Source organism: Athene noctua, chromosome 11, assembly GCF_965140245.1.
Source record: "Athene noctua chromosome 11, bAthNoc1.hap1.1, whole genome shotgun sequence".
NCBI classification, from domain to species: Eukaryota; Metazoa; Chordata; class Aves; order Strigiformes; family Strigidae; genus Athene; species Athene noctua.
This window is the reverse complement of record NC_134047.1, coordinates 16838437-16909923: the sequence shown is the minus strand read 5'-3', so window position 1 is coordinate 16909923 and position 71487 is coordinate 16838437. Positions and strand designations below refer to the sequence as shown.

The 71487-nt window shown below is 43.9% G+C and overlaps 3 protein-coding genes across 13 annotated transcripts in view; 1 reads left to right on the top strand and 2 right to left on the bottom strand.

Moving 5' to 3' along the window:
• Window positions 1-14012, bottom strand: part of SLC9A6 (solute carrier family 9 member A6) — a 26467-nt gene extending 12455 nt beyond the window's left edge. Inside the window, 8 exon segments of the mRNA XM_074915476.1 lie at window positions 1326-1431; window positions 3732-3844; window positions 4758-4834; window positions 5496-5573; window positions 5957-6156; window positions 12440-12733; window positions 12736-12850; window positions 13545-14012. Coding sequence (XP_074771577.1) covers window positions 1326-1431; window positions 3732-3844; window positions 4758-4834; window positions 5496-5573; window positions 5957-6156; window positions 12440-12733; window positions 12736-12850; window positions 13545-14012 — 1451 coding nt within the window.
• On the top strand, window positions 14012-18967 carry MMGT1 (membrane magnesium transporter 1). The gene is made up of 4 exons (XM_074914819.1): window positions 14012-14150; window positions 14736-14788; window positions 15721-15824; window positions 16756-18967. The coding sequence occupies exons 1-4, from the start codon at window positions 14069-14071 to the stop codon at window positions 16916-16918; spliced, it is 402 nt and encodes a 133-aa protein (XP_074770920.1). The 5' UTR covers window positions 14012-14068; the 3' UTR covers window positions 16919-18967.
• Window positions 18968-29156: 10189 nt separating this feature from the next.
• Window positions 29157-70999, bottom strand: LOC141964550 (integrator complex subunit 6-like). Of its 11 annotated transcripts, none has more exons than XR_012634347.1 (19): window positions 70722-70905; window positions 70557-70634; window positions 51652-51801; window positions 50874-50963; window positions 50374-50557; window positions 49411-49539; window positions 47237-47400; window positions 46007-46159; window positions 44290-44422; window positions 38210-38304; window positions 37343-37453; window positions 35451-35666; window positions 34857-34980; window positions 34138-34280; window positions 33539-33773; window positions 32464-32856; window positions 30564-30657; window positions 29850-30151; window positions 29274-29412 (listed from the first exon to the last, which is right to left on the bottom strand). XR_012634347.1 is itself a non-coding variant. In XM_074915096.1 (18 exons), the coding sequence occupies exons 1-18, from the start codon at window positions 70830-70832 to the stop codon at window positions 29294-29296; spliced, it is 2658 nt and encodes an 885-aa protein (XP_074771197.1). In that variant the 5' UTR covers window positions 70833-70999; the 3' UTR covers window positions 29157-29293. The 11 variants fall into 11 exon arrangements, 9 of the variants coding, with proteins under 9 accessions (XP_074771197.1, XP_074771200.1, XP_074771196.1 ...); XR_012634346.1 differs by having other exon boundaries at window positions 29294-29412; window positions 29774-30151; XM_074915096.1 differs by lacking the exon at window positions 37343-37453 and having other exon boundaries at window positions 29157-29410; window positions 30115-30151; window positions 33527-33773; window positions 70722-70999.
• Window positions 71000-71487: the final 488 nt, after the last annotated feature.

The following is a 71487-nucleotide window of genomic DNA, read 5'->3' as shown; positions in this document are numbered from 1 at the left end:
TGAAAACAACGACCATGGGCAAGCTTTAAAATGGGTACAGGCTAACTGCTGAGAAGCCCTTGAGAAGTTAGCATGCTGCTCGGCCACTCTGCACAAAAGCCTTGCGGGAAAATAGCTGCTGACTGCAGCTCAGAGCTGCTGTTTCGGTGCAAATCATCTCATTTCAGGGAGGGGGGTGGATTGAACTCAGCTTGTGGAAAGAGGAAGGCAGGAAATGAGAGCAACAGCTACAAAGCTGGTACTAAAGCAGCACAAGAGGCAAACTGCCACGCATGGTGCAGTCACCGACCTGTGCAGGGATCCACCTCAAATTTCCTTACTCTGATGCTGAACCCACCCCCTACCACCCAGAACCTCCCAGCACATGCTGGAAGACCCAGTCTCTTCCTGACTCAGGATCACTTCTTAAACATGACCTGACTGTACAGCATTCACTCTCGCACCAGCGGTGACACATCCAGCATAAAAACCAGAGCGACCAATACAAACAGTTCCAGAAACCTCAACAGAAACATTCAATTCAGTAAATACAACTCATGCGGGTGGCGATACACAGCTCACAATATGTTACTTGCTGCCTCCACCTCAGTAAAGCCCACACAACCAGCACACTGGAGTGACAAGTATTCCAGAAATATTTTCTGTGTTAGTCTTAGCTATACGTTAACCTGTCACCATTGCAGATATTATGTATTTCCAAACAAATTTCAGTGATGACAACACAGTGAAAACGCAGATAAAATATGTCTTATGTGCAGAAGACATAAAATATTAAAGAATATAAAACATTATTTAGAAAGCCAGCAAGTCTCCCATGTGTTCAGTCCAGGGTATTAACTCTGGCTGTAAGAAATACCATCTTCTTGATGCATGGAAAGCAGGGAGAGAAAGGAAACAGCTGTTTTACCAGCTATTTCCACCTAAACAAAAGCAGGTATTTGTGGATAGGAAGGAAGACAGGTAGAAGCAAACCCATCAGCAAGGGGTTTCAGTGGGATTCTGTGGCTGAAAAGCAGACACGATGCTTTTCCCATTTCAGAGGGACATAAAAACTTCCTTCTGGCTGGGTCAGCCGGCCACGAAAGCAAAACAAAACTATCCATCATGCAGGGGGAAGTTGTAGGGACAACCCGCAACCCTAAGCTGTGGTCTGCGATGAGGAGATGTATCAGAAGGTCACTACAGCTTTTGGGGACCTTTAATATGGAAATCTGCTCTTGCAAACATCAATAATTCTATTTTACAGGAGCAAGACCGAGTGGCTCCCCTCAACGCCTGACATGTAACATACATAACAATTAAAAATAAAAACAGATCACACTTACGAAGACAGCACTATGGCAACGGCATCATTGAGGACGCTTTCGCCAAAGAGAAGGGCATACAGCTCAACATCAACCTGGAGTTCATGGAATATGGCAAGAACAGTCACTGACAAATAGAAAAATAGAGAGACATTTAAAAAGGTGCCATTATTTCGGTGTAATCAAAGACAAAACGCCCCTTTTTAGAAAGCTGCCTTCCTGCACATCTGTGCCACGGCTACGATAGTGCCAGCCACCCCCCCATGCTCCCTTCGTTCTGCCCTTTCAGATCTGGATTTGCTTTAGCATTTCCCTCCTCCTTCTTTTCCTAAAACACATCCTGGGCATTAGGTCTATGGAGTCTTTAGCGGTCAGACATGAGCAAACTCTGCTCTGAGCTTCCTGAGGGTCTGAGCTCATGGGATGGACCACAGTACCATGCTGACCCAGCTTTTGGGTTGCCACTAGCTCAGAAGCCAGGAGGATGCAGACTTGTCCAGGACAACAGCTGTCTTTTCCTTCCTTCCCTAATACTCTGAGAGAATCCTCAGATTCAGCACAGTACAAGTGCCAGCACAGATGTGTTAACATTTCAGACCTAACTGGAAAGAGCCCAGCATCAGCTCAAACCCTGAGTGGGGGTTTCTTGTGATTTATGGCCACATGGCAGGGATCAGAGTACCCTCAACTATTTCCACGATCCAGTGGCTCCAAGAAGATAATGAAAATGGAGCAGGTTTTGTATATCAGCCTTGCAAAAACATCACAACATTTAAAGCAAGCGAGATGTAACACATGGTGCATCATGCACAGCTGCGTCTGCTGCACAGGGCTGAGCTAATTCCAATCAACTTCTGTGAAAGTCGTTTAAAACAGCATTCAGGGACTCAACTGAAGGGGGTTTAACCCATTTATGCACAGGAAAATGCTCCATTTTTACCTGTGAAATCTTCTTGTTCCTACTTTAAAGAAGAAAAGACACAACACCGACAGCTCACCCGCAGAATTTCTGAGCATTACTTCTCCTTATGGTCCTTGCCTGGCCTCTGCCCATCTGCCATCAGATCTACTACACTGCCATCATGTCTGTGAGGTGCTTCCCTGCTTTGCAAAAGCGCCCCCATCTCGACATCGATACCCCAGCGAAGTTACGGGGAAGATGCCCGACCTCACAGCCACATGGGAACAACTCCCCACTAAATGAACTGCTGGCCTGAACACACACACCCCCAAGACACGTTTGGAGAAGCTGGGAAATCGTTTGACCTTATTTTTTAAGTTTGGGTTGTTTTTTTTTAAAATAAAAATATCAGCAGTAATAGCCACACCAATATCTGGCAAATCTTAGGGAAACATAAAAAATTAATTATTAAAAACTGATGGGGAACGCACATCTCACATCTCCACCTGGCAGACAGATGTGGCTACCGCCACTTTATGCTGCAATCATGTTCTGCAGGGTTATTCTTGCATATATGCACATACGTACAATGCTCCTCACTTTGCCTTTGAAAACAGAAATGATTCATTTTTAAGATGAACAGGTAAAAGTCCCAATTCATCTGGAAACAACAGCCACTGGCATTTGTTTCAAAAGGGCAGAAGACCTGGCTTATCCAGGCATGCAGTCTCTCCCTTCCATGCAAAACTGACCAATATCTGCATTTAAAAATATCCCCCAAAGCTACTGTAATGTCAGGAGTGGGGGGCAATTCTGTCAACCCCCAGTCCCACCACACTGGTCTCAAATGCAGCAGACAGGCTGCAAAGGAAGAAATTCAAGCCCTGTTCAGCAAAGGACAGGAGGCAGGAGAGGCCCTTCTGTGGTCCTGTGGTTTTAGGTTAAGCTGGAGCATGCAAATGAACATTGAAAATGAATGCTACCGTGTGAAAGTAATCATGAATGAAGTGAAACTCAGTTGGACAAGGCATGTTTTTCATAGTTTTGATTTAGAAAGTGGTTCAGCAGACCAAGCTATCACTACTGTCCTCAGTACTGCTTGTTAAAATCAACTTTCACTTAGATTAGCACCTTCCAAATTCCCAATCAGATGGAAGTGGAAGGAAATCAGCTAAACTATCAGCTGAACCCTTCCCACATTACACATCTTGTTCTGCATCAGCTGTTAGCACAGGAGGGCAGAAACACTGTGGATCTTTCCCAAAAGCCAGCAAAGTCAAGAAAGAGACTGCTAGGACTTCACTGCAAACAAAGATATAGGAAGCAGAAGTCTGGAAGGTATATTACATGTAACTAAAAGGAAATAAAAAGGTATGGAGGCAAATCTGACCTCTAGAAATGTTGCAAATAAACTCCAAAATTCAGAAAGGCAATTTCCACAGGGTTCAGACTTTATTCCCCTCTTCACGACAACTCAAAACAGATCAAATAAGTAAAATGAGGGGGGAAATAACCATCTAACATACCTGGGTCAGTAGCTGATACGATGGCACCGAACAGGAGGCAGTCAGTGAAGTAGAAGTCTCCCCCGAGCTGCCCAGTGACTTTCATCAGCGCCACACAGCCATACACAACAGAGCTGGTGATTAGAAGAGGCAATTACTCATCTCTGCAGTGAATGAAAATGACATTCAAATGGGCTCGATTCCCCTGAATTTGCCAGATTAACCCCTAAAGTCATCCAAATGCAGGAACACCAAAGAACTGTACTGCATGAGCTGAGCCTGGACCACACACACACCAAAGCACCCACCACACCGGACTACTCGCATGGTGCTGGTGAGGAACCGGGACCAAAACTCCTCCACGAGCATAACATGGCTAAAGAAAAGCAGCAGCCAGGCTTGTGGGGTCTTGTGATAGCTTTGCAGTATTTCACATTAACATATTTCAGTGGGATGACCTTGGTCTGACTTTGAAACGGCTGAAACTTTCAGCAAGGAACAGATAATGCAGATGCTGAGTTTGCGTGAATCCACGGGACTCTCCAGTGGAAAACACCCTCCGCCAGCCTGCGTGCTACTATTCAGAGCAGGAATCGTCTAGTTCCCTCTGCACAGAGGGATAAATAATTTGAAACACAATCTGTACTGGCTAGGCACCTGCTTCTAGCAAGTAAGGACAGGACATGCCTTTACGATCCTGCCCTCTGCTCTTGTGTCTCATGCTTGTTAGGGCTGTGCTTTCAACAACTTGAAGTCACTGCCTGTTTTTTCAAGACAGTCTTCAGAGAAGTGTGAAACTCTCCTTGCCATGTATGTAAATACTCAGTATGGGATGCTGAGAAAGCACTATAGACAGCAATCACCCTGTCCACATAGTGAGAGTCTGGACAGTAAATAGTATTATTTGCCACTGCTGAGCAGTGGTAGCGGAGAGCCTGTGTGATCTTTCGGGGCTGGGATTCATGGCCGCAGGGCCGGGCTCAGAGCACTGCCCCTGAGCATGGCTCAGACCCCTGTGGAAGAGCCAGACTGGCTCCAGCTACTCACCCGATCACCAGGCAGGAAATTGCAGTGCCAAGAAAAGCGTATGCTAGGATGGATCCCAAGTTTCTGAAGAAGTGTCTCTAGAAGGAGGAGGAAAATAAAATGTTATATTTTGCTAACAATTTATTTCAAGCTTGCACAGGCACCCACACTGTGTCTGTAGCAACTTGGACTTAACTCAGACACCACGAGCTGGACAAGCACAGCTGAACCGTGCCCAGCACAACCACGTACACTGCCAGACCAGCAGTTGTTAATGCAGCAGTAATAAACATGAACATATCATTTTCTTGTACCCGTGTATTTAATAAGGTGCTGTTCCAAGTCCCGAGAACTGATTTCCTAACCCAGCAGCATTCCTCCTTCCTTCTCCCACAAGCTAAACAGGATCGTTTTCCTCTCCTTCAAAGTCAGCATTTCAGAGAGCTGCTGCTTTCTAAAACCCTCCTACCCTCCTATGGCATTTCGAGAGCAAGGATGGCTGAAATGGCCCAGCTGAACTCAAAAAAGCCTGCACAAACCTGTGCTGGAAATGGTTGAAGTCACTGACCCTTCCTGGGGCAGAGGGATGGATGAGACGGACCAGGGCACTCTCAGCCCTGCTTCCTACAATCCCAGATGTACTGGGGAAAGCCATACTCAGCTCCACAGCCTTGGCCTGCTGAGCAAGCATTAAAGCACTCTCAAGTATTAAAAATGCTCTGGAGGCAGAGGAACTGTAGGCACTGTAAAGGCACGTACCCTTTTCAAGCTGTAGCCTGCATAAAATATAATTGGAGGAAGCAAGATGTTGAAAAATACTTCAGGATCAAAAGTCACCTGTTAAGAAAAAAAAAACAACAAAAAACCAGTAAAATCGTTTGTTAAGACTTTGCAAGAGAAAACACAAATAACAACGTCATATAAAATACATGGAGGAAACACCGTACCCCCACCAGATGCAATGCTGTGGGGCCAACGCTGAGGATGTGTCTGGGATCTTTTGGACACAAGTCCAGAGTCTAAACAGCTTAAATTAAGATCTGCTAAAACTAGAGTTTCATTACATAGTGTTCAACTTATAATTTATAGCTTATCACAATCTAACAGAAGTTTAAAAAAAAAAAAATAAATCACTGGTCCTGTATCCAACAGATACAGGACCCGTCCCCATGGAGAGAGCGGGGAGCATCGCTCACCTCTCCAGTTACTGACTCTCTTACCTTTCTCAGCATTTCATTATCCTGGACATTATTGAGCTCCTGGGCGCTGATCTCCCCCTTCAGGGTGTACTCATAGTACTTTCCACTGACGTTCACCAGCAGCGTGGCAGGACTGGTCTGCACTTGGCAGCTCAGTGTCACATTGTTGACGTCGCTGGGGACGTGGATGCCGTAGCGCAGGACCACACCGACCAGGACCCCTGGGGAGGGATATGGTGAGATGAACCACAGCAAACCCCCAGGACGATCTCTTTAAGCATGGATGCAGCATCAGGCACGCCAGGATCCTGACCCTCTGCTCAGCTGCTGAGCATAATCACCTTCTAAGTAATTGCCCATGTGTTATTAAACCCTCCGCGTCCTCCCATGAGCCATGCAAACACTCCATGCTCACACAGACTTTCTAACACCAGCCACGGACTGGTCCTGAAGGCTTTTAATTACCCAGTAATCAGTCTGACCCTCGTTCTAGTGCAGCAAACATCCAACATCGAGGGCACACTGGTCTGCTTAGGGCGAGCACCTTGGCATTGCTGGCACACAGCTGGGGACCTGGGCAAGGCACTGCCCACGTGTGCCCCAACTCTGCACGCTGCACCCGGAAACCTGACGGCATCACGTATTGCATTAAATCTTTCATTTTTTCAGGGAATTAAAAAAGATACGAAGCAACCACCATGAATGCTTTGAGGACAGCGAGCAGCCTTCATAAGAGGCTGCAGCACCGTACAGCCTTCTCCTGCTCTGGGGATCTTTCACAGCACACAGCAGCGATCCCCATTTTATAAAAAACGTGGAAGTTTTGCTTTCCAGGTCGACCACCCAGTCGGCCCCTGCAAGCTTCAGCTCTGCACCACGAGCGGCAGCCCCAGGGCAGCCCCGCGAGCCAACGCTGCCTCCGGCTCAGCTGCTGCGCAGGAGTATGGTGGGGTTAATTTGCAAGTCAGCAATTTATATGGCACTTTTCATTTGCAGCACAGCTGATGAGCTGCGTGCTGAGGCCTCGCATCCAGATAAACGGCATTCACACAACGGAGGTTCCTCCAGCTCCTTCTCACCCGCGCGGTGCGCTGAGTGCTCTCCTGGCAGAGGTTTTTGACATCTGCAGGCTGGGGAGGAGGAATGTCCCATAAGACACCTTTCCACGTAGCCTTCAGCACAAAAGGGTTTGGAAACTCCTCGATTAAGGCAGCGCTAAGCTGCCACAGAAATCCTGGATCTTAACCCCATCTCTGAACCACACATTTATGAAAAGCTTTCAGACACGTGGGAACTAAACAGAGACCGCAACACTCAGAAGGCTTCTCCATTTGCCTTCCAGGATGCTCCCGCTTCTTTACTGTTGCCTTAATTAAGATCTTGCTCTGTGCTTTCCTACAGGCAGGGCACAACCCTGACCAAATGGAACACCAAACCCTTTCTCCGCTGCCATCTCATGGGAGCAGAGCTTGGGCAGGAGCACTGCCGTGACTGGGCAAGAGCCTGTGGGGCCCCAGCACATTCAGCATCCCCTGAAGCCAGTTTCCAATCTACTGCCTGTGTTTGGCCTTCTCTTCCCCTGACAGTAGTTTTCCAGGACAAGATTTGCTCATTCTGCCGACGGCCAAAAGAGAAGAGCCCCCACCTCCCACCCCAGGGGATGTCATGCACAGCAGGGCCACCCCAGCACACATCCAGGCCATGAGCAGAGGCAGAAGAATCACCTGCAAGCAGAGACTCGGTGCTGCTAACCTGTCACACCGGTGACACTGACAGCTCATCTCAGGGACCAGGCTGACAGAGCCGGAAGGCTGCACCCAAAATCCAGTCCCTGGTCTAATACAGCACTCCTGCAGCACAGCTGAGCTGCTCTCGCAAAGCTATTGATGCTTTTAAGCCATGCACAGTCAACCATGTGCTCACCACATGCTTTGGGCTTTATCCTGCACTTCACTATGATGCAGAATCACCCCAACTGTAACAGAAAGGGTCTCCCGGTGCACAGCCAGGCATGGTCAGCTCCGGCAAGGAGAGCTGCTTCAGGGAATGTCACACTGTGCCGAGCATCTGAGAGCTGCTTTTACACCAGCAGCATGAACAGGGAACACCACAGAGGAATCCTTTTGCTTACTTTTCCGCTAGCCTCTTTGTTCCCCGATGTTCCAGTGCTCCAGAAATAAAAATATGGAAATGAAGGCAAGGATGTCAAGAACACTGAGATGCCACAGCACATATTTACATGAGCATGGAGGGGTGGGGAGCATGGCACCACAGCATCAGGACAAAACACCCAGGTTTCTTTTCACCCAGAAGATGATGACCCCCAAGGTACCATAGGAGACAACCAAAACTCTTCACTGCAATAAAGCGAGCTTCAAAGGGTTATTTACATCTGCTTAGGACTATTAAGCAGCTTTAATCAGTTACAGTGAGAATTCAAATGAAAGGGAGAAAAGCCAGACTGGAGAGCTCATTTGCAACTGCTTCTCCACTCTCACGGAGCTGACAACACCAGGTACACTGTGCTCTGCAGCCCTCCAGAGCAACCTGGGGTGGTTTTTAAAAATTCTTTTTTTTTAAAAGAAAAAAGTTGCTTTTAGAGCTTCACACAGGAGTCCAAAACCTCCAGCAGCAGCTGCCTGCCTTTCATCAAATGGAAACCCACCCAGCGACCCCTTTAATGCCCTAATCTCAGCACTTTGAGATGAGAGGCCCTGCAGGCAGAAGGTAGGACGGACAGATGGACGGACGTTGCTGCTGGGAATTCAGAAGGGATTCTGGCTCACCCACCTCTCCGCTCTTAATCTTGGTCCCAAAGCAGCACTACATCTGATAGCTCCCTGCTCATCCTCGCCGTCTCGCTTACCCAGGCAGCTGTTCCCAGCCCCACGTGCCGGCCGCGCTCTGGCCACAGCCAAATTCCCACTCTGGCCAGGGATGGGAAAAGAGACAGATAAACTTACAATATCTGCCAAGAACCACTGCGCTTGGGGCTCCCAAAATCAGACATTTTATCTTGCCCTGTCACACACTGCCTGGGAGGCTCCCAGAGCTCTCTGGACCAGGGTGGGAAAAGACACCCACGTGCAAACACCCATCTGCACAAAGGGCTCGTGGGCACTGGGTGTGAACCAGCCAGCATCCTGCCAGCAGCTCCCAACACAGAGATACCATCAGAGTTACTTACAGGGAAAGCATGCTGCTGCTCTGCTTAAAACCACCTATTCTGCCCACACTAAGATGACCCCAGCACCGCCCCTCCTGCCCAACCCTGGATCTCCAGTCAACCCTCCCCACCTAACGATGCTCACTAGAGGCACTTGGGATAAAGCCAACTCCAATGCCAAGTCTTCTCAGACATCAAACCCAGGCCTGGGCTCAGGCTACCTGGACCAAGCCCAGGGGACCATGTAGGTCCTCCTGGTTCTGCCGGTCTCTTAGGAAATGGTTCAAATTCTCTTGGCACTCGAAGGGCCATCCTAGCAGCAACCCATGAGCTGCTCTGCCAGTATCGACATGCTTTTGCAGCCAAACATTCTACAAAACTGAGCCCTGGGAGGGAGCAGAGTGGACAGAACCTGACACCAAGGAAGCTGCCAGCCGAAAGCTGTAAGGAGTAGAGAAGCTAAAGGCAAAGCTGGTAAATTAATTGAGTTCTTTTATGCAAAGTGCAAGAGATTATTTTCATTGCATTTCACTCAACTTCATTAAAAAGAACAAAAGCCCATGGGCTTTTTTTTTTTTTTTTTTTTGGTGCTGTTGAACATTTCCGAGGTAAGGTTTTAAATGAAGACTAATATATTACCATCCAGGCACTTAACAACAATGGAAGCACACAGGATCCCCAGGCAAGCATTAACCTGGACACCAAAAGGAAAGGAAAATGTAGTGAGCAACTGAAGACATCCCGACAACAAGCAATTTAGACATACGCAATCCAGGGGCCAAGTGGGAACACGTACAAGGAAACTAAACTTCTAGAGAAGCTCCTGCCACATCCACCATTAGACCGCGAGAAGAACTGAAACAAGGTTGTTCAATTAATCATCCTAAATGTTGAGTACCTCAGATGCAGGATCCTCATTTTAAACAGTGAAATGAAGCTTAGGGCCTACTAAACTCCAATTGTCTATCACCACGGAATGACTCCAGGCTCTGTCCAGCTCTTGAACATCAACTCTGAGCTGACAGCGTGATTTGTAAGATATAAATCCACCCGCAGTAAAAGCTTATAACTTACAGCAAAAACAGACACCAAGGAAACTCTGATGTATTTTGGCAAGAAGAGCTGTATGCAAAAGTTTTATTTGACTTAGTTGTCAGGGTTTTTTAATTAGAAAAAGACAAGCTTTTACAAATTGCTTCTCTTGCCCAGATTTCAGGGTCTGTTCTGCAACCTGCCTGCTGCAGCACTTCCACATTTTCAGCAGACTTCCCCGGGGCTGAAAGCATCGCAGGGGGCTGGGGGCAGCAAAGCAGAAGCGGTACCTGCTTTGCTCCCTGCAGCTTCTAAGTCGTCACTGTAAAACAACAGCATCTCACCACTCATTGGGAAATTACACATCCCTTTTCCTACAGTGGCTGCCACAACCTGAGAAGCAAATGCCTAAAGCCTTGGTAGCAGGGAAAATATCGGGATTTTCTGCATGACCAGACAGGTGACATGACCAGTTTCACCAACAATTCTCTAAGCAACGTCTGCAAAAGAACAGACAGAAAAGATGCGTTTTATGGATCGGCAGGAGACTGAAATGACCTGGGTTGTCCTCTGAGAACAAGGGAAGCACTCAGGTGGGTCAGGGAGAACAGAGGACCAAGAAGAAGAAAACTCCAGGAGAAGAACAAGGTTAAGGGCAAGTTTGATAGCATGAAAGAAACACAAAGTCCGTGTGTCAGCGAGCTTCAGGGCAGCAGAAGGGAGACCTTCCGTGCTGGAAGCACGTGCTCCCACAGCCCAGCTCCCATCCCAGGGAGGTGACCACCCCTGCCCCGGGCAGGAGGCCAGCAACGCCTGCACCCACCTCAGCGGTGACTTGCAGGAATCTGAAAGGTTACAGACCGGTATTTTGTGCCTCTGGGCTGACACAAGCGTCTCCACCCCTTCATTTGAAAGGACACTTCCAGTTAACTGAAATTCAGGATCACGAAACACAACAGCCCAAAGGGGTCAAGTCACAACCTCCAGAGCAAAGCTTTCTGCTGGGCGAGGAACTCGGCCACGTTGCTGCTCTGGCCAAGCTTGGTGACACATCACCCACAACCAGCAAGGACAGCACAGAGAAGAGACTCTAACCACAACACTCAGCAGGAGATCCCTTTTTAATTCTAAACTCAACGAATGTCGTCTAGATGTGGATCCATGGCCACGTTAATCACTCCCCCAGCACACTCCCCAGTCCCGCTTTGGTTGAACTCAAGTCATGGTAGATGAGCCAGGCAGAGCCACGTATGGCATGTCCACACAATGGTTTGGGCCACTTCGCGAGGCCACGTCACCTCAGTAAATCACAATCCAACCAGCTACAGACCTGCTCCCCCAACCCACGGCCTCGCTCTGCTTCTTGAAGGAACACGTGGGGCATCTCAGCGAGAGGCCCTGTCCCAGCAGGAAGAGGAACCCCAAAAAGAGGAGCTCGTGCACACAGGTCCCCGAGCAGCAGGACGTAAGGCTGCCGGCCCTGCGGGTCCCTGAGCATGGCAAAGGGTGGGACCATCTCCCCAAACGGCCTCTCCACTCTTCTCAGACAGCTTCTGGAAATTCAGGTGCTCTAAACACAGGGCGGAAACACGACCTCTGGCCCCAGCCTGCGGGATGCAAGGCTCCCGGCCCGCGCAAAGCCAGATCTGTGCTGCCCTAAGTCCTCGCTCTCAACCCTGGAGCAGGTAAGTGGGACTTGCCGGTGCTCAGTGACATGGTTTCTAAGCCGCTTGGCATGTGGTAGCCCCCGACCCCAGCAGTTTCACCTGTGCTGCAGCCACCCTGCGAGGCCGCCTGGGAAAACCCGACGGGTTCCCCACTGATGGAGGTTTCGGAGAGGCCTCAGTACCCAAGGTTTGGAAAACAACCAACACTCCCTCCAGCAACACGGGGCGAGCCAGGCCGGGGCACGCAGCCCGGCTGCCCCAGCGGGACAGGAGCGTCCCGCTGCATCTGGGAGGAGATGCGGCGTGTCCCCCCCGGCTCCCCGCGCCCCTTCGCCCACGGGGACGTCCACGAAGCGAGCCCTGTCGTAGCCCCTCGGCAAGGAGCCACCAGGCACCGAAGAGGGGAATGGGGTCTAATGGTCCCCACTGGTGGTGCCATGAAAGCGGGCGGCCGGGCGCCAACCCAGGCGTTCCAGTTGGCCCAGCGCAGAGCGGGGACTGGTTTGGCTGGGGCTCCCAGTGCTCGGGGCAGGGTGGGCGGCACTTGCGCCACACGGGCGTCCCACGGAGGGGGGTATGTGGGAGCGGGGGGGGGAACGGGGGGGGGTGTCCGTGCGTGGGGGTGCCGGCGCCCCTCACCGTAGATCATGGCGAGACCGGTCTCGTGGAGGAAGCGGGCGCGGCGGTGCTTGAAGAGCCAGATGGTGAGGATGGTGAGGGTGAGCAGCAGGATGAAGACGAGCAGGTTGGCGCTGTCCTGCCGGTGACTCTCCTCCGCCGCCTTCTCCGACACGATCTCCTCCTCCAGCGCCCCGGGACGCCCCGCCACCACCTCCCCGCCCGCCGCCCCCCGCGCCCACAGCCCCGCCGCCGCCAGCCCCAGCCCCAGCCCCAGCCCCGGCCCCGGCCCCGGCCCCGCCATCGCCCCGGTACCGGCCCGGCCCCGCCGCCACCAGGAAGCGGCGCTGGGCGCAGGCGCTGCGGGGCGGGGACAGCGCTGCCGGGAGCCCGGATAGGGACGGGGCTGGGCGGGAGAGCGGTGCCGCCGGGCTGAGGGAGAGGTTTGCGACGGAGGAAAGGGGGTTTTGGGTTTCGTTTGGGTTTTTTTTAAGGCAGCAAAGGAGAAGGGAGGGGAGGGGGGTGCGAAGGCAGCGCCTGGAAGCTCGTAAAGGGGAAAGCGTATTGCAAGCGAGCAGAGAAAGGTTTGCAAGAGGAAAGGTTGCCTGGATTGGGGGGGAGATCAGGCCGCAGGGTGTAAGGGCTGCAAGGGAAGGCTTGCAGGAGCGCAGGGGAAAGGGGTTTGCGAGGGAAAAAGCAGGTTGCAAGGGTGCAAAAAGGGTTTTGCCAAGGGGAGGTTTGCAAGAGGGGAAAAAAAATTTCACCGAACAGACTTGCTGAGAGGAAGAAGTTTTGCGCGGGCCTTGGCTTTGCACAGGAGCGTGCGTGGGGTGCTCTGGAGGGGTGAGCTGCAGGACACCCCTGTCCCGGGGGACGGGCCCTGAGCGTGGGGACAGGGGACAGCAGCAGCCCAGGCTGCGCCCGGGGCCGGGGGGGGGACCCTGGAGGTGCTATCACACCGTGCCAAGGCTTGCAGATGGTGCCAGGAGCCGCGGCCAGCCCCGAAGTGGGACGAGGGGAAACTTTCCACCCTGTTTACCAAGAAACGGGGAGTTCGTGCAGCGGGTGGGGCAAGGGCTGCAATAAATGCCGCAGTGATCAGCTTAAAGGTGGCTGTAGAAAATACCTTCAGAGAATTGCTTTTGGGCCCCTTATCTTCATGCCTTGGGGGCACGGAAGACCCTGGATGCTTGGCTGTGGGGGACAGTAGGGATTCCTTGCTTTGCCCCAGGCCTTGCTCGGCCCAGGCTCGGGGCGTGTGTTCCTGCACACGCTGTGCATCCCCTGACACCGTTTTTTCTCGCACGGGTTGCTCAACTTTGAGGTTAAACACGAGGAAAGTGGGAATTAACCCCGGGCCCCCGGCGGCCCCACGCTCGGCTTTCAGCCGGGAGGGGGGGCCCGGCCCGGCCTCGGCCGCGCCCCGGGGACAAGCCGGCTCCCGCGCTGCCCCGCGGGGTTTTCTCGAGGGCCCCGGTCCCGCGTGGGAAAGCGGCGGCGCGGCCACGCCCCCCCGGCGCGAAAAGCCACGCCCCCGGCGCGTAGTCCCCGCCCCTCCCGCGCTGCACGGCACCGCACCTCCCCGTGACGCCATCAGCGGGCGCCGGGGGGCGGCGGGCGCCCCTGGCGGCGGCGCGAGCGGCGGCGACGATGGCGGCCGCCTCGGTGTGGAAGGGGCTGGTGGGGCTCGGCCTCTTCGCCCTGGCCCACGCGGCCTTCTCGGCGGCGCAGCGTGAGTGAGCGGGCGGCGGCGCCGCCTGGGGGGGACTGCGGCGCGGGGAGGCCCGTCGGGCCCCGTCACCACCCCCCCGCGACGGCCGGGAGAGCTCCGGGGTGGGGGCCGGGCCGGGCCGCGGCGGCGGCATCATCATCCTCATCATCCTCATCCCCGCGGCGCCGCCGAGCCCACCGGCCGGGGTGGCCCTTGCCCTTGCGGGTCGGGCTGCGGGGAGAGCGGAGCCAGCGCTCGCCGGGAACTTGCCGGGAGGAGCGCGGGTCTCGCCCCGTGCAGGCGCCGCGGCAGCCGGGGCAGGGTGGGGAGGGCCGGCGGATCGCGCCTTCATCCCCTGCATCCGCCGTTCCCGCGGCCGTCCGCCACCCTGGCAGCGAGGAGGGGAGGGCTCGGGGTCCGGGGCCAGCCGTACTCGGGGGGAGCAGGGTCTCCAAGCAAGATCGGGAGCAGCCCGGCTGCCTGGGGATGGTCGGGGCTGACACACGTCCATGAGCTGCAGCAAGTTTGGGTTTGGGGCAGTGGGTGTATTGCCGTTTATTCGCTTATACAGGGTGTTTGATGCGTGTGTATGTTTCTGTTTTGTAGATCGTTCTTATATGAGATTAACAGAAAAGGAAGATGAAACATTGCCCATAGATGTAAGTTTAAGTTATTACAACGTTTGAAAGGTGTAATGCCGTGTGGATAGTTTAGAGTCTCTCAGTTGCTTTTGGTTTTTAATGTGATGGGCAAGAATAAATGGTGAAGTAGTTTTCACGTTGCACTTTCATTTGAGCTCCCTCTATCAAAAAGAACCCTATCTTCTATCTCAACTTCCTGCAGTGTGTTGTATCTGTCAGAGGGAACAAACCCCAGGTCCAAACCTCCCTCTCTTTCTTTAGAACTACCCTGAAGCATCTTGTCCCGGAATTCCCTGAATGTAGCTCAGAGAGCTTTTGCATTTATCTCCTCCTTTGCAGCATAAACATCCTCCTCCCTCTGGCTTTTGTTGGCTGACATTGGTTTATCCAGTGTGGCTGCATGCCCATTTGATCCCAGCACAACCTGCTTCAGGAAGGTTATTTTTTAATTTGTTTTATTTGCTTGGTTTTTAAATTCCACTTTATTAACTGTTCCATTTTTGCTTAATCAGAAGGGGTAAGGAGATCAAATACCCACAAGAACCAGGCATGGCATTTGAACCGAGCAGCAGCTGCCACCGCTGCACAGCGTGTGTTGGCAGCCAACTCGTTTCTCAGAGAGTACTGGATCCTTAAGTGCCCAAGAACACAGTGTTTTGTTCTAAGGATCTTGCTGAGGAGCTGTGTGAATCAATTCAGTTTGTGCAACACGGACTGGATGTCAGGTAGCTGAAGCTCTTTGCAGCTCTGCCACCGTTTTGCCGTGCTAAACAGGCAGGGTATTTAATCTTCCTGTGCCTCAGTTTCCCTCCTGTTGAATTGCCCACCTCTGTAAAGCATTTACTGTCGCTCTATGAGAAGCACAAAAAACGCTATTTGAAAGAAGAGATTTTTTAGTAAATATTAAGAATATGAAGTAATGTGTGTTGCATTGTGTCCCTCTGTTACAGATAGTTCTTCAGACTCTGTTAGCCTTTGCAGTTACCTGCTATGGGATAGTACATATCGCAGGAGAATTTAAAGACATGGATGCTACTTCAGAACTAAAAAATAAGTACGTTTTATTTCTTCTTTTCATAAACATCTGTATCTGCTACTCTAGACAAACTAGCTCGCTCTTTAGCTCAGTCCTTAAATAAGTGTTTTAGACAATAACACTGAGAGGAACAGCCACACCTGGTAAAGCCAACAACGTCTTGAATTTCAGAGAGAGTTAGATAACTGGAACACATTAAATAAACTTCTTGCTTTTCCTCATCCCAAATCCTGCTGTGCAGAGTTGGTAGAGGAGTGAAGTGTCTATGTGGGAAGTAAGAGCTCAGCAGTCACAAACTGTTGTCGTAAGGTGGTCTCATAGACCATGGGGCAGCATGCCTGGCTTGCCCTCTGTTTGCCTTTGCTTCTTTACAAGAGTCTGAATTATTTGAATCTCCAAGGCAGAATGTTGGAAAGACTAAGTAAATAAGGAAATTTGAATCAAGATTTTGAAAAGGATGTGAAGTTGGAGGGGCAGACACAGCCTCTCTGGCCATTTCCAAAAACTCAGGGGTGTATGGAAAGTAAACAAGTTGACATTATTATATTTCATAGCTTTTACCTAAACCCCTTAGCTTCAGGCACAGAAAGGGATGGAAAGCTGACAGTAAACAGCATCAAGGTGTTAACACATGTGACAGCTGAACTAAAGCTGGCACGTTTGGCATGTGTGTGTGCAGTAATCCACAGCCCTGCCCCTAAGCCAAAGGAAGGAAGGTGAAGTTTGTCTGTGGGGTGGACAACCTTTGCCTATTGAGCAGTCAGTATTTCATGCTTGGCTTTATATTTCCTTCTGTGGTTTGGTTTAGAAAACTTAGAAAGTGAGAAAGAATTTTGGATTCAAAACTTGTATTGCCATGTCTCTAAAAGCTGGTATACCCTAGATTGACTCTTCTAAAACCCCTGTTCTAAAATAATATTAACGTTGACTTTTTACATTTATTTTGAAGGACATTTGACACATTAAGGAACCATCCATCTTTTTATGTATTTAACCATCGTGGTAGAGTATTGTTCCAGTCCCCAGACACAGTGAATTCTTCTTCAAACCAAGATGCTTTGTCATCCAGCTCATCACTGAAATTTCGAAAACTTGAACCTCTGCGCCGCTAAGACTTTTACAGATTATAATAATAATCCAGGACACTGAGATGTAATATTCAAGTCGGGGATGTAAACACTTTTTTAATTTCTGGAGCAGTATTTATATTGATCTTCCAGACTTTATAAAGTATATATATATAAACTAAGGACCTACTTTGTACACTGTTAATGAAAATGACTGAATTGTGAATTGGCAATGCAGTGTAAATTATTCTACAGTTATGCTGTGAAACACATCTTCAAATTTTCAGATATTAAACCAAGTTGCAGGTGACTTAACTTCAGTTAAAACAAAAAGCAAGCTAGTTTTTACTGCAATTAATGTTCTTTGACAAGAGAGAATGTTCGAGTGCTATTTATTTTCTGTTTGCTTGCACTACAGTTTATGGAACTCCTTCAGAAATACTGTGTGCACTGCATCACTTAACAGCAGAAAAAGGGGCAGCGTCTCCTCTTCCTAGAATGCCTAGGAGACCTGCATGGTGTAGGCACGGGAAGTCAAAAGATTGCTTTCATTTTTATTTTTTTACAATGCTGAAAAATAGTCATGTGAAGGGTTTGGGTTTTTTCCTAGTTTTTCATTATCACGTTATTTCCTTGTTGCCCTCCTTCATTTAAATGCAAACTGTCCCATGTTGCCCCACATTGCCTGGGCTGTGGCTGTACAGTCGGTGCCTGTGTGGGGGAGGCAGCTCATGTCTGATCACGTAGATAATTTACCACGCTTAGCTCGTTTACCCACTGTATTTATGTTCTCTTTGGTTGTGAATATGGGAATGTTCATCAGATGGCTGAATGTGGTGTTGGCACCAGATACAAGTTCCCGAGTCATATTCTATGAGAAGTATTTAAGTATCAATAAGAAATACCCATCCTGTCAGTGGTCCAGCAGCCGGGTCTGTTTGCTGGCACTAGCACAGTACAGGTAATCAACTGGTCACGGTACAGCTATCCCCTTTTCCGCCAACAGCCTCTCACTTTGATCTCTTTTTTCCAGCTGAGCCCTTTGTTGATTTAAGATTACTGTCTTGACTTCATGTATTAGGACAGATGATACAGTCCTTAACTCTTACCAACATCTAAATTCTCATCTGCCCTTAGGGGCTGAATCAGTGCTAAAATTTGTCTTGGTCTGGCATTTCACCTACCTGATATAGCAGAGGGATGGTAGTTTGAGATACTGATGGGGCCAACTAGAATTTTGCCTAGTCCGAGGATGTCTCACGCAGCCTTTTGTCCTAGCCTCTGTTTGTTTTTTTTTTAAACTGTTAAGAACTGTCAAAGGCAAGAAGCTTAGCAAAAATACTGTGTAAATCGAAGCCTCTTTTTCTAGCTCTGCCCGTCCTATGGAGTGGGTGCCCCAGTGCTAGAGCAATATCTGTAGCTGCTGCTCTACAATCACTCTTAAGCATCTGGGTTTGGTTAGAAAGGGTTACTCTGCCAGCTGAAAGCATCTGAGCTGCCAGATTACTTCCTAAAGTGTCCTGGTTCCCCCCTAGCTGGTATCACAAATCAGCTCCTGCCAGCTGCTGTCACCGAAGGCTGCAAAAATAGTAAGTATCAGGTCAGCTCTCCCTTGCGGACAGAGCTCTTCCCTTGGGGAAGAGGGCTGCTGTGCAGCAGCCGCTGCGTGGTGGAGAGGGTTGAACACTGGCCAGGTGACCTTGCGAGGTGCAGAGGAGAGAACTAGCAAAGGGAGGGAGGAGCAAGGCAGGAGGTCAGTAACCACTGTACCAGACTGATACTGCAACTGTGGTTGGCAGCGAGCCACTCGCAGAGGGTCTCTTAGAGCAGGGCTGCTCACCCCTCATGTCTAAGAAGCCCCATTTGTGCTACCATAAGGCTACGTGGACCTGCCCGAGGCGGAGGTGCTGCTGTGGGATGGGGTGAGCAGAGAACATCGTCTGCTGCTCAGAGCGGGTCCTGCTACAACACCCTGTTGGCTGCATCAGGCCTCGTGACAAGTAGCCTTACTCCTCAGCAGCAATGGTTATATCACAAAGCTGTACAAATTATTTTTTCTTATTGATCTCGCAATGTCCAATAAAAATTGATATCCTTAAAGTTTTTGGGAGTTTATTGGTTTATTTCTAACCACCCTGGAGCCTGCTGCAGCAAATCCCTGATGACTGAATATTTGGAAGTGGCTGCTTAGCATTGACAAGAAGCACTTGCCTTAGTTAAGGCAGCTCTGTGTGAAAGTGCATGCCTGGCCTGGTGTTCATTACTCCGAGATAAGATCAGTACAGGGAATCAAAATACCATGCTGCAAGTAGCTAAACAAAACATTTAGGAAGGAAATATTACCAGCCTGGGGATTTGACTGCCTTTGAGACTCCTAGTCAATATACCTGGCAGAGCTGACATATTTTCTGCCTTCCACTGAACCATGGTAAAGGCTTCTCTACCACGTGCTAATCCCCTGCCAACCCACGGGACAGGCTCCTGCAAGGTCTGCTATTGCAACAGTTGCTGGGGGAAACTGCCTACTCATGGGGCTGGAGATAGTTAAAATCTTGGACTTGAGCAAGATCGCATTTCACTCGCTGTTCTGCTTTTCTGTTGGGAGAGGTTGAAAAGTTACCAAAGAGCAAGGAGTGTGCTTAACGACAGCATCCATCAGGATTGCACCAGGCTCACCCTTCGTCTGCTTACGGCACCGCTGCAGCTGTCGGCATCCAGCACCAAATGTGAGGGTGTAAAAAAACAATAATCGGGGTTTTAAGGAAGGGGGACCTCAACCAGCCGCCAAAGCTACCTTCTGCTTACCTTGCAACGGACAGTTCTTCACAGACGAGCTTCCCTTCTTCAAAAGCAAAACAAAAGTTGTGCCAAGTGCTTCTTGGATTAGACCGAAGAGGAAGAGTTTCCAGCCTCGCCCAGTGCTCATTTACTGCCATCATGCCTTGATTGCTTTGGCTATAGGATGTGAGGTTTTTACTACATTAAATACTAAAACAAACGTGCTGATAATTTGCATTCATTGCTGGAGTAGCAGGTTTCATCTGCATTAATTTTGCTGGGTTTTTTTCTGCTCTTCCTCACCAGCCAGAGTTCAGTGGGGAATGTTTGTTTAAAGCTAAGGAGGGCAGGAGTCATTTAGGCCCTCACAAGGTGAGGGGACGAGAAGCACAGTTTGTGTCAGAGATCATTCACTATCGCTACCCTTTCCAGATCAGAGACTGGGGTGGAAGCACGGCCGGCAGAAGTCTTTTCCTAGAGAGTTAGGCGTGGGCTGAACCATAACGCTGCTTGTGAAAGTAACTCCTGACCACGCGCGTCCGACAGTTGCAGAGGAGCTTTGTGCTTCCCCTCCACACGCCAGCAGAGAGGAGCCGCTGGAGCCATCGCTGCAGTGCGGGAAAGCAAAGTGCAGCTGTGAGACCCGTTAGCGCTGCCTGCTAAGGGTGAGGCCGCTGTGGCCTCTCCCCGCTGCTGCCGAGCGCTGGGTTAAAGCTTTCTCGGGAAAGCTGGTGGCTAATGGGCCCTTCCCGGGGCTCTGGAGCACCGACACAGTCTCGTCCCTGGAGAAAGCAGGGAATGGAGATTACTTTTGAACTCTAAAATGATTTTTGGTTTCCTTATCACTCCCTTCCCATGCTTCGGGTTCCCTCACCCTTCACCGTGCTGCAGCAGAGCCGCCCTTCTCCGTCTCTGACACCTTCAGCGAGGACATTAGCTATGGGCACATCCTTCCACTGGATACAGCCCCCCCTACACCCCGAGAATGGCACCATTTCTGCCCCTTTTTGGGGGTCACCTGCACCAAAAGGCAGCAATTTTCCACCAGATGAGGCTCATGCCACAGCATCAGGGGCCAGGGTGCTGCCCCGAGCTCCCTGTGGGAAGCCCCCCAGGCCCCCACCACCCCAGCTTTGGCGAGGCCGGGAAGCTGCAGCTCTTGCTTTGCAGTTCCCTGCTGTCCCAGCCGGTGCCTGTGCCGAGCTGGCAGGCTGCCTGCGTGGAGGGGAAGGGCGAAGAAAAGCTATTTTGAATGTTAAACAAGCAGAAAAAACTTTAGTACCAGCTTTCCATGGCCGGCACTAGCAGCGAAGGCAAAACACTCCTTTGATTTGGCCTTGATGTTCACCTTGAAGCTCTAATCACCTGGAGGAGAACCACAGTGGAAATAAATCTGGTATTCAGGCAGGTAAAAGCCTTTTAATCAGCCCCAGGTTGGTCTCAGTGATACAATGTCATTTCAAAACACTTCAGACTGCAACAAAAGCTACATCCTTAAAATGGCAGCTAATTAATTTTCCTGTCCTGCTAACTTAATCCTTTTTCCAGCCAAGAAAGGCAAATGGGAGTTCATGAAGCAGCGAGGCAGCCAGGAGCCTGGCAGCGTGAGCAGGAACACAAGCCCCAGGGCTCTCTGGCAGGGGCCCAGGCTGTGCAGTGTCATGGCTTACCAGGACATTTTAAAAGTAAAGGGAGAGAAAGAAAAATGTAAAAGGTGACATTTGGATTATCAAACCAAAGGCTCGTCCTCGGCTAGTGGTCCCGGGGAACCTACAGACCCCCACGCAGATAGACACAGTGATTTACTCCCAGTTTGTAGCCCCAGTGTAACCCGTGCTGCCAGGCAGAGCACCCGGTGCTGGCAGTGCCCTCCGTGCCCGGGCTGGTGCTGGCTGAACCAGTTTCCCCGGGATTTGCTGGAGGCATGCTGTGTGTGATGCCGGACTTAATTTTGGATTAAAAAAAAAAAAAGGGGGGGGGGGGGGAGAAAAAATGTCCCCTCCTCCCCCAAGGTATTTCTGCTGTATATTTTAGAGAAGCTCAAGGCCACCCGTGCAAGGCCAGCGCTGATGCCCTCCGAGCCCCAGGCTGCTCCAACATCCCCTGTCCCTGGTCTCTGCTGCAGCACAGGATTCGGGAAGAGCGCCTGGTGTGCCCAGCAAATGCTGAAGCAGCGATTTACTCCCCCATCCTGGACGCAGAAGTGCACAAAACAAGACGCCTCAAAAAGCAGTTTTGGAGGAGCAAGTTTGGCAGGTGCTCCGAAGAGCTGCTCACTTCCCCAAGTCCACACGAAGCTGTTGCTCCTCAGGCCATTACCAGAGCCTCCAAGGCACCCCCAGGCCTGGGCTCAGCCCCCAGCAAAGGCAGCCCCACGGAAAGGCATCACCTCCCCAGCACAACACAAAGCACGTGGAGGGGGGAGAAGGGGTCAAATAATCCTCCTTCTCCCAAGACCACCACACCGCTTCTGGTTGGCAGCCTCTCACCACACAGGGATCTCTGTCCAGGGACCTTGGGGAAAGCAGCGCCATTTCCATGTCAAAGTTACCACAACCACTTTAGAGCAGAAACCAGCAGCTACTTCAATACCTATTTGAATCCAGCAGCTTCAGATCTCAAAGAAAAAGCCACAGCGGAGCGAGACCCCATGTTCATCTCACATGGGAGGGACACACATAGCGTGTGGGGTGCAACAGGGCTGGTTAATAAACCCAGGTCTACTGCAAGTACGGCCATGGTGCTGCCTTGGGTTGTCCAGGGCTGGTGGGAGAGGAAAAGCTCCAAAAGAGACAGGCTGAGCTGTCTCCCAGCCCGGCACCATGTGAACAGGGGCCAGGGGAGGTCTGCAAGGTGCTCTCCTCTCTGCCTTTGCTTCTCGTGCTCATGTGGTAACTGCAGCACTTAAAAGGGCCAGAAATGAAGCTCAGCCCCACCCTGTTCTGGGGAGCAGAGCAATGGGACGCTCAGAGATCAGCTAACGCACAGTTAAGACAGAAGCACCAAAAGAAAAGGGGTGGGTCACGTCAGATGCAGTTCCAGAAAGAGCAGAGCAGACATCCAAAGGCACGGCACTGCGACACTCCAGCCACATGCTGAGGACATGCGCTCGTCTCCCCCAAGACACCGTCTTGGTGCAGGTTTCCATATTGTGAGGAGCTCCCCAGCTGCATGTCCATGCCCAAGGATGAATGGGACAAGACCTTCATTGGTATTTTCAACCTCTTACTGGTTTCCTATCGCAATGAGAGCAGCCCCTGCTCGCCTCAACAGAGTGGGCACCCTGAGTCCAGGGGTGCAAGGCAGACCCTGGGAAGGACAGCCCGCTCTGCTTACATCTGTAGGCATGCAGGATTTCACCACCTTGAACCCAGACAAAAACCAGCTTTCAGCTGCCCTGCGAGGTCAGAGCCTCCTCAGGGTCCTGTTGTCTGCACTTCTGGAAAAAGCCATCACTCAATTATCCAGCAAGAGTTTCCCATCACAGCCCAGGCCGTGACTCACCAGCAAGCGCCTTTCCTCAGGGGAATTCACGGCCAGTTCCCAGGGATCGGTCTCACCCCTTCACCTGCAGCAAGGCGCAGGGATAGCGCTCGCTGAGCATCCTTCCTCGCACGCCGAGCCCCAGCATGCCCTGCCCGCACCCAGCAGGCCAGACGCTGCCGCCGCAGCGCTGCAAGCGCCACACGTTGGCACTCCTGTTTTCTGACAATACTCCCACAGGAGGATTTGCGGAACGTGATGCACTCAAAACAGGCTCTTCCTGAGATCGTCAGTCCCCCACTGTCTCCCGTTCCCACTGACGATCATTTTGGATAGCAGCCCCTACGCTCTGTCTGCTTCTTGTATGCAGAGGGAGGAGCCCTGAATCCAGGGATGCCAGTGGAATTTAAAAATACACTTTTACACAGCTGAGAGAAAAAAAGCGCCGGAGCAGCTCAGGTCAGAAGCCAGAACTCGACGTTAAAGAAGAGGCAGTACCACTACAAGTGCCTACAGACTAGGGCAACTTCTCCACAGCCCCCCTACCTCTCTCTTTCCAAGCTCCTGCTTTTTTCCAGCCCCACAAACACACTTCCAGCAAAAGGCACCCACTTCAGCCACCTCCACATGGAAGAGGGCTGTAGGGAGCCTGTTGTGTCCCCACCCCACGCTCCTCCCATGCCAGACCCAGGCTGGCAGGTCGGAGAGCACAGAGGAGCCCCCCGTCACACACAAGAGCCCAGCAGCCAGCCTGTTGTTTTGCGGTGGGATTTTCAACACCAGGGTTGTTCAATGTACAAGACCAAATTAGGGCATGGATTTTATAATCATCTTTGCTAGTGACACACTACACGACCTTGGGTAAGTCCCTCCATCCATCTTTAAAGACTCTTTCAGAGGAGTGCCACAAAACTTTAATTAGCAGCCCTAAAAGTACTCAAGATAGTTTGTCTCTTCCAAAATAACCAACTGCAGATGAATTGGAACAACCTTATTTTCAAATTCTGCAAGCAACTGGGATCGAGGCTGCTCTCAGATCAGTCACTTCAACAACATAATCAAAGTTAAATGTGCCAGCTGTGCATGAAGGATTTTAATATGCTGCATGGACTGGAAAATAGCTTGAAGAACCAATGTTATTTTTCCATGGCTGGGATGTCACTGTCGAACAGCTGCATTATAATCATCTGCAATCAGCAAAATGCCTTTTTTTTTTTTTAATCACTTTTTAGTCTTGGAGAAGAGGGCTCATTTTTATTTTTGTCCTACTCAGGAAAGCACCCTCAAATCCTAAGGCAGCCACTACCAAGAGATCAGGCAGCTACTACAGCAGTATAGGCTGATCAAAACACCTTCAACTGTCTACAATCAAACCCCAATTATATCGACAGCTTTAAAAGTTGCACCCAGACAGCAGCTGCTGACACTGTTACCACCATCTCAAGAAACAGTATGTGCATTTCCACAAATCCATCAAAAATCCAGCCCCAGCTGCCAGAAGGCAGTTACCTATTGCCACATATCCAAGACCTGGGATGGCTCCAGAGCAGAGTCCTTCCCCATGGAAAACCTGAGTGCAGCCCAGCATCATTCTCTGCAAGGCCCACCTCTGCACCAGCAGATGGGTCACAGCTGCAAGATGAAGCAAGAGGGGAAATCTTCCAACTTCTTTACAAAAGGATGAACCTCTCTTTGATATATTCTACATATTAAATATTTACAAATAAAATCTAACACTAAAATATGCACATACTTCAGAGAAAATGACAAGAAACAGACTGACCATGCAAATAGAGCTCTGCCTTTTGAACTACCAAAATGCTTTATAAACCTCTCCTCCTGTTTCACCATCCTGTGAGGCTGTGTAAGTATTTTACAAACAGGCACATACCATGAGGATGCTTCACAAATAGCTCTCTGTCCCTCCTACCAGCTGCTCAGCAGTGGCGAGTGGAGCACTGGGATACACAGCAAATTGCCAGAGGTGCCCAATATTTTAAGGGACATTATGCAAGACTGCTTGCATTAGAAGAGTGACAGTGATTGAGATGACAGCAAGCATACATAAATGCCAAATACCCAGCTACTTCCAGTGCTGTTGGAGCTGATCCAGGACTAGAACATAGCCATGAAAATTCCCACTGCAGATGTGAAGATGAAACTTCCCAAAGCTCTCAAAACAACCAAATATCCAGCAATAATCTGATCGTAGGTTTTCATTCCACTGCCCTTTCCCAGGCCAAACTATTCTTCTGGACTTCACCATAAAGTGTTTAAGAGCTTCAGCCCAAGCTCAGAGTCTTAAGAAATATGAAGCTTCAGCTTCTTTGACAGCTTCCCAGCTCACGGCAAAGGGTGATTTTGTTTTCTTTACATGGCCCCAGCAATCACCATTCCTGGCAAACCCATGTGGCTGCCAACTCAAGAGAAGGCATATGCAGCTATGTTCTTCCCCTGCATGTAAAAATACCCTCCTGTGAGTTTAGCCCAAGGCTGTACCAACAGTTTAACTCCCTCCCTGGCACGTTCTTCTTCTGAGCTATGAGTTATCAGCTGCTGAAGTTACCAGATTTGCCCTACCAAGCCTGAGAAGCATCTCATATACTTTTAAAATGAAGGCTCTGAAGCTGAACAGATTAAGTTGAACCAGCTTTCACACCATGCAAGCAGCAGCTTCTTTTCCCACTGACTCTACGCACAGACCCTACCTGCGCTCCCTGCTCCATGGACAGCAGGGTTCCCACAACACTGCCACACTGTTTTAACCACTACCAAGAGACAGTCGCAAACACTGTCAATGCAGAACAAAAGAATAAAACCACCACTAATGCTAACATCAAGCCAAGTCTACTTTCAATGATGAAACAACATGCCAGGTTGTAGCTGAACTGGAATGGAGAAAATCAGACAAGTCCGGCCTTTTTGGTTTAGTCTTCCCTCACTGAAATGATCACAACGTTCAGATTTATAAGTACAGCTTAACAATTCCTGCAGGCCGCAAGATTTTTCCTTAAATCCCAAGGTATTATTCTTCTCCAGTTTCATCCTTTTCCACTTAACAGACTTCAGCTTGTTTTTGCAGGCCTGAAAGCAGCTCCTTTTAAATCCAGTGACTAACATCCTTCCTTCAGATCTCTGCCAAACCTCAGTTCTGCCAGATTTCAAGTGTCTTTGGCCTTGTTTTCAGCTTAATTATGTAGCATATTCTTCAATACAGGCGCTCTAGAGTCCATTTGCTAAAGGTGTGATGTTGCCATGTTGCTGGTATGGAACACTAATTTAGCTTTACAGGGTTTTTTTAATAGTTTGTTTCTGTTAGCCAATGCATTTCCACTCATATTTTTCCATCAGAAGTTTCTTAGTAGATATTAAAGAACAGAACAAAAGGAAACCAACTCAATACTCCATACTGCTGCCATTTCAGACAGCCAGTTTAGAAGCAGCACCTGGAGAAAATTACCAGAAGATAAACAGAAAAAAGATAGGGGTTGTTTTGTTTTAGTTTCCTGTACAATTGCTTGACCACTGCAAAGTCAAGCACAACACAGTAACAGCCTTTGCAGCTCTTATTTTGGAAGATGACAATCACTTTCTGATGCTGGTTAAACCTGGGCAGGAACACACTTGCCCATCATAAATGCACTGTGCACACAAACTGGGAACAGCAGCACCTAACAGACATCTGCCATCGGTGACTGGACTGGGAACTGCACAGCTAGGGGCTCATTTTAAGACTTGGTGTTTACAAGGGAAAAAAAATAACGAGCAATGAGGATGTCCAGTTAAGAGAGGATCAGGAAACGGAAGAAGCAGAATACATATAGATATCTGGGCTTGAAGTAGCACACAGCCCTTCTACCCATGGAGAAAGGTAAGTGCTTAATTTGTTAATTCAGACTGTTAAACAATGCTCCTTACAGGAAACACAGCGAGCCTTATTTTTTCTTCCACTTTCTAACATCCCAGGTTTAACTGTGCTGCATTACTTCAACCTCAGATAAGGGCTCAAAAATGTAAGTTTGAGCAAAGCACGTACAGCTTGACAAATTCCATCCACACATCCATATGTATTTGTGGAGCTGTGCTGTCTTCTGAGCCCTTGTTGAGGAACACTCCTGTTGTGCAGAGGTTCGTCTGTCATGCAGACTAGACATGCTCTCAGTAAGGCAGCTGTTGCTTCTGGGGTCATGGTCTCTACCTAGAAAAGGCAAAGCTTGACACTGGCGTAACCTCTCCTGGCTGTCCCAGTTGCACACCAAAGCAAAGTGGCTGTATTTGTTCAATGCAGGTTCCACCCACATCCAGCATGGCTGTTTCTCTTGCAGTGAGTTACCTCCATTAAGATTCTCCTTAACAGAATCATGGAACATTTACTGTTTCCTGAGTAAGCAATGTTCATTTTGTGTTCCATTTGGGACACAGGGCTGAGCGCACTCCTGAGACAGGTTACTGTTGCTTTTTCTTCCTCTTTTCACTGATCCAACCTGTGAGGACCGTACATCTTCCTTCCTTCTTAGGAAGACTCATCTCCAGTCCACTATAAGGTTTCTTCCCCTCTAATATTCTGATCCAAATTCAATTTGTTCAGATAAAATAATTGTAAGAAAATTCTGTTTGAACTTAAACGGACTCATTTGTCATTTCTGTGCATTTCCTGAGGTATAAGATTCCAAACAAGTGAATGAAAGTCACCAGCTTCCTGTAGCTAATTTGTCAGCCAACTGCATCACATCAAAAGAGCAGGTTTACATACTAACAATGTCGCTAGTTAAAAACTCAGCCCCTGCTCAGATATATTATGATCAAGTGGTTGTCTCCGGAACCAGGAAAGAAAATTAAATAACCATTAACTAGATAGAAGAGAGCTGTCTCCTCTTACCACCTACTACTTCAGAAATAGCATATTACATGCAATTCGATGCATGCAACCAGGCCATTTTAAAACAAGGTATGCACAGTATATCTGACCTTCTGTAAATAAATCCTCTTAAAAGAGTCCAACATTAGGCATGGGAGGTCTATCACGGTGATGTACAGCTTCCACATAATGATTCTGAATGGGGATTCACTCCCCCTTTTTATCACTCCAAGGTATTTCTGTGTTTTTAAAAATTGTTCAACTGTACAGATGAATAAAAGTTACTTCTAAGATAAGCAGTGGGACACATTTATAGCAACACCCTTCCTTGTGTCATTTCATTCATATAACACTGTGACAGAGATTTGCTGTTGCTGGATTTTATTTCCTTCTTGAGTTTCACTGTTGTAATTCCAATGGTCAAACTGCATCTTCCAGACAGACAAGGCCACTGCTTCAGAGAGGATGGAAAAGATGTCTCACAGGCTGGCTAGTACTAAAAATATCAGTAGGAATGGAGAAGTACAGTCTCACCCGCTAAAATTTGTTTCCCTGCCTGTCAGACACTGGCTAGTCATCCAGAATCCCTAGAGTATTTGCAGTACAAGGTAAAGAGCCAGTTAACACGAGCACAACTTCAACCCGTCTTTGAAAGAAACCTGTTAGAGGATCAGAGGACATTACGTGTGAACAACTGAAAATACACCAATTATCAGAAGAGCCACTTAATACTGGCACATTATTGGTACTGCTTTAAAGGAAAAAATTAATTACATGCAGGTGCTTCAGTCTTCTTTGCATGTTTTGTGATACGTAAAATTACCTTTGGACAAAATAGTAAGAGGAACGGAGGAGAGGATACCAGCTCAGGTAACCAAGGGTTTGGCAAATTGGAACTTGGTGCCTTTAATACCAAGTAAAACTGTGCACCCCACACTGGCTGAGCCGAGTGATGGGGCAGGTGCTCCAGGGTACAAACACTCTGCAACTACCACCACAAGATGTGTTTGAGGGTGTGCAAGATCAGGTTCAGCTGCAGCATAGCTACACTACACACTGGTTTTACAAAAAATATTAGCAGTCTGTTGGTAACAGACAATTGGAGGAACTCAGTGCTGCCCGCTACAGACTCCTCAGATTAGCACTTATTAAAAATTAATAAAATGGTTTATTTTATATATACATATGTTCCAAAAAATTTATACAGTTAAAATATCAAATTAGTGATCTGGTAACAATACTGTTCAAAATAATCTCTTTTGTATGAACATTAAAATACACGTTTTTAAAAGCGTTTCCTTTTAGTGCTTCCAAAGCACAGCGTGTGCCAAGGCCACCTGAAGAATCTCCGTCCTCCTCACAGGATGAAAGAGAACTGAAGTCGGGGACCTGGGAAGCCTCAGGTGCACTTTCATAATGTCTGCAGACAAAACAGAAGAGAGTCTGAGGTAGATTGTTTAGTGACCATCGGGTGGTAACAGTCACAGGGCTGTCTTTAGCTTTCATTAACACAATAGCAGTTTCTTTACTCTCAATCTACACTGAATCTCAAGTTTAAAGGCATGGCTAGCAGTTCTTGGGAACAAGACCCTTGTCTCTGTGGTGGCAACATGCAATTTTACCAGTGCAGGTGTTTCTGGGAGGGTTTTTTTGGGAACACACGGGCTCTCTCCACGATGCAGACAGTGTGTGCATTTGACAGTGCCCCATTTTAGTGCAACCTGCTGCCTATAGCACGTAAATGTCTAATGACAGCGTTCAAATGAGTAAATTCTCATCACCTGCAGGAGGGGCAGCAATGGTTATTTTCTTCAGCCTGTTGAGCAAATAGCACCCTCCACAGGAAAAAAGCCACACCTTTCATAGCAAATCCTTAAGGTTATAGCCCAGCTTCTGCCGATAGAGGTTCTTAAAGTTAAAGCTCCACTGCTTCTTCTCAGACTGTGATAGGAAAATCACTTGACTGCCAAGATGGGGAGGGCAGCAGCTACATCCTCTTCCACTCTTCTGCGGCACAGCAAACTCATTCCTGGTCCATATTCGTCTGGCTGGTACATTATTATCTACTGTTGACGTGATTAACTCTGTTGGGTAGGCTGTTGAATTCTAGTTCCTCTAGTATTCTCTCTAAGTGTTGTATTAAGACCCGTTTTTTAAACCTATGGGAAAGAAGGAGAGGAATTTTTTTTTTCTTCCAAAAATACAGTTGAACAGCTCAAGACTATTCAGCCATGATAAATCATATTACCAGAGGCTCTCTGTTTCCCATGTGGAAAAGCTTGCTTTATTTCTGGCATTAGAACAGCCAGAAAATTTAATACAGCCGCCCCTCCTCAATCCACCCAAATTTTGGGTTGGTCTTCAATAGTGCCCCATCTCTCCATTTCACATTTAAAGTTTAAGTAAAGACCATTTACTCCATAAAATAGCAGTTTGACCACTGAAACATTTATAATAATTGAAATATGTGAAAAAGGAAAACAGAAAATAATAGTGCGAGAAAATTTTATGATTTGCTACTGTGATCTAAATTAATATTTATGACTCCAAGTCTTTTATATCTATACCAACCTTGCTGCTTCCTTGATAGCAAATTCAATGAAATACTTCTGAATTTCCATAGGTCCTTGCACCTCCTCAAGAAGAGAGAAAATTTTTTCATAATCTAAAAAAAAAAAAAAAAAGATAAAAAAATACAACCATATATTAAAAATAAATCTTGCAAATGCATTTTCCATGAAGTTTAACAGCAAAAAAACCTGAACAAGGCCCAGCTCCACATGTCTTGTGTATGGTAATACATGCAAGACAAGAAAAAAAAAATCCAGCATTAGCTTTATGCACAAAAAGCAGGTGATACCAACGATCTGGTATGCAAATGTGGCACCACAGAATTAGCTTCTCTTAAGAGCAGCATCTAGAAACATTTGTCCTCAGAACATGTGGGCTAGGTAGAGAATCTATCTCCATGAACACAGTGCCATCACCATCAGTCAATATGGATGTAGGGCCACCAAGTCCTGTTTTAATCTAGAGATGTAATTTCTGAAAGCAGAGGTTAGGATTAGTTCTCCTTGGACTAGTTCTCTTAGACAAACTATCAGTGCCTAGTCATATTAACTGTGCTTACACTATCTTACAAGTACAAAGTAAATATGTCCACTGCAAACGAATGAACTGGACACATTAAATTAGAAACAAATTAAATAGCACTGTTTCAGTATTTTCCGTAGTTGAACCCAACAAAAAGATACTTATGGTGCTGTGATTAAGAGCCTGCTCAGAGTGATGCAGCAGGCACAGAGAGGATATATGGTCAGAACTGTGAATAAATAGATGTACATCTTTAATCCACTACTATTCAGTTTCTTCCTTTGATGACTGCCTGAACTCTGCAGCAAGACAGGTGACTCATACTGAACATAGTACTATTTTACTCTACATCACCTTTACTAGACATAAATTTGGTGTAAGATTAGACAAGCCCACTTTGCAAAACAGGAAGCAAAGACATACTCAAGTAGGAAGTTTGGAAACACCTTAAACCCAGAAGAGTTAAGAATACTCCATTATACTAATTACTGGCACTTGACAATGTATTAGAAAAATATTCAGTAGTTTAATTTGTAGAAATAATTCACTCAGATACAGACCACATTATGGACATCTGCCATTTAAGAAAAAACAGAAAGGTTATGCCTATGACAAATCTTAAGAGCATACAGATGAGCTGGAGTTTCAGGTTAGTGTTTTGGTTTTGATCCTGTATACAGGTACAGGCAAAACAAGTAACAAAAGCTGAGGAAGTTATTTTTCCTCATGATGTTTTAGATTTTGGGGAGTTATCAAACGTTATAGGAAAAAAAAAGAGTAATTTTTAGTCTTCAATTCTTAAGAGTTGATTTACACCAGTGTTCCACCACTAATTACACTATCTCACAAAAAAAAAAAAATCAAAATCACTTTGCTATTAACTGCTAAGACTCTTCTTTTAGACATATTCCAAGATGCACCCTTGTAGCTACATATGCCCCTGCCCTCCAAAGGAGGTTCTGACAAACACAAAGCAACCAAGCACACTAGGCATATGCAAGGAGCAGTGCAGCATAAGGCGAAGTCTATCTAGTATCATTAGATCACTGGTAACACCCTCATAGAGCTACAAAAACAAAACCTCTGGAAGGTCCTTTCAGAGTATCTCTTTATTATAGCAGTTTACTTATTTTCAAGGACAAACAAGGTCATTTGGCACTCAATTTCCCAAACACTGCTGTCTAAACTTCAACTCCCCTGCCCAGCATGTAAGCATTTTCTTCCTTTTTTGTCCCTTCATTGCTCATATGCAAGCAATCAGAAATTAGTCAAAATCTGAATTTGTATGTATATTCAAAAGAGCTCCTTATTTCAAGAAAAAGTCTTCTCTCTAGCACCACATATAATATACAACTAAAAAAACATAATCAAAACTTACTTCTTCCAGGTTTGCGAACCTCTTTCATCACTTTAATTTTGATATCAGCATTGCTTCCCTCCAACATCATAGGTGTTATTTTAAAGGAATTTGGCACAGATTCAGAAGTGGACTCCATCGCCCGTTTTTGGTCATCTCCAGTCACACTGTAATTTAGAGGCCCTCGAACAAGTGCGTTGGTAACAGGTTTATGATCCAACCCATCTTCACTTAAACAATTGAATTCAACAGGTAGAGAGTCTAAGTCATTGGGTAACATTTCATCCTCTCCCATAGAAGCTGGAACGGAAGGAGCCATTTGCACAGGTAAGCCATCAATTTGTTTTTCCAGTGACTGACAATTTTCTGCTTTCTTCTCTCCATTGCCATCTTGGACAATACTGTTATTCGTATCTACAAATTAAAAATATGTATCTTACTAGTGCATAACTGCAGTATCAAAAAACCAAAAGGAAATAGTTCTGTACCCTTTCTTGTTTGAAGTACTGTGTGGTGATCTGACAGTGCTGAACAACTCTCCAGGACTTTTATTCAACCTTCAATGTGACCAAGAAAACACTTCCCTTTGGACTGTTACCATCTCATATCACTGTCACAGAGCCACCATTTTCTGTATTTCTACTGCAGCATTATGACTTCTAAGTAAACTAATGTTTTCCTTCCCCCAAGTCCAGCTAACAGGGTTTTCTTCTGACTCCATCTGCTGCAATAGGTGGGTAAAAAAAATAGTATTTGTGGGAAATGAAAACGTAACCACATTTTCAATTTCCTTCCCCACCACAGAATACACAGATGAGAACTAAAAGCTGATCTGAAATCCCCACTTCCAAACCATCTTGGTGAAAGGTTTCAGTAACATTTTTTTTAAAAACAGTTCATCAAAATTATTTTTTTTATTCCGGACTTCATTAGCTATAGCAGCAGTCTGTTTATCTAGGCCAAAGAAATTCAGTCCTACATAACACTAAAGCATGCATACATGCTGATAGACCCTTCTGAATCAATTTTTTGTTTTAACACAAAACACTTTTCCCACTTGTCACCATGCAGGCTGCTGTACTACAACTCAATATACCTTTATTATTTGCTGGGATGCTTTTGAGGTTCAGATATGATGGGGATCCAGAGGCAGACGGTGGCCCTTTCCCACCAACATGATTTGTGACAACAGGTGGTGACTGGGGCCGTCTCAGCAGTGGTGACATGCTACGCCTCCTCTTCAGTGATGCTGGAGTATTGGGCTCTCCAGGACGCTTAATTTTATTCTGAGGCCCAGCGACAAATTCATCTGCTTCATCTATCATCATACCCTGAAAAGAAAAAAAATTTTTTTAAAAAAACAGCACAAAATATAAATTGTTTCATCAATTCATTGATGGAGTAAGTTCCTCTGTGTTAAAATTCCAAGTGGCTTTCAAAACACTTTATGACTCTCAGAACAGAGATACCTAATGTACACTGTAATTAGAGACAGATCACCACCACTCCGTACATCAGCATGATTCTACACAGGTTTCTCTTGGACCACGTGAAAGACAGCACTCCTTTCCACACATGACAGAAGAGCTATACAGGTTAGCAACATACCGCAGCTGTGGGAGAGAAATTCTACCCACAAATTATATTTAACATGGCGTGAAATAAAGATAGAGCAGATAGCGTGGCTCCTCCTACCTTCTTGTCCTGTTTAAATGGATTGCCAAACGTATGAAGTCTTTTTGGTTGATCTGGGTCAATCTCCCGAAGGGGTGAAGGCATCATTTTCAGGTATTCTTGGTAATTTCCCATTTGAGCAACAGGAACACTATGAAGGCAGTCTGCAACATGACAAGAGATCTTAATTTAGTCTACCTTAAAATTAAGGCAATACAAACTTCACACACTTCAATTGCAAGTGTTAGTGTTTAAGAACTAGAAATGACTATTTCTTTTCACTATGGAGGAAGAGCTGAAGAGTACAATTTTGGAAATAAGGCTGCTAAGAGTTGACCTTAATTGACTGAAGTAGAATGAAAAATAAGCAAGCTTAATCTCTATGCTAACAACTGCATCTTTAGACCACCACGTACCTAACAAGGGTAAAACAAAATAACCTCATCTCTGCTTCATACCACCATCATTATAAAAACATGTCTACTGAACCTTAGTGTATAGGAAAGCTCTCCCATGAAACTTATTTTTAAAATTCAAATCAAGCATAGCATCTTGTATGACGGAAGGCAAAAATTTCCTTCTTTCCCCTTCAGAGTCAAGGAAAGGACACTGACTGACTCAATAAATGATGCAATGTCCACTTCTGCTCCCACACCCAGGACAGAAAACATTACTTCAGGGAATGAAAAAAAATAGTGGTACTCTCTCCAAACTGTTAATGAAGAAGAGTGGTTACTTACCTTCATCCTGCCCTAATATAAGCCTGTGTGTTTTCAGAAGATTGGTTCTCATTCTAGTTAGCTGGTCTAGAAGACTGCGACGGGGAATATCATATGCATTTCTGAATGCCTGTGGCTTCAAATCCTAGTTTTATAGCAAAACAAATAACTTTCAGTTAACTCATTAGTTCCCATACACAGAGAAATTCCCCTATGAACTGTAATAATGTTAATTATTAAAAAAAATGATTCTGAAGTAACTTCAGAGCTTCATAACTGGACACAGCAGACTCAATGGCTATCTTTTCAACAAGACTTTAGTCAGTATTTGCACTTTCAGCTCCATTAAGATTAAGCAGGTTAATTCCTACATGAACAACACTAGTTGTCTTTTGCAGAGATGGTCACTGAAAACACAATAATCTTTGTTTACTACCAGTGTCCCAAAATCAAGTGCAAAAAATTGCATTTACTCTCCTCACTATTTATGCCTACGCTGGACTCTTCATGATCCAGTGAAAGTACTTACTACTTCTACAGTAAGTCCATAATAGTTACCCATTTAAAACAGAAGAGATTAACTGCTTAATCATGCAAGATCACTATGCTGTTTACCTTGTTTAAAAGTCCTATGTGGAAGCCAGCAAATTCTTTAACATTCATTTCCGCCAGTCTCAGTGGAGATTCCCCAGTGATCCCTTGCAGCAGTTGCTTAAAATCCCTACTGTGTACCAAGGAGAGGCCACTGGAGTGATTTTTCACTTTTATTCCAATTTCTTGTGGAACTTTCTTACCCACTGAACCTATTATCCGTTCCGACTCTATTTTTGTCTAAAATGGAATCACACCATGAGTTAAAAAATCAAAAGGCATTACAGATTTCCAGTATAACACACATAGTACATTAATAGAACAAAACTATAAATTTAGTTCCTAACTACTCAACAAACAGGAGAACTACCTACCCAGGGATATATTGGATTACATACATTAGATCTCAAGTAGAAAGAAATCCTAATGTGCTAGCACATGGAAAAAATATTTAGCCAGTGTATCTAAATTTATATGCTAGTAGGAGGTCTGTGAATATCCCTGATTTTGCTGCAAGTCTGTGACTCTTGTGTGTCCCTAAACAATCATCTTTAAAAGAAAGTAAAAAAATAATGAAAGGTGGGATGCCTTAGGTTACTGTAAAGTTGCATCTAAACCAGTATTATTCAGATACAGTAACATAATTTCAGATTTTTTTTTTAAATAACCTACAAACTAAAGTTTGTACTACTTTTGCAACAAGGGAGAAAAAGTCGTAAAAGAAATTCGCTTCATCAGTACGTTTCTAAAAACATTATCACTTCCCCAATTAGCACAGTTTTCTTATTATAGCTACAGAGAATTTTACTGTATTAAGCTTTTAACTGTATTCAAAGTAAAATTTTTACCCACTTGTAGTATCTCAGAAAAACCCCCAACCAACCAAAACCCCAAAACCCATGGTGATTGCAACCCACTTCCCCCAGATCTCATCCTCTGCAGAATTTGATTCATTATCTGTGGGAAACACGGAATTTAAGGACAGCAGGAGCACAGCAGAATTCTGGTACTGCTTGTCCCTACATAGGAGCCATATAATGCACCCAACACATTCAAACTGTTTCATGTGCTGAGAATGTCTGTGAAAACCACAGCAGCCATCTCAAGTCATTCCAACTCCATATTGCAGATAAATAATATGAATTTGCATGTCATTAAGTAACCAAAATACCACAGGAAGTTTTATGTCTAATAGATGCTCAGTCATTCAGAGGCTTTTGGAATCTATTTTGTGCATTCTTTAAGGCGGAGGATTTTTTCTTTGTAATTTTAAAGGCTGCACCGCTTCCCCACTGACTTCTGATATTAAACTACTGTGGTAAGAACCATTTGTGCTAAGGAGGCATGGCTTTCAGACAGTTACACCTGAAACGGCACTCCTGACACAGAGAAAAAGATATGTAAGACTACTTCCCACCAGGTCACACTTAACACATAGAATGGATTTGACCTGAAGGGAAACAGGAAGCTCGGATATAAAGCTTGAACTATCATTTTATGCCCCATGGATAAGACCATACACTTTTTTTTGGAACATACACATTGCCAAGGCACACATGGAAATAAACATGACACTGAGAGCAAGCCTCTGACTTCAGCTGTGAAGAACAATGGCAAGAGCAGTCACAAATCCAATTAGTGATAAACTTTGGAGTTTAAAGGTCTAAGCAGATACTTAAAATATAGCTGAAGAGGTCTCTCACACTCCCCTCCACCACTTACAGAAGGCACAATCACTGGCTACAGAACCACTCTGGATTCATCCATATTTGCGGTGGAAATGCTCAACAGTCTTCAATTATAATATATGCTGTACACCCATATGAACTCCCACAGGGATTAACTGCTTTATAATGAGATTACCACAAACTAAATAATCAACGCACTTCTAATTGCAAAGGTTTTATCAATACTACCTGTTGGCTGAGTTTTTTAAGGTAAGAGATAACACTGTAACTAAGTCCACAATCTAAATTATCTGATATCAGATTTGGAGCTCCCATCATCCTTAGGGCTTTCTTTAATGGCTATAAGGAAAACAAAATACACAATAGTAAGAGAATAAGTCTTTAAAAAAAAAATTTATAAGATCAATTACAGGAAGCTAAGGCACATGGATTAGTGCTCTAGCTTTTCCACTTTTGGCCACTAAAATTCAAGTCTATTCAGATAACATGTGACATGAGTTTGGTTGTCTAACTAGCTCGCAACGGACATTATGCCACATTACCAAGACACCACACAGTGTGGTGCCACTGGCAATTTCCACTCAAAGGCTCAGTACTAGAATAGCCGGGATGATGCAAGTCCATATTGAGGTGCATTGTCCAAGCTACATGTAAATGGTGACACAGTGCCATCCCCCCACCCTTCATTTGGCCCAGCCAGTTCTCTTAGTATCAGCTTCCCAAGTTCTAGCACTTCACCCACATTAGTAAACAAACAAATCTGCATTTTCTTTATCGAGTTACAAAAATAATGCCAAATTTGGTTTCTCTGAACAATGTGAAGTACTCTAGATCAAAGCTTATTTAACATTTAATGAACAGAAAACATATTCAATATCTTAAAACAGTTACTATTACTCAGTATTACTAGAAATTTGTTTATTTCTTAAAAATGTTTGACCTGATCTACATATATCTCTGCAAAGCAAGACCTTTACTGCCTAAAATGTCATCATAATTATGTAAACAAAATTTACTAGGAAGAGGTATGATGCACAGGACTCTGGTCACATCAGCCATTATACCCAGGAGGATGGAATGAGAAAAGGAACATACCAGTAAGTAGTAAGGAGGCATTGTTTTTAAGTAGTTGTCAAAAGCCTGTCGCCACTTCAGATTTGGCTTAAGTTTGTGAACCTTAAACAAGTCATCTGCAACAAGGAAAACAGAAGAAAGTTTCATTTATATAGTCCCAGACCATTAGTGGTATCCAAAATTCAACGTGCCAGGCTCCACCCCCCCCCCCCACCCCCCATTTTTCTCCCTCCACCCATCTCCCAATGGGGCTTCCCCACAAAAACTGTTCTTAACCTTAGGTTTGAAGGATTGTGAATCCCCAGTCCTAGCTGCAGTAGACTGTCCAGAACAAGTCCTCATTTTAGGCAAGACACCAGACTTAAATATTGCACATGACTACTAGCAGCATGGAAGGTGCAACAGATCCACCTGTTAAGAGCTTCACCTCCCTTACCCCTCTTGCACCATCAGACTCCCTGTATCTGATTAAACCAAACAACATTCATTTGGTTCAATTTCCATTTTCAGCCCAGCTTTTCTTTTGTTCAACCTGTATGATGAATTCTGGTCTCCAGTAAAAACATTATTGGGCATCAAGGGCGGGGGCGGGGGGAGCAGGGAATCCTTCTGGTCATCTTTGCTGGACTCTGCTCACAACAGCAGCAGCTAATCCCCGGCAGAGACGGGGTGTACCTCCAGCCACACTGCCTGCCTCATGTCAGAGCAGCAAAATCTCCCACAGATATAAACAAGAGACAGTAAATAGCTATAAAAACTGCTGCCCTTTAAGAGAGGGGCAACCAGACAGATTATTTCCTTTGGATACTGTTTTAGAAATACCTTGCTCACACTAGAGATGTGCACATTGCTGTTTAGGAATCACCGAGTTGAAGCATGTACCTATTTGCCGTGCACATTATAAACTGTAACAGTGATCTCTAAACATCAAAACCGAATACAATATCCTGCAATTTATCATTTGAAATTGTGAATTATCAATTGAAATCAAGTTTCTCCTTAGCAGGGCTGTAACATACTGGCTAATGCAGGACTGGAGAAAGGGATGTCCAAAAATTAACTGCGGAGAGCTGCAGGAGACAAAGATGCACAGAAGAGGGTGTGCGAAAGACAGATGCAGCAAGGAAATTGTTTTCTCCAGATTGAGCTTTCAGGAAGATATATTTGGAGAAGAAAATTTGACTTGCATAGTATTCTGCACAAATCGAACAGATGTTAAGATACGATTTTCCAAGTTCTCGTAGTCAAACCACACTTAATTACAGGTATTTTCCAATCTAAATGAATTCTGTATCACATATAAAAACCACACTACAGATGCTACTTGTTCTCTTTCCTGGCCTGAAGGAAGTGGGGTGGAGTTTGAAAGGACAAGTTAGAACTCCATTTAAAATCTCAATATACCACATGCTTAGCACCATTATCCAAAAGAACCTGTGATGATGATATGACATATGGCAGACATAAAATAACATCCATTCTTATAGGCCTATTAGCTTTTTGCAGCAAAATGGAAGTTAAACTACACCCCTTTCCCAAAACTCAAAATAAAAAAGCATTCAATATTATAGTATATCCTAATATTTTAAAGTCTATGAGTTGGTTATGAGTACAGCTTGAACCTTAAACCCCTTATCAGCACTTTATTACTGTCTCACTTCCTGCCCTGTGAAGGTTGTACCAGTATATAACCCCTGCAGTTCGGCCACACAGCCACTCTTAAATGGCACAGACATGCAAAATGTGTATTGGATCAGCTAGCTACAACTCTTACTCCACTGCATAGCTGCAGTCTGAGATGTCAAACACAAAAGCATCTCTCTTATCTCTCATATTCAAGTAAGAAGTTCTCAAATCTAAGTAGAGCTTCAGCAAAGAATTTGTTTGTTTAAAATGACAGCCTCCCCACAGCACAAACCCAGTGCAGGAACTCCTACCCTCTAAAAGGAAGACAGTCGTGGTAGTAAACACAGCCACAAGTTTCAAGGAGAACATCACCAACATCTTACCTGCCTCAATCACAAGAGTTTGAGACATACACTGTCAGCAGTTTGTAACACAGGCACCTGAAATGTACTTTCTGCCCTGGGCTGTGCACAATAACTTATATAAATAAGCAAACAATAACCCAGTTAACTATGTCTTTCATAGCTTAAATTACAAACTTTTTAAAATAAAATCGGAAAGTACTGAAAGAATCCTTTCACAGATTAGTTTTAATCCAACCTATTAATTTTCAGATACTAGTCTTTGTACGGTCCACTTAATGCAGAATTCTTATCACTTCTAAACTCAGAGGGAGCTAAAACCACTGGATAATTTGGAACGTGGTATGGAAAACCAATAGGAAAGGGACACAAACTGCAACAATTCAAGAGATCAGGTAAAACTACAGACAGACCAGTTAACTTAAAACCATGTTGCAAAGTCTTTATCCACTTCAGATTAATGTACAAAACAACCAAATTGTGACAAAGACAACACCGATACACATCTTTAACACCCAGTACCACATAAGAGGGCTGGATGCACTTTCAAGATCAGCGAACAGTTAAAAAAAGAGCAGGAGAGAGAGGAAATGGTCAGCAGGTAATTTTAGCAGTTCAGCTGGAGGCTAATTACAAGAACAGTTCATGTGACAACAGTCTAGTTGTGAGTGATGGCTTGCACCGTGTAACCCAAAGTAAAACTTACACTTTTTTTTTTAAAAATCGCCACTCACGTTAAATTCCACCTGAGCAAGTACACCACCATTCCCTGTTGGCTCCTGTAACTGAGCTTTCTAATGCCTCTGCACCTTTGTTTTAACCAGTACATGATTTTACATTCACAGAAAGCAGTATCCTTCCCTGCCAACAATCTAGCTAATATAAGGTACTGTGATGTAAAACAGTATCACCATTAAAAAAGGTATTGTGGCACTCTTTTTCCATTGCTTGGCTCTCCCTCCCAGTGCCACAGCGTGCTATGTTCACATTTGTGAGAAAGACAGCCCTGGGTTTCCAAAATATAAAATCACTATACTTGCAGGTTCTCTCAATGAGCTTGTAAAAGCATCAAAAGAAACTGCCCATGTTGCAGTCCTTCGCAGGCAGACATTTTCTAAATGCTCATCCTTCTGCACATTTAGGCCCATGGAGACAGGGTATTAACCACCTTCTCATGGTATTTTCATCATGGCTGTTTCACTACTGCTTCTGCTGACACTCCCAATGAATAATCAACTCCTGTTGCCCAGCAGGAGTTGCCTGCCCTCCCACTAACGGCAGCCAAGGAAACACCTTCGGCAAGGTGGGAGCATTCAGAAGCTCACCTCATCTCTGCTGATCTCTAACCCCTAATTTGACTTCTACTTCATGAACCCACCATACAATTGTTTTTAAACAGAGTAATATCCGCAGTACAACAGCTTTGCTGGTATCAGCTAAAGGCAACAGTCCTTCAAGAGGAAATTTCTATAATCTGCAGGTCAAATACACTCAGCATCAAAGTATGTCAGCATCTGTCTGAAAAGTTGTCTTCAGAAGTCTGCCTCACACTGAAGGGGGGGGCGGGGGAAGAACTGCACCCCACCTCCTCAGTTCTCAGATCAAACCGCTACCCCAAGCTAGTCATAAGGCCTCTCTAGCCTTCCCTGTGAGAGCAAAAAGAAGCTGCTCAGCTGCCACAACACATCCCACATTGTCTCTCTTACCTTTGTGAAAGAAATGGAGACCAGAATTTTTGTCAGACAACCAATTTACCACAGGGTGCATGGGTCAGGTTAACACCTGAACTGTGCAGCTTCACTGTTTCATGAAGTCTCATTAATTGGCTCCTTTCCTTACAAAGTTTCAGATTCTAAAAGCAGACCCATTAAGTTACAAGCTAGGAGAGGCTTGCAAATCCACTCTTGCAGAAACCAAGCTAAAAAAAATCACCGAATCTATAGGATTCAATTCACCTCCTTCAGTCACAGACCACTACAACTTTTTTTTCCTCAAGTTTAATCTTTTTTCACTACCAGTTTGCTCAAGTATCATCTGCAAGGTTCCTCATGTGTACCTACCCTACCTGTCTTTTAGGGCTGTTTCTTACATTATTTTCCAAAAACAGAATTACAACTTCCGTTGCTCAAGAAGTCAGGAGGAAAACAAACGTGCAAGGAAAAAAATTCTTACACACCTTGCTATCTGTTTATAAGACTGAATACACACAAGCCACTTGATAACACAGTACAAAGTTGTAAAGTGGTTTTGGCTTTGTCTGAAAGAGTCACTAGAAGGCACGGAGAAAGATTATCCACAGTACTATCCCAAGTTAAGTCCTCCAACACAATAATCTACCAGTAGGGCAGTAGCCACTAGAACCACAATGATGCAGCAATATGGGTGGCAGTGGCTGAATAGAACAGACCTCTCCTGAGCTTGGAAGTTCTCACATTCTTTTTAATCCAGTTTAGAGTAATGGAAGATTGATTTTACACACTCTAATCAGTTCTCTGCTGAACCATCAGTGTCCCCTATTGATATATATTAAGACAGACACAGGGGGAGTGTTTGAAAACAGAAGTGACCCCTACCTACCTACCTAGAGACAAACACAGAGTCAGTATTTTTTAAAACATCTACAAAATAATTTAATAGGTATGCTGCTAATCATCTTAGCCATATTCTGTACCACTAAGTAGAAAAGGGGCCAGATCTGCTTTCATGTTTTATGTATATTCCACAGAACTTAATTCCTCCATGCTTTAGACCAAGGATAAAAAAAGTCCTGGAATGAGATCTGAACGTAACACTTCGTGTATGTGTATGTGTTTACAATATGGAATGCACAGTATTTGCATTCTAAAGAAAACATCCACTTTACAACACAGGCAACACAGAAGCTCTGCATTTTCCTTTAAACAGCCTTCAGAAATTTAAGATGTGGGATACCAGGTGAGTAAACTGCAGAACAGCACCACATATACTGAAAAATGCCTTTCTCCAAGGAGTAGGAAGAGCTTTACACCCCTGCAAAAAAGGCAGGGGGAAGACAAGAGCTGCCAGGGAAGACATAGCAGAACTGCAAATGTCAACATCAGAATGAATAGGGAGATTCTTTTAGTATCCAGTGACGGCTTTTCAGCTACTGCATCTGCTACAGTAATTCAGTAGCCACAAACTCACAGAAACTCTCATTTAGCCTAGAAGTATCCTACTTGCACACTTTAGGACAAATTATTAGGCTACATGGATGACTACAGAAGACACGTCCAAATTATCAGCAAGCAAATTTCTGTTTTGGTTATGACTAGGATTATGAAAAAGAACTCCTGAACTGTGTTGGGTTTTTTTCTAGAAATGAATGGAAAAAATCCTGTGTAAGACAGTAAGAGTCAATGTTAATTCTCTTGATGTCCACTGTTATTCCGTATCACTAAACACACCCACAAAAAGCAGAACAAAAAAGTCTTACAGCATCTGCAACTAAAAGGGTTAGTAGCACCCAGAAAACTCTTCTCTCTGCCATTACCTTTATGCCAGAACCCCAATAGCCACAATTATTATGGCAGTTATTCACACAGCACCTTTCCATACCGTCTTTCCTGTAGAAAGTAATTTCATTGTGGGAGTGAAAAAAAAAACACTGGTCCTTTGGGCAGGGAAGAAATGTAGACTGTTTCACTGCTCAACTCCTTCTTACTGCTCTAAACTGCGTCAGGGAATTCCCTCTTCCCAACACCCACGACAAACACTGCATCTGATCTTCCTGTAAAAAATTAGCTGCTACAAGAGCAACTGCAAAACCTGGATACACCACACCCTAAACGAGGGAAAAGAATGGAGGTTGACGCTTACTCCAGGTTAAGGAAGAGGCTACGTGTCTAGGAGGTGAACAGCATCAAACATGCACTGGAAGCAGGTAGCTCTCCTCCTCTGCTGGAGAGAAAAAAAGGGAGAGGGGGTATGAAAATCCTCTCCTCCCAAATTATGTTCAAGAGTTTGCAACATTCTCTACTCTCTGATCTCCATTATTTTATAATGTCTCAAACTAAGGCAGAACACCAACCATTATTGTTTTGCTTTTATTCTGAAGTAGCTGCACTGGCAGTCCAATGTAAATTTATTACCTACCTAACAATGGAAGTAAAACAGGATAGTTGTAAGGCATCACAAAGAGGTTTACACAGGTTAAAGTAGTGCTTGCTTTTAAATACCCGAACGGATGGCCAAGTTCGCTGTATTTTCCACTGCTACTCACAAATACCTGATAAAGAATAAGAGACATCATGGTATTAGAAGAACAGGAAGAGTATTAAGCACGGGGTATTTAAAAGTTAAAATGAATCTGAATCCAATCGCATTAAGACAGCAAATTATCCAGAACAGTCAAGTTTGAGGTTACACCTATCACGCACTTAAGATTCCACAGTTACAAAACCAACATGCAACATTTAGTGTGCCCCCAGTCAGTGTGAAAATGCTCTTCACATTGTAACCCTTAGCGCTTTACTGAAACTGCTCTGCAGTGATGCTCTGGAAAGTTTCTGAAATTATTTAGAATAGGTATGGGGACATTTGTTGAAGGTATGTTAAAAAATAATTTATTTGAAACTAGTCCTCTGACTCATAAAATAGCATGACTAAAGTTTACAACACTGATAAAAGAAATTTAAAGCGTTTTAATTAGAAATTAAATAAAACAAATATTCAAAAAGTCATAGCCAAGCACTAGCATTCTTAACACTGACTTTTATTTTAAGTGTGTGTATATATATATGGGGGTATTAACCTTGAAAAGCAATGCACACAAACAAGTATTTCAACAGGATTAAGATGGTACATATTCCTACTGAGACAGTCAAAATAACCCACAACTAACCAAAAATAATTTTCCTAAAAAGTAGTAAGCCTTGCAGTAAAAAGGAAATGTTTCTCCTCTATTTTTTCAGGGCATAAGGAACAGGGTTTGGTATGTGGTTTCTATGACAATGAGCCTATTTCTCTAGTTTGTAAGATATGTAGCTGTGAGAAAAGCAGTTTTTGAAAACTATCAGAGTAATTTTAATAACTCAGGCAAATAATATAACTATGAATGTTTAAAGAACATTTTTGAAATGAGATTATTAATAGTAACTTCAATTTTTTTTCTGAATAGTCATGCTATCTTTTCAATTGTTTTAATTTTTATTAGGGAAACAAACATGAAAGGCCCCTCCAAACCCATCTTTCCATCTAAAGTATCATACTAAGCAAACTCCCAGTGTACATACTAAGCTATTCTTTACAAGAACACCACAAAAAGGGAACTACAAGCCTTATTTTATAGAGGATACAGAAACAAGTCACCTATTCAAAAAAAAAAAACAACACAGAAGCAACATCTAACAAAGGATTTCAGCAACAGAACTTGCACCTCTTCAAGGCCAATCTAGTCAACAAGATCAACAGCTCCCATTCAATTCCCATTATCAGTTTCAACCACCTAGTGGAAATTATTTGCAGCTGTTGATTAGGTAACATGATGGAAACTAGTGCTACGTTTTCCCTGTAAGCAAATGGAAGCCTACAGAGAATTTCAATTTAGCCAAAAATGGAACCTGCAGGACACATTTCTTAACAGAATGAGATGGATCTAAAAACAGAACTAAATGAGATTACAAAGTCTGTAGAGGGAACACTCATTCTGACTCCTGATAATTCTTACAGAAAGGAGGTAACTGAAACCTTGACACGTTTCTTCTCATCAACTGCAGAGTCTACAACCAGACCCCAAAACTCCAGGCTTACAAAGACTGAAGCACCTTTAGGATACCCATCACATTTCTAGAATCACATAAAGGGCAAATACCTGCCAGCAGGTATGGGGAGACTTTCGTTCCAAGATGTACTGCGTTAAGGGTGAAGGCTCAAGCTCATACTTGTCAAAAGGAAGCTTGTCTATTACCATTGGTTCGCAATCAACACAGGAGAACCTCACAACAGGGTGAGCTGTGCGTGGAGGCTAAAACAAAGGGGGAAAAACATATCAACCGTCTGGTATCAATGGTAAATGAATTAATTCTCTTCAAAAGATTCATAAGCAGGTATTTTACCATCCTATAGACTTCAACTCTCAGTTTCCACAATTTCCTTTGAAAGGAAAAAAGATACAAGCTCCCACAATACAGATTAACTAAATATTTCTCTAACTTAAAAAAAATAAAAGCCACACACTGATAGACACATTCTTCCCACTAAGAGAAAAATAGTTGAATATTAACCATGGTTATCTTGATATTTAAAAGTCTCCATGTCAATCAACCTATAACAGCACAGACAGATTTAAAGAATACTTCAACTCTGCTTCCCAGCTTGATGTTCAAAGAATTACCGATGTGAAACTGGACTGACTTCACAACGGATATCCCAAGATATTCCCTGCGAGTTTTTTTTTTTCCCCTTTTGAATTGAGGGGTGGGGAGGAGGGGGAAACAGACAGTACCTCGAGCGCTTGCAAAGTACAGAAACAGAACATGTCTAACAAAAGAGATGTTTAGAAGGCTAGTAAGACATGCCAAATGTATGGTCATTTCAGTAAGAAAAGGAGAAATGAATGCTGTTTTCTCCTCATTTTCTGAATAGGGTAGCTCTTCTGTTTCAACTTTTATTCTTCCTGCTAGTGAAAGAAGAGTCCATACATGAAGTAATACTAAGCAGAGAAAACATGGTTGATCTATCAAAAACAAATACTCCTTTTTCCATATAAATGCATTTTATAAAGGTCTGATTAAAATTTAATAGGCTCACTATGATCTGTGGTATGTGAAGTAATTTATAATTAAATTTTATAATCTTTTAAAAACCATTTACCAAATTAACCAACCATATACATGGAAGTAAACTTTCCAGATGCCTAAACCATGACAGCATACAGTATCTACAGTAGATCATGCCATTCTGTATTAAAAAAACTTTTAACTACCCTTTTAAAGCAAAGTCAGATCCTACTAGTAAACAGAGCAAGTAAACTACTGTAGTATTCATCTTCAGTCTGTTTAATTAGGTGTAGAATCCTATTTTCAGTTCTTATTTTACTTACCAGTGTTGGTGAATTCTGATCAGGCCAAAAAGATTCTGGGATTGGCCAATGCCCAACAGGAACACCCGTTTTAGGGTTAGGCCGTACATAAATGAGTTTATGACAACTATGCCACGGTTGAGAAGCAAATGAATTGATGGGCCTGGATGAATCAACAAGTCCATCTAAAATTTAAACAAAGCAAAATAACAACAAAAAAGAAAATAAAAAGCTACATGCATGCATTTGTCTCCTAGCAAAACTTCTGTATTAGCAACCAATAAGGTGTTTCAATAAAACTGCCTCAAAGACATACAGAACTTTACATCAGTGGTTGAAAAAAACTATACATCAAAATGTAGAACAGCATCATCTGAGAAACAATGATAACATTTCCCACATCTACCCTTCTGCTCCCGTGGCATAGCCATTAGATAATTAGTGCAGCAAGGCATACTCACTTATTATGGAAAATGCTATTTGCTTAAGCTTAGTACTTTGACATAGATCTGACAGGCGACAGCAAGCCTATCGGGTTTAGTTCTGCTGCACCTGTAAAGGCTGATAATGTGCATTTACAGTCTTTGCACATGGGATGCAAAGCTCACTGACTGATGCTGCCATTAGTGGAAACTGAAAGTGGAGAAAAGTTTCATGGGGAAGTCAGATGTATGTTGCGGGAGCAGCTTTTGTCACATTTTTAATTAGTAACAATCCACAGATCACTTAAAACCCACTGTCTGCTGGAAAGACCAGTGCTCTCTGCCAGTCCATTGCAGTGTACCAGCCCAGACTCCCCTCCACGTGGAGGACAAAGAATTTTGTAGCAGTACAGAATCTCACCATTAGTTTTCAAAGATTGCTCTTCAAAGCAAACAACAGAGCAGAGACCACCCATTTAAAGAATCATCTTAATTTTAAAAAGAATTTACATTACTCATTTTCCTTGCTTTACACAGCTGGCCAATAATACTATAGAAAACACCTTTCAGTTACTCATCGGTTTGGTTTCTCTGCACTATATACACAACAATTTTTATAGCTTTGGTATATCCCATCATATTTCTCTCTAGTTTGGGACTTTCTCAATTCCCATAAACATGGGAAGTCTCAATATTTTTACACATTTATATCCACAGTGCATCACCATTTAAATGTGACAAAAATAAAATAAATAAAAAACCCAAACAATTTCACCAGCCGTTTTGCCACATAGGAGAGCATTTGGGCCAACAGAGACACAAGAATTGCTGTCCTGCACCGCATTATAGAAAAGCCTTCCAATAAAATGACATTAAAATAAGCAAAGGAGGAAAAAAATATATATAGCAAGAAAAAGGTGATTCAAAAATGAAAGCAGGAATAAAGCTGGCTATGCTAGGATGCTCAGGGGATCCTAAAAGTTATTATGTTTCTGACATTCCAGGAACATCCTCATTTCCTAAATATGAACTGGTCAGCTCTCTCTCCTTCCTTTCAGCCATGAATTTCTGCAAATCTGAAAAACTGTTCCATGTTAAGAGCGCATTTTCCTCTTCCCTGTTATGCATTTTACTTACAACTAGCAAAACAATTCTTTGTTCTTTGCACAGTTTTTCTACTTGCAACTAAGAACACTCAACTGAAACTTACTGTGATCAATCAGCAGAATGAAACCATAGAGAAAATTAAGCATCAAAATTACTTTAGAGATGTTTAAGTGTTTAAATACACTAGTCCTGATTATTTTAAAAACAAGTTTTGAAAACACTGTACCTCAAGCTTTACTACTTCCTGCAAACATTCACTTTTCTCAGTCCCAAAAAAGAGGTAAGAAGAGTGACAGGAGAGCTAGCAAGCAGGTAGATCATCCATACATATACGTGCAAAATACTGCACCTTACCAAGGATCAAATAACACTTGTAAAAATGTAACGAAGACAAGACCGAATATAAATAAACATTAAACTACTCAAAAGCAATGAACAATACATCCATTATGATTTAGAGTACTTGAAGAGACACCAGGGCTCTATCACTGAAGCATATAAGCCTTATAGCTTAATCACTTTTTTAGACTGTATTAGGCATCTGATGAATCCTGTACACTACAGTAAAAAGCTGGTAGGAAGGACACCAAAGACACCTAAGGACATCTGCATGCATACAAAATGTTTCCTCTTGAACATGAGAGGGGAAAAAAAAAGTTACTATACCTTCTCCAATAGGAGCTGGATCTGGTCCTGACTTTTCGAAGTTAATAACAACTCCACTTTGGACTTTTTGAACTAGAGACTCTAAACATTGATTCAACATTCTTTGTGTCCGAACACAGTAAGAACGACCTACACAAGACATAAATTACACACAGAAAATACGAAAGCAGATTTTGAGTAATCTTAATTAAGGAAGACATTTTGTTACGTAAGTCACACTGCCAAGGCTTTCAGTTCTATCCAAATAATAGCAAAAAACTTTGCACAAGTTTATGTAAAAGGCTAAATACTTTACAAACGCAATACAACCACGGGAAAAACAAAACAAAACAACCTGCTGAACTTTTATTCATTAGTAAAAAAGGCCATTAAAGCTAAATCAAGCTGGTCAGAAGCCAAGTTTATAAAGGCCTTTAAGAATGCCTGACTTCACCAAGTCTGTGCAATCTATCTGCTTTTGTCTACCCAAATCTTACCAGCTCTTATACACACCTGAACTTCCCCTCCCACACAACATTTTTTCAAGCATCAATTAAAAATATTCTGATCAGCATCTCAAGGAACAGGCTGCAGAATTAATTAAAATTTTAAGATTAAATTTAGCTTATTAGTCCTGCAGCAGAATTCAGATCTCCATAATACCTGTCCCACTCAATTCAACATTTAAATTAAAAAATCTGATGACTGAACAAAGCCAACCTCTGGAAGGACAATAAGAAATTTTCCAGTCCCTCCTACTGGTGCATTAAGAAAATGCTCTCACATCTAGAAGATCTGAAATAGGAATACTGTTTTATCTTAAAAAGTTCTACTGGAAACCAACCTCAAAAAGCACCACAGATTCACATAGACACCAAGTAATGCAGATGGAGAATACAGCAAGAGGTGAAGTTGAATCAAAGGAAAAGAAATATTTTAAGGCAAATGCCAAATTCAAACCAAAACAAATTAACATCCAGTTACCTCCTGTAACTTCACACATCTGTGTGATAGCAGATTCATCAGTAGGCACACTCCCAAGCTGCTCTGGTTCAGCAGATGCAGCTCCTGGCAAACGCAGCACTAGAGCAAACAGCCTTTGATCCCAACGAAATGGTTCTTTGGTTAGTTCACTTCCAGGCAAAGGAGAATTCAAAGGAAGATGAAGCTGGTAAAAAAATATTTAAGAATATTTTCAAGTATGTGACAAACCATCTAAAAACATAAATAGCCGAATTCATTCATTACTCTGTAAAGGACCTCATTTCTCCCCTATCCACTAATTTATCTAAAGTTATATTCTGGAAACCCACTACAGGGTTGTGAATTTAAGGGTCAGGCAATGACAGCATATCTAGTTTTTGTTCTCTGTGAAACATGCTGATGAAGCAGAAGTACTATTAGCAGAAAAAACAACTAATATTCATCTCCGCATAGTGCCAACTTGCAAGATCATAACTTGAAATAATTTAACCCAAGTTTACCTCCTCTTGAACTCCAGCCGTATTTGTCAGTTTGTTTCCATCTGTGATGGTAATCAAAATAGATGGCTCCAAAAAGAATGGATTCCTTCCCTAGAGACAAAAGCACAGGAATGCTGAGAGTAACCTTAACCCTCAGTTATAGGCTTGTATTTTTGTCATTATAAAATAAACAGTAAGATAAGCAACCTTTCAAAATAATCCTGTAATTTTCTTTCAATAGGTGTGGAACCATATAGAACTATGTAAGATGTGCCACTCTGTGCACTCACAAACACCCCCTAAAGACATTTTTAGAATTACTAGTCTTCTTCCTCCAGTTAGTATGAAACCCCTCTAGCCCTCAAAAGCAGTATATAAATTGGAAATAACTGAAAAACTAGAATTTCATTATGAGAGCGTGGCAAAAAAACAGAGCACTTCTAACTTGACCCTTCAATTGTGAGAGATGGAAAGTCAGGACATTAACTACAGATAATACAAAACTGCAAAGCAGATGTGCCACCATCCATTGCACATACTCCCATACAGCAATTTTCTATCTACACTTGGGGTCAAATTATACTGCTGCTTCTTTTGTAGTTCAATAAAGAAAAAAGTGATAGTACATTCCAGGGTATGTTCAGCAGACATAATAAGAAAAAAAAAGAAAAAAAGAAAAAAGTTCACAGTTTAAGTTCTAACACAGCTATCGAATATTTTTTAAAAATGTAAAATTCAAAACCAAACTTGGACCACCAAAATCCCCCAAAATAGAAACGACTATAAACAGATTTGTTACCTGTCCATAGTTGTCTATTCCAGACACTAATCTATTGAGATTTAACAAGTCAAATGATGACCTGAGTGCCTGACCAAGGGTTGTTAGTCCTGAAGCCTGGAGATTTTTCAATTCATTCATAAATGTTGCATGGTTCTCCTTCCATCCAGCCTATTACACAAAACAAAAAAGCTTATTAGTTATTCTAGGAACAAACTGCAATCAACTGCCAGTTATTGTTTATCTCCCTTCCCACCAAAAATTAGATTATATTCCCAATTAATGGATACACTGAATCATTTACACGCTACACACACCTAATCCATGTATGCACAACTTGATGTGAAACATACAGTTAAGTCTGCAATGGGAGACTGGAGCATCTGTCAAACATCTGAAGAAAACTTGGAAATACCCATCTCTTACCATAAAAACTGCTGTAGAAGTAATGCAATTAATAGAAGCATTTGGATTTAGCGTGTGAATGTTGTATTAGAAGAAACTGTCAAATTCAGAAGTCAGAAATGGAACTGCCAAAGTAATAGCAATGATAAAACTAAGAAAACCAGCATAATGTTGCTGCTTCTTCTGACATATATCCATTCCCCCTTCATCCTTTCCGCCATAAATCAAGGCTGGAAGGAAAGAAAGGGTGCATTTGCAACATGTACTAATGCAGGAATTAAAACAAAACGAAAGTCTAACAGCAACAGTTAAAAAGAAGATAAAGTAGTAATAGTAACAGTGCTTCCTAGTCACATCCTCCCCTTCCCACAATTTCCCCAAGTAGGAAGCATGCAAGAACAACAATTCAGTAGAAGGAATATTTTTTTAAAAAAATCATAATCAGCTATTTTTAATATTACATTACTCTTACTCAACTTTTCCATTTTTCTTGTACTTCCTCCCACCACAGGCTCAGTTCATGCCTTTTAATGTCCCATCAAGCACCCTCCATCACCTGCACATTACAAACCCCCTGCCTTTCTCTATACTTTGGTATTTCAAGTGCCAGCCCTCTAACTACACTCTTCTGTCCTTACTTCCCAACATAAAATTTTCTTCTAGGGAATAGTTGCAAACACCCCATGTAACAGAACTAAATCACTGTTTAGAGTGTCTCAGTATCACAGCTTGAAATTTTGAAAAAATTCTGGAAAGAAGTTATTGCTGACAAAGCCTGCAGACCATTCAGAGGAACAACAAAAAGGGATGAGGGTGGATGGATGGATAGGTCAGTTCTACCAAGCACTCTGGATCCTGTGGTAAACAGGGCTAACACACATCACCATCAGTTGTGATTCACATACCCTTCTCTTAAAAAGTGGTATAATGCAGAGCCAGGAAGCTGTTTTAGAAACCACTAGCTCACAGGGAATTGGTACAGGATTTAAGCTACTTCACCTAAAAGAGGCAAAGCTTGAAAATCCCAGATATTCACACAATTATCAGCCCTGCTATCACACCATGCTCTCCAAACCACTGCTGCAATAAGCAAGCAGTTATTCACCCAGGCTCGCTGTCATCCCATGCTCCACAAAGAACCCTAGTTGTGAAGACATGGAGAGAACCATTTCAGACACTGACTTTTGCTGGGAAAACCTCCGAGCAACACATCCTCCCGATGAAGCAGGCTCTCTCCTCCCCAGTGCAGTGGGTTCAGCTGCTATCGCCTGCTGACTACACTGTGCTGTCCCAAGAACAGGACAGGATCTTCCTGTACTTTCTGAACAGCTACATCCCACTGTCAACCTTTAGTACACACTGTGGGCTGCATAGATAGTCACAGGACAGAGAAGTAGTTAGGAGCCCTAGACAAATACAAGAATGGAATAGAAAGGAAGGACATGAGATGATCAATCTCTCTGCTGAGTTCTCAAGCCTAACCTAGGAGAGGGCTTCTGCTCAGAATGAGGAATTATCATAAGGAGCTTCAACAAAAACAGTTTTTGGTCAAGTTTAGCTCCCTGAACCAGTTCTTCAAGCTTTAGATTAATGCAAGGGAGACAGAGAAAAAAAACTCTGTGAGAGGGCAAAGAAAGAACAGACTTTCAGCAGGACTGGCCCAGCTTTATCATCAAACTGCACTTGATGCTCAAAGGAACAGCATAGTTCGATCAACCAGGTAATTCTCAATAGAACATCATCAACACCCCCTCAACTACAGCATCTCATCAGCTGAGTTCTTCCTACAGGTGCTCTCAGCCCAAGGCAAGAACAAAGTACAAACACAGAGTCATTACTTTGGACTAAAAGTGATTTAGTTAATGATCTTTTTTTCAGGGTAAAAGAACAGCAAACACCAACAAGATGATTTGTGTTATCCTAAAAAAAAAAAGCTTGCCTTAAAACAATTTAAAGCAAACATGAACAATTACCAAAATGTACGAATTCTACCATGAATTTTAACGTAGGTAAAACTGCTTCATTTTGTCTGGTAAAAACACCTATCAGGTTAGTCCATCTTCTTGGGAATAACCAGGCTGTAGTTCAAAAAAAATGTTTTCCAGCAAAGAATGCTGTTTGAGTTACTTTGTTGCAAAAGCACATGGGGGGAATAAAATATTTACAAAGGAAACACTATTCCTAGCCTGCAACTCTTCATTTGAGCTCTAATGAATTTAGGAGTATTTGTTTGTAGAATAAACAGTAACTATCTTCATTGATATTTGGAGATTTGGGTATTTTCCTTTTCTGAAAACGTTTGCTTGGCTTCCAGCTCCTACTGTGTTTGATCTAGCTGCAGTGTGGTCAACTGCCTGCAAAATAAGCTGCCATCTTCTCCATGCATAACCAAGTAAACTGAAGGTGCAAGGAGCAGCTGATCACCACTGGTTTGCCTTCAAAGAATATTATTTTTCATCTTACAGCCTCTCACAGGATCTTTAAAGATAAAGCTGAGGAGAGTTGTACCTTTTAAGTAAAGAGAGTAATACTGAAGAATTTCTAATTAAGTAAACAAGGGCAGCAAACGTAAGATTTCCTAATTCCACATCCAGAGTTTTAAACAAAGGTCTCATTAGTTAGTGTGCTACATTCACTAGCTTATCCTCAAACAAGCTTTTTGAATTGAAATCACCAAAATTAATGACAAGAAGGTGTACTTCTGTAAAATGTTTTTTCCAGAAATAGTCTAGCCAATGTATATAATTAAACAAGTATTTCAGGGACAGAAACTAAAGCCCCAAAGATCTCTACGTATTCTCCTCTCCATATATACGATAGAGCAAAATTGTCAAGTACATAATACAGAGCATATGCATAATGAGTTCAACAAAGCACTTTAAAGTGATTAAATAATAATCCTTCCTAAATTCAAAATACTGACACTAATGCCGCTTAGAAAAAAACACTTGTTTTTATATAGTACTACTTCCATTTGCCAACAGAAACATTAATCACCAAAAAAAACCCCTCACCAACCAAAAAAACAACCAAAACCTCACAACCTTAGAGGACCATATACAAACATATTCTACGAAACTACATGTACTCTACAGGTCAGTAATTATGAAGTCAGAACTAAACATTAATTATTTTAGTTGTTTATGAACCAAATCTGTGTAATTTCTCATCATCTTCAATATTACACTCCTACTTAGTCTCTTTAATGTCCAGAATTTATTAACAGGAATCTGAGCAGCCTTTGTCTTGCTACTGTTACTAGCTTCTCCTTTGACAATTTATATGAACAAATAATTTTACCCTGTATACACATACCAAAAGACTTTAAAAGATATCTGGGGAAAAAAAAAAAAAAAAAACAAACACTATAAGCAAAAAATCTCATCCTGTTTGTTTGTGCCAAGAACAGGCAAAAATGCAGTGTCATTTAGCCTTCTGTGTTGACAACTGCACGCTTTGGATACCATCCTACAAAACCCTGAGATTTGGAAGTAGCATAACCACCTTCCAGCTCCTGGCTTCTGCCTTTACAAGCAAATCATACTGAAAAAATAGCATACTTCAAAAGTAACGTTTTTTTTCTGGTGACTTAGTTTTCAGACAAACCCATGCCCCGTTCTATTTCATCATACAGCTATAGAAGCATTTCAGCTGCTTCAAGAGACAGACAAGGTCAAAATAGCTTATTTTGGCAACAGACAGACCCAGATTACCCAGAATTCAGACAAAGGTGAAAAATCTATAGCAAAGAGGAGAGGGTCTTATTTACACCAACCAGAACCAGGAGTAACTGAACATCAAAAGGAAGAGAGTTGAGCAGCAAAAGAAAATCTCATTCGGAACCAGTAGCTTAAAAAGACCTTCAAGACTTAGGAAAAACAAGAGAAGCAGACTTCAGTTGCAAGAGGAGGGAAAGAGAATCTTATAATAAGTGGGAAAAATAAAACAAAACACCCACACTACCTTTATCAAATGAAAAAGAGCAGGGGGGCTAGAACTATGTGATCTTTAAGGTCCCTTTCATCCCAGAGCATTAAAGTACAAGTAAAGCACACGTGTCATAATCTCAGCTACACTGACTTAACTATCAATGACTGGGTTTATTGTAGGGGTTTTTTTGTTTGATTGGTTGTCAGCTTCAGTTTTGATTTTTTTCCCCCCAAACAATACTTTTTTTGGGCAGCACGTTTGTTTCCAACTATCTCTTAGCACAGTTTGGTGAGCCTACTGGGGCAGACCGAGGCTGGGCACTAGAGCACAAGAACACCAGGTCCAAACCAGTCTCTCCGGATTTCACCAGCTCCATGAAATCCAGGGAGCTGGTGATCCTGAGGCTGCAAGTCTTCATCTTTATTGCTTCTACAGGCAATGCCAAAAGACAGAACCGTAGAATTTATTGTTCACTGGATTGCTTTCAGATCAGATTCAAAAATTGTAACATTACTAAAAATAATTTTCCAAGTAAGACAATTTGCAATCCAGCATGCCAATCACAACAGCCTGTGTTACACTAAGTACTCAATATTTACTTAAACATACAGACTTTTAAGGTTCTGCTAATGTTTCCCTAGAAAGAAGAATTGGATTTTAGATACTACAAATTGTTTAAAGTATTTAAGTTTCTCAGTAATTCAAGTTATTAAATGCACCCATCTAAGGAAAACCAAGACTCATTCAGGAGAATGTGCCTGTGGCATGCCAGGTTGTTGGTGACTTCCATTTGGAAAAAATAAGGGAAGAAAAAAAATCCAGCTGTTGAAATCTAAAACCACTCCTGCTATGGAATTCCCAAGTAGTGTGTGAAGACAGTGAAACCAGCAGACTAACTTGTCTTCCAAATCATCAGAATAGTTAATTTTTAAGTTACCCTTCTGTTCACTGGTAACTGTACACAGGATCACCACTCAAACCTGTTCATGTCTGTGTGAGAATCAAGCAGGTATTTCCTTTCTAGGGAACCGAAGTATTCTTTTGGTCCCTACTCAGTGCCAGAGGCTGCTTCTCAAATGCCAAAATATCTTCAACTCTTTGTGATCTGAACACAACCCCAGCATTGCTCGGTGCATTTGGCAGCAAGGAATAAAATTTAGCAAAGGGGGAGAGGAGGAGACGTCCTGGTACCACATGTCTTCCCCACAGACAGGGTTATGCTGTTTGTTGCTACAAAACAATCAATGACCACACTACCTCCCATGGTTTTTATTTGATGTTCAGAGATTTGTAACCTACATCACCTACTAATTTCATCCTCACAAATGTTTGTCTGCACTGTGCAAACGAGGCAGAAAGAAGAGCTCAAAAACACAGACATTGACTCCCCTCCAAATACTTACGAATTCCATTTTTGAGGCAACAGAGCTCCCAAGCTCTATCTATACCTTGGCCACAGAGTAACTCTTCTCTCATTTCAGTACCTGCGCTCTCTAGTTACTTTTGTGCAACACACCAGTCCTGTCACTGCACAGTATCAAACAGCTCTTAGTAAAGAAACTCACAAGATCAATTCTTTTTTGTTCTTGGCACAGGACAGCATCACAACACCCACCTCTGAGACAGGAGATTAGCATACCTCCAGCACAGAATGATACTGGCACACAGGCCTGAAATCAGCTTATCATAGGGGCAGTGCTGAACACAATGAGCCAGCCTGGATGCAAGCTGTACTGTCCTGGATTTGGAGGACTAGTGAGTGCTGGTGGATGTACATCAGCAGATCTTACTGATCTGATTCAAAGCTTGTGGGAAGAGAAGGAAGGTTTGATGGGACCAAGCCAGCTGTATGCAATTGCTGTTGCTGTGTTAGGTTCTCCAGCACACAGTAAATCTTTTATATTACTAGTTTTATTCCCCACTCTTCCAAGTCTCCCCTTGCCTTAGACAGGGGGTTGAAACAGACAGCTGCTACCCCTATCCTTTGTTGCAACAAAGGAAGATTCTAGGGCAAGGATGGATGAAAAGACAAGTATGCCATGGTTAACAAGCCAGGGGAGCCTATCTTTAGCTTTCCACATGGAAACCCAATTTTGCACAACAGCAGAGAAACCAGAGTTTCAGGGTAAAACTTAAATATGACCCTACTGTAGGCACAAAAAAACCCAAGTCCTGGTTGCTCAAGCAGGTATACACAGCTGCTTACTATGAGAGCAGCCTAACAAAAACTCCCACATTTTCAGTTCTCATTTGAGGAGTATTTTAATGGATAGTAAATTCAGATTTAAAGGACTTACTCAATAGGCCCACAGAGCATTCAAGTACAGTGAAAAGTCTACAGAAGCATCTGTCACTTGGCCCTCCCTGACCTTAGAGCTAGTGAGTGACAGGTTAGCGTTGTAAGGCTAAAGCGTTGTGAATAGTAAGCGAATTGTTTCTTCCTGTCAAGTTATTTCTGATGGTTTTGTAGGACACTCAAACTGAAACCTGGTGGTCAAGTGCTTCTTTAAATCCAGAGCAGACTTTTTAAAAACTTTATTTTTTTTTAAACACTTGCTTGAGTCCCAGTCAAATAAAAATAGTCACAGAAGTTTAATCATCTCCAAGAGAACAGAGAAGCATAAACTGAATCATAGAATAACAGGTTGGAAGGGATCTCAAGGATCATCTGGTTCAACCTTTCTTGGCAAAAGCACTGCTTTAATACATCTTTTTTTCTAAAGAAACTGGAATAGATGATTCCTTTAATCCCACATCACCGAGACATTTTGGCACTACTTTTTGACCACTGTCACTTTGCTTGTCCTCCATCTCCACCCATTTCCAAGCACCACAATCCTTCGCTTTTCTCCAGCTCTAGGACTATGTACTTTGATAACAAACACAGTCTCTACTCCCATCACCCAGATTACTTTTTCCTACAAAACTGGAAACAGCCTTAGCGCAAGGAAGAACATGTCACACACTGGCTACCTTTAGGTCAGTAAGCAGTGCAGCATAAACAAGGCAGTTGTACCTAACGAGATGACCATCACACCCCTGCATTTCAAGGGTTTTACTTCAGAATAGCTGTCCTGCAGCATAGTCCTGTGGACTCACTCGGGGCTGAGGTGCATTTTTCAGTTTTATTTCATCCGAAAGCAATCCAGTGCTTACACTCCAAGATAGGTCTGCAATGTGAACTGAGGTACACAGGAGATCCCCTTAAATTGCACATTTCCAGGCTGAACTCTCCTGTAGGTGCACCAATCAAAAACTAATTCATTTATAAAATAGACTGGACCAGCCTGCTTTCTAAAGCATATATTAGTGAATGTGAACAAGATCAAAACTGCATTCTAGTGTGACATGTAATTGCTATTGACAGGCACTCAATTACATAGAAAAGTAGTATTTCTTCACATCTCAAAATAACCCACCTTTTAAAAATCACACACCTTAGGAAACAAGCTCAGTCAAACTACACCATGTGATTCACCGTCCCTTTAGGATGACTTCAACATTAAACAAGATACAGAAGTGCTTCTCCATCAACTCATATTAATCTTTAAGCACAGTATCCGTGGAAAACACTAGTACAGAGGCTCTTAAGCGCCAGTTACAAAATGAGTAGTGGGGCCTTCTGTTAATGCCAGCATTTATAGACAAGCAGTACCTTCATCTGTTAGAAATGTCAAACAGAGATGCTCAAAGCTGAAACTATGCTTGGAATCAAGTGGCAATAATAATCAATGCCAAGCAAGAAAAGAAGTCCATACTACCTTTTTATTTATTACCTGCTGCTCCTACTTTAATCCGTCTCTGGATTTAGCTTTTTGGACAACAATATTTCATGTGATTTGACAGCTACACTCACCACACTTTTTGCTGCACAAGGATGAAAGAACTACATACGAAGAAAGGAAAGTATAAATACCAAAGAGATCGGGGTATCACCCTGTTTCGGAAAGCATTCTTACTTAAATAAAAGAACATTATCCAGTTAAAAAAGCAGTATTTCTGAGAAACACTCAACAAGCTAGGACATTTCAGTATGGAGCTGAACCAGAACAAGCTGCATTTCACACAATAGCTTAATGAACAGGGAACACAGATGTAATCATACGATTTGCAGCTCTAATACAGTAAGCAAAATGAGAGCTACGTGCTTCTGTTCAGCAGCATAGCAGTCATTTTAGAAATACCTTTATAGGTGCATCTAAACCAAACACTGTAGAGGGCAACAGTTCAAACATGGAGGTTTTGATCAAAAATTTGCATTTACCCATAGCACCCATTGCTCTTTCAGACTATCAAATGTGTTTTCAATGCCAGTCAGCCCCCCAGCTCTGTTCTCCTGGGCCCTTCGTACTCCCAGCATGGTTGGAAAGGTCACAAGGAATAAAGGCAATAGCAAAGTGGTTACAGAGCATGTGCTATCAGCACAAGGGATTCTTCATAGCACATTTTCAGGAAGAGAGTGGAAGAGAATTACTAATGATCCTCTAGCTTTACGGCCCAGAGCTGAGACAACACAGGATGATCCACACTCATTTTGAAAACTGTCACTCTCCTCCCCACCCCTTCCAAAAGCACATCACAGAACTAGTGCAACACACCAAACCGGTACATATATTACCAGCTTACTTTGATTCTCAAGAAGGTAACAAATCTAGAGGGGGTCATCTAATCAAGAGATTTCCTTAACTTCTGTCTGAAAGGCTATCCAAAAGACTACTGGGGGGGGGGGGGAAGATAGACTTTAGATCACAATTAGATTCACATACTTGCTGAAGGAACACAAATGGAGACACCTCAGCTACCTAGCTAGCCAATAATGTCAACTTCACCTTCGATTCACCTTCGATTCTGATACAGCAAAATATACATTGGTGGAGTTGGTAGTATTGCTATGGGCAGAATTTTTTATTCTAGAGGAGGACAAGCTACTGCCTTTGTCCAGAATCATCCAGCCCAAAAGTAACTATCTGAGCTCCAGCTCTGTTGATTACAGAATCATTCAGGTTGGAAAAGACCCTTGGGATCACCGAGTCCAACCCTCAGCCCTACTCTACAAAGTTCTCCCCTACACCACATCCCCCAACTGGAGGCACTCACTGCCTCACCCCACCTTGCAGCACCCTGAGCTCTTCTTCACGCTGCGGGTGCGGCGGCCCAAGCCTGTGCCCACACCAGTCCCGCCTGCCCCAGCCCCAGGCACCCAGCACGTCCCCAGCCTGGGAGCACACTGCCGGGACACTGGGCAGCAGCTAAACGCACCAACTGTTCTGGCTCAACAGATGCACTTTTTCCCACAAAGCTGAGTTTAAACTTTTTTTTTTTTTTTTTAATAAAAAGTTATTCGCTCTAGCACTAACATGCTATGAAGACCAATACTAATGCATTATTCTCACTTACAAGCAGAGCATAGCAACACCAGCTTAACTACACTACATCTTTGTTTTCAGTCAAATTAGTCATTCAACAGCATCCATCTTGGGAAGATGTGTATTTTTTTAAAATACCGTTTTACACTTTTAAGAGCTTGAAAGCATCTCTGAAAACACAGTCAAATCAACAATCATCTTTAAAAAGGCAAAATTAAGGAGGTCTGAAGAATTGATTTTATAGTCTAGAATAACATTTAGCGCAGCTAGCGCTACTTTTCCTGAAGTTTGCACAGGAACACAAGCAAAGGATCACAGTAACCAGGTAAAATGTGAGATTGGCCCTTTAGTTAGAAAATATTAAAGGAAAAAAAAAAGCTATTTAAAAGAAAACAAGGCTCTGGTTTACTTATCCAGTAGCAAGTAGATCAAGTTTCAGAGATACTTGTAATCGCCAGATCTTACACCAAAAGAAACTCTGTCTTTCAAAGACTCTGCAGAGTGAATATACAGATCAATACAAGTCTATGGGCAACCACAGATCCTGATCTGCACAATAATCGAGTCGTGTTACAGGAATGTTCGCTTTCCTTGGCACCTTACTAAAACCTTAACCCTAGAACATGCCACTTACAGCTGAAAGTGGTTACTACACAACTATTTTCTGACTATTCTAAGATTACTAAGAAAAATGCAAAGCAAAAAGACTCCTTTAAATTACTATCTGATATATTTTTGGGGGCAGGTAGAAGCACAAGAGTTATGTATTAAGTAATACCCTGTAAGGATAAAGTTTATGGAGGAAGAAAAAATTCTAAGACTTTAAACCCACAGGAGAGTGAATTACTTAAATAATAATCTGCATTTGAAATTCAGAACAGCAGCAACCGCTCTTTCCATCGATTTTTTGTAACCTACATTATTAAAGTCAGGGATACAGGCATTTAAAATACAGAAGGTGAAGAGGAGAATCACTAAAGACTGGAGGCATCCAGAATCTTCTCACAGGGCCACCGGACTAACACTGCTCTCCTCTCCAAAAGCACTGATCTCCAGAAGACAAGTCACATAGTACAGAAATTACTTTTTCCCATTTGATTCCAACTGTCTGAAGTATGAAAACACTGCAGGAGACAAAACTTAATGCTGTCTTTTCTTGTTCACAATAAGTTCAGAACATCATTCTTCCACCGTTGCTGCAAATCACAGATCTTTCCGGTGAGCTGTTATGAAAAATGTGCAAGGGTGAACATTGTAGAAGTGTCTGCAACCCTCATTACCTTTTTCTACTGTTACAGTGCAAGACAATCAGCCTTTAACACCGCATTAGTTTCTCCACAAAGTCTAAAGAGAGTAAATGCCTGTTTTCAAGATACAAGTATTTTATGCATATTTTTAGCTACACCACAAAGCCACGTTACAAGGTCTAGGCCTTCTTCCATAAATACCAACAAAAAAGAAATCTTTTAAAACTCCATGTGTAAAGCTCAAATAGTAACAGCACAAAAGGGGAGGAGGCAAGCCAATAAAGATTACACGTGGCAGGAACCACCAACTTCACAAAGCACCTTCCTTCTTACAGAATATCTCACTACAAAAATACAACTAGGAAGGATCCAACTCAACTGTTTGATTCCACATTTTAAGCTTCTATTTTTAAAGTAAAAGCGACCTTTGCACTGAGGATGAGTTAAGCCTCTTAGTACAAACATATCTACTTTTGTCTAGTTTATCCTGTAGTCTTAAGGGCTTACATCTTTGAATGTGTCCAAGATCAAATAAAGACCCAAATAAAAAGATGAAAAAATAAATTGCTACAGTGGCTATGAACAACAGATGTCAGTTTCCATTCAAGGCCTCTGGCATCCCATCAATAGTATGAAGCAGCAGCACACTTCAGATGAAAAAGCAAGCTTTTAGTTTGCAGATTCCTGTAGAAACAGAACCAGTTAAAATATTTTCATTAAGTATTAACCTAGCAACACACTCTTCCCCTCCCATGAAGACAGGTAGCAAATGAAAGCATGAGTTCAAGTGTTTTACTAACTTCAAAAACTAATGATAAAAATGACAGCCAGGCAGTGTTTGGTCAATCATATCTATCAAGAAGTTAATTTCTAAACTGCCCTTCCATTTAAAATCAATTACTTTCAAAAGCTCAATCACCCCCTTCTTGCATGAACTTGAATTTTTCCAAGAGACCTCAGTTTCAGAATGTACCAAATTACTTATTTTAGAAGAATGAATCACTGTTACTGGTTTGTTTGGTTTTTTAAACAGGAAAGGCACATCACTATGCACAAAATTCCTTAATATAGTGCTTTCTCCTTGTCACACCAGTTCCTGCAAAAGGATGTTCACTACAACTGACAAACAAAAGGCAGTCAGCAAGAAGCAGTCACTCAGGACATGGAGAAAGAAGTAAGACTAGGACACTTATGCACATTTAAAAGCATTTTAACAGGCTTTAGACTATCCAATAGGTTGTGTCTCAAGAAAGGGAACATGCTTTTTAAAGGATGCTCTCTATTGAAACCCATTTAGTACCTTTATAAGCTAAAAGGAGCTACAACACTTTATTGCATGCTTCCTACAGGGATGCCAACTGATTACTAAGTCTTTAGTAAAATAGATTTTTTTAGATTGAGGGACATGTACTGCAGTATATAAAATACAAGCCTACCACTAGCACCAACAAATGCAACTATCTTTGGCTTTACGTGTCCAATTCCAAAACATGCTTAATTAAAAAAAAAAAAGAACCTTTCTGCATGCACATATACAGAGCACACATCATTCAAAGATTTAAGTGATAAGGCAGTTAAATAGAAAGGAGCAGGTAAAAACTGTTTGGCAGGGGATTCTCAAACAGTGTTAAGTGGATTTTGTTTTGTCCTCGGATAGAACTGGACAATCAGGATTTGCATGAGTGCTCCGTAATCAAGTGTCTTCCATTTCTTTTCTTAAATTCATTAGAGGAAGAGCAATTGTTGGCTTTAACATGCCAGTCATTTATGTTGAAAGTCAGCCTTCTGAAAACACACAAATTCCATGACAAAACCCAGACCAAGCACAGTGGAAGATGTATTAAAAAGACTGGAGGAGAGGTGCACTTAGTACTTAATAGGCAATGGAAGATTTTAGTATTCAGAAATAAAAATGTTGCTATTACTGACTCAAAATGTGTATGGTGGTAAAATAGGAATGACTACCTCTCTCTGCTAAATAGATACAGAACTTAGTCTCCTGAATTACTTATCAAGAACACACACTGCATATCACACCTACATTCCATCCAGTTCTTAACTACTACATTCTGCATGGGTTTTTTTATCCTTCCAAAAACGCTTGGCTAGTAGGTTCACAAAGTCTGTACATTATTTACAGCATATCTGGACAGAAAGATAGGCCTCTCACATTTACCTCGGGTTTCTTTCCCTTTTGCATCTCTCCAGTATCAGCTCCCCTCCTGCCCCTGCAGCTGCTATCTGCCTTACACCAAACAATTCTGCCTGCATACGTCACTACCAACTTGTAAACCTCCAACCATATTTCCAGCTGTTCATACATCCTTTTCCACAGCACAGGTCAGACCACCAAGTACTTGCGTTTGCCAGAAGCCAGACCTTTTACATGTAAAACTGATGGTTTTCGGTGTCTCAAGGTTCCTGTAAAAGTCTAATCAGTTTAAGGTTATTCTGTGGATTTGCTACAGGTTAGCTTACTATGTATTATTCCTCTGGTCTTTTTCCTTGACAGAAGTTAAAACACAAACAAATGCACTTCTATCACCTCAGGCAGCTTTCCTGAAGATCTCTGCCTCAAACCCAACAGGTTTCACAGCTGGGTTTCTTCTCCCTGCAGCTCAGGGTCGGGAGCTCTGATTTTATTTCCTCCAGAAACAGACAAATAGATCTGACATCTCTGTTTTGCCACACAGCCTGTTCATTTGCCACCTCCCTTTGCAGAGTCAGTGGTAATTGGTTACATTCTACACCAGAGCAGCTTCCATGCGAAAGTAGAATTAAAATGTAGGCAAAAGCTTTTGCGCCACTAAAAAAAAATGAGACAGCAAAGTTAGTCTCCCCGAGTCTGACCCTATGAACTCCCAGTTCTGAAGCACTATTTTAGTACCGTAAATGAACAGGTTATTTACATATAGTAAATATGTAAAGCATCTCTTTGATGGATGCTTAGAAGAGGCTTCTACAAGTTCCTATTCCAGCCTCTTAAGGTATCCCAACCCAACATTAAAACCAAAGGTCATCAAGCTCAACCCTTAGAAGAATTTCAGGGAAAGAGAAGAGGTTGCTCAGAGTCCATCATGAAGGGGGCTGCTTCCACAAGAGAGCTCTTTAGCACTGAAACATATGTTCAGATTAGCAGGGAACTGCACAACTGGAAGGCGTCCTATCTGTCAGTCCCAATTTGCATTTCTCAAATAGTAAAGTGTTTCATATACATTGTATTAAGGATTTTGAGCTACTCCTCAGACATCTACATATGTATTTCTGCACCCAGATACAGGGAGTCTATTTGTAGTGTAGTCACAACTGACTCTTAAATTCAGTATAATACACAACAGAAAGAAGAAAAAGCATATAATTTCAAATTCAGCAGAGTAAACAAAACTGAAGTTCTCTCAGTCTTGACTTGTGACCAGATCATTTATGAAGGTCATGCTACTGAGTCTCATAAGAGCATAAAACAAAAGCCATATTTCTGTGACCCTGTCATAAATAATACTCGTCAAACACTGAGGAAAGGCCGTATCACTGCCAGCAGCCAGATATCAGTCACATGAGAACAAGTCAGCCCAGTTAATCAATAACTTCACATAAGACCACCATTGTTTGTGGGTTGTTTTTTTTTCCTGGGCCTGAACTAGCCATTTGCAGCACAAATCCACAAGCAGACCACAAACTGCAGGATGTGAGGTTTAACAAAACTCAAGAATAGAAAAAAAAAGAGCTAAACCTTGCTTTCCTTTTCAAAAAAATCTTTCTAGGCAGAGATTTTGGCATGATCTCTGTTTACAGAGAAATTTAGGTAGATCTTGCTGAAACTTCCCTCCCTCCTTTTGCATCACTGGAAAACAGGAAAAACTTGGGGGAAGGGGGCAGGTAAGAAGACTCTTCTCCCTTATCCCTGTACTTTTACCCTAGCACCACTACCTCAGGAAAAATCAAATAAAATGGCTTAAGATCCTGTCCGTTTATGGCATATCCTTAGGTGTAGAGAAACACATACATTCAATAGAAGGAAAAAAAGCAGCTGAGGATGCTAAAAGTTTATACAATTTCAAGAAAAGCAACTAAGCAAATACATATGAACAGCCACAGAAGACCATTACTGGCATAGCAACCCTCAGCGTGGGTCTCAACCACAAACTGTGGGAGCTTGGGAAAGTGCTCTGCAGAACTGTCAGTGATATGCTACACTTGGCCTGTCTGCACCCTCCTCCTCCTCCTCCCCAGACATTCGGTATCAGCCATGTTCTGCAGAAAGGGATGAGAAGGGTGGGGCTGGCACACAAGGCTCAGAGGTAATGCAACACCAGGTCAAGGCACCGATGGGATGGAGCAAGCTCCAAGTTCTAGCAATCCATGAATAGTCTTCAAAAAAAGGACATACCAGGTACCATATTCACTGAATCAGATAATTCAATAATTTATCTTAATTCAAAAAAATTTATCTTGGCTAGAAGGCCAAGAATGTCAAATACTGTGCCAGACAGCGAGGCTGTTCTTAAACCCATTTTTCTCACCCAACAGAACTGGATACACAAGGGAGAGTAAATTCCTTCAACACCTAAATTTAAGCACTAGTGTTTTAATTGTAACAGAAACCTGCCACGTGCTACTAATTACAAAGAAGTTTTACTACAGGTATCATTAGCTTCCCAAATGTGCCAAATACCCCAAATCAGAATGGACCGGCTCACTTCAATGCTGCTAACATGCTACTAACCCGAGACAGACTCATTTGACAGGGTTATACATTTAATAAAATGCTTTTAAAATATTAAATATTTTTGTCTTATTGGAAAGTATTTTGGAAACAAAGTCAGAGTTGTAAATGGCTGCATCATAATTACTGCCACAAATCACCATCTATGCATTATGTAACGAACAGGAGCAGAACAGCTGACAAGGTTCCAGAAGCGTTTGCTGTGGGAGTGGAACTGATATTCCCACCATCCCCATCTTGCTGTCCCTGCCTTCCCAGGACAGCACCCTACCTCCTCTTTAGACACATGCCACTACAGCTCTTTGCAGAGCCACACTGCACACTCAGAGACTAAATAATCCCATTTTAAAAAGTGGCACAGAGAGCCATGAGCAGTCAATAAAAAACAGGAACGACAGGTCCTGTAAATAATTTCAAATCCTCAATACTAAAGACTGTTCCAAAACATCATCTTACACAGATTTTAGCAAATTTGTGCAACAGCAGGATCCTTTCACTTAGCACAATACCACCACATACGTGATGCCTTCTTGAGATATTCTTGTCCATCAAAAGTGAACCAGTGCTGTCAATTTAAAATACTTTAAGGCTCCAAGTAAGCAAATTTTTAAACAAAAACAATGCACTCATCTCACAGTTACCCCTGCTTCAAGCTGAAGCTCCTGTAATACTTCTACCTCCTGGGTGGTCTCAACTCCACAATATTATTTCCCTCAGTTGCTTCACTGGTAACCTTAAGAATTATCTGTGAGATTATATAATTTCATTGTGTAAATCATAAAGAAAACAAAGAGGATAAAGGACTAACTAAAACCAGCTGCTACTGCACATACTTGGAAAGCAGACTCGCAAAGTACATTCACTTGTCAAGTTTGTTTTTTCCTTCCCTAAATCAAGAGAGATAAATTATCTAACTAGCAGCATTAGCAAAGCAACTAAATTTTATTCCTTTTAGAAGCATGTTTTGTAAGACATACAGAACCTGGCCTAGACCAGAAAGTTTTCCTGGTGTAACTACGGTTATTAGAAAAATACAAGAGGGGCATCATAAATACCAGTAAAAGGTCTTGAGAACATGTCTTCAAACAGGGCAAGAATCATGTTGTTGCTGTAAGGCTTTCTCTGCTTGAGCAAGAGACAAGATGACAGCCTAACCACACTAATTTATGCCATGAAGTCTTTACGTAATAGTTGAACTGGAGTTGTGATCATAATTATTATAAACATATTTATTGGACCTGCAGCCTGATCCTACACAAGTTACTGAGTTCTGAAAAAAACTCCAATTTAAAAGTCAGCATGCTAAAGGTAGATAAAATAAACTTCAAAGAAACATTTGAAAGTTACAAGAACCACAATACTTTTATTTTCCCTTGGCTACTCACTAAATGTCAAACATGACTGAGTACTACGACAGGTATCACACAGTCCCACTTATTTAAATTATTATTTACTAAAACTGGGAACACAGTCAGATGTTCATTAGTACATTAGAATGTACACAGATGCTCATTAAACATACAGATCTTCCCCAGCAAATCCAAATACAGACATGGTGATAACCTGTAGCATTACCACAAAGACATCCAGCAGAAGAGTCTTTATTTTATTAAATCACCAATATGCTTGCTATCACTGCAAGTAGAAAGGTTTCTTCCTCAAACGTAAGAAAGGTATACTTGTAAAATATTGACACAAAACTAGGAGAAAAAACCCTTAACACAAGAAATCTACAGTTAACACTGGCATAACAAACATTTGGGGTTTGCGTCCAGCTGCAAACGTGGATGGGGAAAAGGATGTGTGCATTATGTCTAAAAAAGCCCTCTCCTGGGCAGCCCTAGGTTTTTTGACAGATAGGTTTCTGAAACTCGAGAAGATGGTTTCAGTTCACAGAAATCAGATGAGATACACACTTTCTTCTGAGGAAACGGAAAGTGCAGTAACAAATAATAAATACTGACTCACTAAATCACTTCTGTCACTTCAGAAAGCAGGCTGTACTTTTTAGTTGTGTAAATATAGTGCTGATGAAAGGAGCAAGATTCATAGCTCTTGGTAACTGTTTCCTCATTATCAAAAAATGTGAGTAGACAACAGTGAGTACAGTTGTTTTTACAACTTCTCTTCAAGAAGTTTTAGCCAGGGGATCTAGAGAGGGTTCTCTTTCTTCTCTGGGATAACCAACAATTTTTCACATAAACTATGTGTCTAAATGTGTCTAAAGGCCCAGCAGTTATGACAACTACTGTTAGTCATGGCAAATACAGTCCTAATCCAGGACTATTTAGCATGATTCTAAAGCTCCCATAGCAATGATGTTTTCTGTGGCATGCTTTATTTAAATATTTCAAATTAAGTCAGTCATTTCTATCAGAAAGTTGAAGGCTATGGTGTAAGGGGAACAGAGCCCCGATTTTTTTCCTCTTGCCATCCCCTCGTGGCACAGTCGACGTGATAAATGGCATGGTCCTACTTGCCTCAATCTTGAGGAATGAGAAAAGAGGGAGAAGCCAGCCAGGCAGCCTCCGCGCCCAGCTGACCACAGCCCTGCACGGAGATACCTACCCACCACCCGAGGTGCAGCTACGGGCACCTCACGCAAAACTGGTGCGGGTTATGCACAGCGGGAGGAAAGGGGACGGGGCGACCCCCAACACTGCCGCTTCTTCTTGCCTCGCAGAGGCGGAGAACACCCCCGGGTGCCCCCGTCCCAAAGCCCAGAGCCGTGCCGGGCGGGGAGGGTGCGGGGAGGGTGCGGGGAGGGGGGGCCCGCGGCCGTCCCCTGCCCTCCGCTGCCAGGCGGGGTCCCGCGGAGGGCGCTGCCACCTGTCTAACCCCGAGCCCCGCAGCCCGGCCGGGGCACGACCTCCTCTGACGGGGGGGTAAAACGGCGGCGGAGGGCTGAGGCCAGGCGCGGCCCCCGCTAGAGCCGCCGCCTCACGGGAGGCGGGCGAGCAACGGCCGGGGAGGCGGAGCGCGGGGCGGCCGCCCGCCCCCCTCAGCACGCCGGGGCGGTGAATCACGCTCCCGTCCGTCTCCTCCCCTCACCTCCCCCCCCCTCCTCCATCTCAGCAGCGCCCTCAGCCTCTCTCCTCCATACAAAAGCAAAATGTCCGCCATCTTCACAGGCTGCTGCTGCCGCCGCCGGGCCGGACGGGGCTGCGCCGCGCCGCCGCCACGCGAAGGGCGGCCCCGCGGCGGGGCCGGGGCGGCCGCAGGGGGGCCGGGGCGGCCGCAGGGGGAGGTTATTACCTTGATGCAGTAGGGCGGCTCGTCGAAGGTAACCAGCATGTACCTGTCGCCGCGGCTGGCCGGGTCCCGGGCCCGCAGCTGCGGAGAGAAGCAGCGAGAAGCGGCGTGAGCGGGCGACGGGGGCGGCGACGGCCCCCCCCCTCCCCGCCGCGGCCCCGCACTCACCTTCATGAAGATCTCCACGGCGCCCTTGGCGATGTCCAGGTAGCTGGTGCCCAGATACGCCCGCTGGTTCATGGAGGCGGACGTGTCTATGAGGAAGAGGAGGATCGGCATGGTCCAGGCAGAGCCCCGGCCCGCCGGGCACCCTGCGGGGAGGAGGGAGAGGGGGGGAGCGGCTCGCTCACTCACTCCCCCTGGCCGGCCGCCCGCCCGCCCCGGCTCGGCTCCGGCTGCGGCTCGCTCCGGAGCTGCCTGTGTTCGCCGAGACTCAACTTCTCTTCCCTGAGCCTCCACCAGCACCATGTGACCAGCGCGCACGCCATTGGCTGCCAATTATACCCGTATTTGCATATTCATGGCGGAGGGGGAGCGGGGAGCTGGCGGGGGGGGAAACGGCCGCGCCGGCGGGTCCCTCCGCGCGCGCGCGCGAGCGGCACCTGTCACCCCGCTCCGCCCCTCTGCGGGGTTCCCCGCCCCTCGCCCCAGGGGCCGCCCCGCCCCTCGCCGCGGGGCTCCCCGGGGGAGGGAGAGCGCCCGGTGCCGGCGCCGCCTCCACCCCCCGCGACCCCCCAGCCCCGTAACAACCGTCCCGCCGCTGCGGCCCCTTCCTGCGGCGGAGCCGCCGCACGGCCGCGGGGCGCGCAGTCGCCCTCAAGCCGAGCTGTTGCCTCACACCTGCTCGCTGCGGCCTACCCTGGCCGCGGCCCGACCTCGGCACCCCCACGGCCCTCGAGGGCCAGGGACCCCCACGGGGGCAGGAGCTGGCGGC

Excerpts from the sequence above, each read along its gene's own strand:
- MMGT1 (XM_074914819.1), top strand. The coding sequence starts at position 14,069 with ATGGCGGCCGCCTCGGTGTGGAAGGGGCTGGTGGGGCTCGGCCTCTTC. Across the intron at positions 14,151-14,735 it reads GGCCTTCTCGGCGGCGCAGC|ATCGTTCTTATATGAGATTA; the intron begins GTGAGTGAGCGG and ends TCTGTTTTGTAG. Across the intron at positions 14,789-15,720 it reads ATGAAACATTGCCCATAGAT|ATAGTTCTTCAGACTCTGTT; the intron begins GTAAGTTTAAGT and ends CCTCTGTTACAG.
- LOC141964550 (XM_074915095.1), bottom strand. The coding sequence starts at position 70,832 with ATGCCGATCCTCCTCTTCCTCATAGACACGTCCGCCTCCATGAACCAG. Across the intron at positions 37,454-38,209 it reads TGCCTCCTTACTACTTACTG|CCATTAAAGAAAGCCCTAAG; the intron begins GTATGTTCCTTT and ends TTTTCCTTATAG. Across the intron at positions 34,281-34,856 it reads TATATTAGGGCAGGATGAAG|ACTGCCTTCATAGTGTTCCT; the intron begins GTAAGTAACCAC and ends GTCATGTTGCAG.